General features: G+C 34.4%; 2 protein-coding genes across 2 annotated transcripts; one reads left to right on the plus strand and one right to left on the minus strand.

Annotated features, from left to right (window-relative positions):
* Positions 1–10,356: 10,356 nt before the first annotated feature.
* On the plus strand, positions 10,357–11,478 carry LOC132563779 (uncharacterized). Its single transcript, XM_060228531.1, has one exon. The coding sequence runs from the start codon at positions 10,357–10,359 to the stop codon at positions 11,476–11,478; it is 1,122 nt and encodes a 373-aa protein (XP_060084514.1).
* Positions 11,479–15,309: 3,831 nt separating this feature from the next.
* LOC132563780 (dipeptidase 1-like) lies at positions 15,310–28,458 on the minus strand. Its single transcript, XM_060228532.1, has 10 exons — positions 28,226–28,458; positions 27,849–28,029; positions 25,680–25,812; positions 25,222–25,372; positions 24,807–24,870; positions 19,897–20,073; positions 19,030–19,126; positions 18,602–18,677; positions 17,809–17,944; positions 15,310–15,636 (listed from the first exon to the last, which is right to left on the minus strand). The coding sequence occupies exons 1-10, from the start codon at positions 28,456–28,458 to the stop codon at positions 15,544–15,546; spliced, it is 1,341 nt and encodes a 446-aa protein (XP_060084515.1). The 3' UTR covers positions 15,310–15,543.
* Positions 28,459–59,752: the final 31,294 nt, after the last annotated feature.

A 59,752-nucleotide genomic window follows, 5' to 3' on the forward strand; every position in this document is an offset into this window, starting at 1 on the left:
AAATTAAGACAGCGTAATCGAATACATAAAAAAAAGCCAAATTGATAAGCACTGCTTATTATTGGGAAAGGTTTCGAAATATACGTAGTGAGATTATTGACCTGATACGTGAGGCAAAGGCAAACTATATTAAAAAACTTGAGAATTCTTTAGAAGAAAATATTAGTCCTGATAAATGGTGGAAAGAGCTAAATCTATAACTAAGTTTTCAAATAAATCTGCCTCTATCCCTCCAAGACAATCTGATAACCAAATACACCACCATCCTACTGACAAGGCTGAACTTCTTAATAACCACTTTACCAATATCTCAACTTCCTCACCTGACTTCACCTCCCCCAAATACCACAACCTAACATACCCAATCTATTAACAACTATTCCTGTTACTGAACAGGATGTCACAGACCAAATTAGTAGTCTAAAAATTAATAAACTTCCAGGTCATGATGGTGTCATTCTTAAGATTGTAAAAAACCTTCATTGTCTCTAAAATTGCCCTTAATGCTAGTGTTTAGGAAGGACACTTTTGGATAAAACACTGGAAACTGGGGTAATACCAATTAGTCTGAAACAAGAGTATGTTAATGCTATTTATGAAGAGTAAAGGGTCCGTCATAGTTCTAAAATCATAGACATATTTCGATCACTACATACTTCAGTAAATTGATTGAAAAAATCATTTTTAAATATCTTTATAATTTTCCCATTGAACACAGTATCATTACAAAGAATCAATCTGGGTTTACTCCTGGTGACTTTACAGTTAACCAGCTTCTATTTATTTATAATGAAATTGTAAGCAATATGGATAAAGGTAAAGAACTCCGATTTGTTTTCTGTGATATCAGTAAGGCATTTGATAGTGATGACATGAAGGTCATTACACAAGCTTGAATTATATCATATTGATGGAAACTTACTTGAAGTGGCTTAATAACTATCAATTAGCTGACAGGTTACAAAGAGTTAATACAGAGGGTTATTGTTCACAATTTAAATTCTGTTATTTCGTTTATTGGAGCAGCACAGGGGGAGGATACACAATTTCAATACCTTTATATTATCGTCATGTAACACACCGTTTTTCTAGTTACCTTCACATCCTCCTACATGTAACGTCTAAAATCGGTTTTTACTTTCTCTCAGTTGGTTCCTTCCCACCGATACCGCATATTCTCCGTTGTTATGATAATTTGGTAACTTGATCCCTGTGTCATTTTTATTGAGACACATCCCCCCATATAACTTGTAGAGAACAATCATTATGACATCCGTCATTTCCGTCTACTATTACAGTGTGGAATTAATTACCTAGGCAAATGTGTTAATATTTACGAACGAATCAAGCTGTTTCGTCACATCATATAAATTTTCGTCCGTCACCATAGATGTCATATCAATTCAACCGTTACTGTTATCATATGTTCGCCAATAGGAATATATACACGTGTATGAGAAAGCATGGGGCTTTGTTATCAAATTCAGCCGACATTGAAAAGGGTCAGTATAACCTGACACAGTGTATTGTATATATAGGTCAGTATAACCTGACACAGTATATTGTATATATAGGTCATTACAACCTGACACAGTATATTGTAGATGTAGGTCAGTACAAACTGACACAGCGTGTTGACATAGTGTGGTATGGGTCAGTATAACCTGACACAGTGTATTGTATATATAGGTCAGTATAACCTGACACAGTGTGTTGTATATATAGGTCAGTATAACCTGACACAGTGTGTGTATATATTCAGTAAGACTCATGTGGTCAGTACAACCTGACACAGTGTGTTGTATATATAGGTCTGTTTATCCTGACACAGTATATTGTAGATATAGGTCAGTATAACCTGACACAGTGTTTAGTAGATAAGGGCCAGTACAACCTGACACAGTGTATTGTATATATAGGTCAGTACAACCTGACACAGTATATGGTATATATAGGTCAGTATAACCTGACACAGTGTTTAGTAGATAACGGTCAGTACAACCTGACACAGTGTATTGTATATATAGGTCAATACAACCTGACGCAGTGTATTGTAGATATAGGGCAGTACAACTGACACAGTATGTTGTATATATGGGTCAGTATAACCTGACACAGTGTGTTGTAGATATAGGCCAATACAACATGACACAGCGTATTGTAGATATAGGTCAGTACAACCTGACACAGTGTGTTGTAGATATCGGCCAGTACAACCTGACACAGTATATGGTATATATAGGTCAGTATAACTTGACACAGTGTATTCTAGATATAGGCCAATACAACATGACACAGTGGGTTGTAGATATCGGCCAGTACAATCTGACACAGTGTGTTGTAGATATGGGTCAGTACAACCTGACACAGTATATGGTATATATAGGTCAGTATAACTTGACACAGTGTATTCTAGATATAGGTCAGTACAACCTGACACAGTGTATTCTAGACAAGGGTCAGTACAACCTGACAAAGTGTGGTGTAGATATCGGCCAGTACAACCTGACACAGTGTGCTGTAGATATGGGTCAGTATAACCTGACACAGTATATTGTATATATAGGTCAGTATAACTGGACACAGTGTATTGTAGATATAGGTCACTACAACCTGACACAGTGTGTTGGAGATATCGGCCAGTACAATCTGACACAGTGTGTTGTAGATATAGGCCAGTATAACCTGACACAGTGTATTATAGATGTAGGTCAGTACAACCTGACACAGTGTGGTGTAGATATGGCTCAGTACAACCTGACACAGTGTGTTGTAGATATGGGTCAGTAAGGAGTGCTCTAGTTATTGTAGATGTGGATCAGTAAAGAGTGTCACAGTGTATCGTAGATATTGGTCGGGTCAGTATTACCTGACACAGAGTGTCGTAAATATAGACCAGTAGGTATGGGTTAGTATTACCTGACACAGTGTATTGTAGATATACAACCTGACACAGTATGTTGTAAATATGGGTCAGTACAACCTGACACAGTATGGTGTAGATATGGGTCAGTATAACCAGACACAGTATTTTGTATATATAGGCCAGTACAACCTGATACATTGTATTGTATATATAGGCCAGTACAACCTGATACAGTGTATTGTATATATAGGTCAGTATAACCTGATACAGTGTATTGTATATATAGGTCAGTATAACCTGACACAGTGTATTGTAGATGTAGGTAAGTATAACCTGACAGTCTGTTGTAAATGTGGATCAGTACAGAGTGCCACTGTGTGTTGTAGATTTGAATCAGTATAGAGTGCCACAGCGCATCGTAGATATGGGTCAGTACAACCTGACAAAGTGTGTTGTAGATATGGGTCAGTATAACCTGAAACAGTATATTGTATATATAGGTCAGTACAACCTGACACAGTATATTGTATATATAGGTCAGTACAACCTGACACAGTATATTGTATATATAGGTCAGTATAACCTGACACAGTATATAGTATATATAGGTCAGTACAAACTGACACAGCGTGTTGTAGGTATGGGTCAGTACAACCTGACACAGTGTGTTGTATATATAGGTCAGTATAACCTGACACAGTATATTGTAGATAAAGGTCAGTATAACCTGACACAATGTTTCGTAGATAAGGGTCAGTACAACCTGACACAGTGTATTGTATATATAGGTCAGTATAACCTGACGCAGTGTATTGTAGATATAGGGCAGTACAACTGACACAGTATGTTGTATATATGGGTCAGTATAACCTGACACAGTGTGTTGTAGATATAGGCCAATACAACCTGACACAGTATATGGTATATATAGGTCAGTATAACTTGACACAGTGTATTCTAGATATAGGTCAGTACAACCTGACACAGTATATTATAGATATAGGCCAGTACAACTTGACACAGTGTGGTGTAGATATGGCTCAGTACAACCTGACACAGTGTGTTGTAGATATGGGTCAGTAAGGAGTGCTCTAGTTATTGTAGATGTAGATCAGTAAAGAGTGTCACAGTGTATCGTAGATATTGGTCGGGTCAGTATTACCTGACACAGAGTGTCGTAAATATAGACCAGTAGGTATGGGTTAGTATTACCTGACACAGTGTATTGTAGATATACAACCTGACACAGTATGTTGTAAATATGGGTCAGTACAACCTGACACAGTATGGTGTAGATATGGGTCAGTATAACCAGACACAGTATTTTGTATATATAGGCCAGTACAACCTGACACAGTGTATTGTAGATGTAGGTCAGTACAACCTGATACATTGTATTGTATATATAGGCCAGTACAACCTCATACAGTGTATTGTATATATAGGTCAGTATAACCTGACACAGTGTATTGTAGATGTAGGTAAGTATAACCTGACAGTCTGTTGTAAATGTGGATCAGTACAGAGTGCCACTGTGTGTTGTAGATGTGAATCAGTATAGAGTGCCACAGCGCATCGTAGATATGGGTCAGCACAACTTGAAACTGTTTAGTAGGTATGGGTCAATACAACCTGACACAGTGTGTTGTAGATATGGGTCAGTACAACCTGACACAGTGTGTTGTAGATATAGGTCAGTACAACCTGACACAGTGTGTTGTAGATATGGGTCAGCTCATCCTGACAAAGTTAATTGTAAATGTTGGTCATTGCTTTTCGCCACAATGTATTGTAAACATATATCCGCACATCCTCACAATGCGTATTGTGAATGTGGTTCAGCTCACAACCTACAACAATTTTGAGACCTTTTCAGAGCCTTTGAATTGAGGATGACATGAGTCTCAAAATATCTCACCCGTGCTGATTTTTCAATATCAAAAATGAATTTTGATGAAGAAAAAACTGGTACATTTTATGACAACAAACGAATATATGAATGTACATTTTAATTCTTATGTCATTGTTGAAATTACCATTTCAACAACGAATCCTGTCCTATGTTACAATGAAGGCCAGTTGCAAACAATTTGTAGGCTCAGATCAGTGTCAGGCTGACATAGATAATGCAACAGTATTATATTTGTAGATAAGTCGAAAGTTTTTGAAAAGTGTGTAGTGTCAACTCCTACCGTCGGTGTTGGAGGGGGACTGTCCTCATTCTAAGTGTAAGTATGTATATTTGTCTATGTTAATGTCTATGATGTGTGTATTTGACTACCCTCCCCCCCCCCCACCCCACCCCACCCCTCCCCCTTTCTCTCTCTCTCTCTCTCTCTCTCTCTCTCTCTCTCTCTCTCTCTCTCTCTCTCTCTCTCTCTCTCTCTCTCTCTCTCTCTCTCCTGTATATTTTTGAATAAGGGCTTAACACAAATTGCAAACTTGTGCCCAAATCCCATTTGTACTTATTTGACAAAATAAGTATGTTGAAATCAAATTATGTTTGTACGTATAGCTTTCGATCGAACGCATTTAGATATTGGCAGCAAAGGAAACTGCGAGGGTTTTTCACGCAGCGGTGAGTCGCTTCATGTGACTTGGCATGCTATTCCGTAAAATGTTAACGATTTCCCCAATTATCTGTAGTTTTCACTGAAATAGGTATATTCTTTTTTCACAAGTTATTCAAACAACAATTGTTATTCATAAAATATACCATGAATTATTAAAATTTTCTTTAATCAAATCCGAAAGTCAATAAAAACGGAATATAATAGCTCTATGCGCTAATTCACTTTATTCAACCGAACATAAAAACATTTATCATATAAAACACCACAACTATATATGGGAGTGGCCATCTACGGTCCAACATTTTCGATTGACAAAGATGGAATAAAAGATAAACAATTACCCCAAAATCAAAGGCCAAGTTTTTTTGGTAACACTGATCCGTTCCTTAAGATCTGAACCTTCCCTATAAACATCTGTTTTACATTTTGGAATAGAAATTGACAAATGATTTTCATTAAAGCCTAAATGTGATCTTCTAATTCGCTAAATCTTAGAAATTCAGAATACCCTATCAGTACCATAGATAGAACCCGTAACGTAGGCAAATCAGCATTCGGGCCACCCAATTGATCTACTAATGACCTAATAATTTCCGGGGTTACTGGTTCCTTTTAAACAGTCTGTATGGTTGAAATCCTACGTGCTCCCTCCAGTGTACTTTTAACCTACGGAGATTTACATGGATTGGGAAAACCAGAAATATCATGCACCCAACCTTTGGAATAAAAAACGACACAGATGGATGATTTTTCAAAACATCTGTAAGACATAAAGCTACGTCGAAATCCTTGGCAGGAAGAGGATTCAATCCAAAGTTATTATACAAAGCACAAGACTTGTTAAATGCAGATTTATATTTAGAAGTGGCATTAGGTGCACGAGATTGCAGAACGATTTCCGGTAGTTGTTGAGCCAAAGTCGCAAAACGAGCGTCAGATACGTAAACACTGGAATTATTTCAAATCCCCACAGAAAATACATCTGAAAATCGTAAAAACAAAAACAAGGAAATTAAGCAAGATAATCTTGTTTATTATTAGTTTAACTGAAAATAATTTTAAACAATAACGTTTTATATCACCCCGTCAGCTGGGGCTCGTAATCTCTCAAATGGATTCCTACTCCTTCAAATGGAGCACCGGTTCCTTCAAATGGAACACCGACACACATAGTTGCACAAGTGTACTTATGGTCCATCAACCAATATCAAATATGGAGCATGTGTAAACATCCAGCATTGATCAATATCAGCAATTAGTACAATTCAATCTGATCGCTAGCACATGACCAGAAAGTTCACCACTTTCTAAAATTGAATTTTGATTTAAACCTTGAACAAAAATTCGACTTCCGTCTTTAAATTCATAAACATGTTCTACATAAGCTTTACGAACAGTCATCTTATCAAAAATGAAAGTCCGAAAGGAAGCTGAAACCCATTTTGGAACAATGAGGGTACCCTTATACCTACAACAAATCAAATATTCAATGGTTTTCACAGCGAGGGAAACTGGTGGGACTAACCAGTTAGTCTCACCCGGCCAGTCTTGAGCAAAGGCATCAACAGACTCAGAATCTCCAAAATCTAGACTTAAATCTGTGAATTTTTTTTATTTTGACAATCAGCAAACCGGTCAACAGTGTGTGGGCCCCACCAGGAATTAACAAGTTGGAACACTTTTACACTTACACCCCAATACTCGTAATCGATGATTTTACTAATATAGTCCGCTTGTTCGTTCTTCTCCCTGGGAATCCACTGAACATCTAAAAATATTCCATTAGTAGCACATACATTTAAAATATTACAGGAGATAATATGTAAATCCATTTTCATACTACCACTCGCAATTATTTTTACACAATTTTGGCTGTCCGTAAACCATTTAACACTTCTTCTCTTAAGAATATCACTATACGTGTCTAAAGCCAACTCAATAGCACTAAGCTCTCTCCAAGTGGAGCTCTTAGGCCTTTCGCTTTGTGAAAAAGTCTTGTGAAAAACATTATGCGGTGAGTCAATAATATATGCACCACAAGCTATACAAAAACTGAAGGAATTTTGAATTCAGCCAGATGTCTAATGTTTAGCCAGTCTAAATTATTCTTCCAGAAAAATAATTCAGATACACACTTGTCATCTGATGATATTTTGCTACAGCTATCCCAGCTACGTCTATTTAAAATAACGACTTGTATTACCGACCAATGGGGGAAGGGAGATTACTCTTCCCGTAACCTGAGCAATTTCTCTAGCACACACATACACTGCATCTAGGGATTTGGAATAATGATAGAAAAATCAACTGCTGACCATGAAATTCCTAACCACTCTAGACTCTATGTTGGCTGCCAGATAGATTTTTTTCTATATTTACCATAAAACCAGCACTACCCAATGTATCGTGAACACATTTCGAGTTAAATACACTATCGTCAAAATAAGCTGCGCAACCCCAGCCACCATCAAGATACACTGCAATATCAACCAAATTAGATCGCCAATGTTTAACTAGAGGACGAAGATATTTTGTAAAAATGTAAGGTGACCAAGTCAACCCAAAAGGTAAAAGTGTGAAACAATACTACCTATCGTTCCAAGCAAACCCTGAATAAGTCTGATGAGCCGGAGTAACATCAATATGGTGACATCCGGATTTAAGATAAAACTTTTACATGAAACAACCACTTGTAAAGAATTCCAGGGCTATTTTCCCGTCCTCGAACTTAACTTTGTCTTTAATAAGGAAACTATTTACTTTCCGGGGGTCTAAAATAAGACTTTTTTTACCAGATTTATTAATAGGTACTGTCAGGGGACAGACGATATGGGGACAAAAAGTAACTTCAACAGCACACTGATTATTTACAAAATCATTTATAGCTTCTGATACAAAATCTGCAAACTCTAACGCTGACCTATTGTTACATGTAAAACTCATAGGAGGCATGGCAGTAAAGGGTATGACGTAACCATTTTCTATTTCGTTAAGGATATGACTGTGAGCATTTCCAAATGTCTAAATGATTCTTAAGACGCCCTTTCACAGAAATCATTTGGTGCCCTCCTTGACTCCGGAGGGAACGTTTCCTGCGTAAGGGTGTGTGTTAAGTGTGTGTGTGTGTGTGTGGGTGGGGTTTGTCCGCCGAAGCGTTTAGAACCTTGGCCAACACTGTAGGGACGAAAGACGTCTGTTCTCGTGCAGTAGATGAAAAAGATTACCCTCTCCTTACGTAGGTGCCTTTCCCAGAGACTCTCCCGTCAGGAATATGACCAGTAGAAGTAAAGGACCTGTGGTGATTAGCACTCTCATTTTTCCTGCTTTTAATACTCCCGAGGGCACGTGACTCAGCTTTTCTAATGCGTTTTTCGTCTTCAGAGTCTGACGCTAGTTCATCGGACTCGTACTCACGTAGTATCCCAACCGGCTGCTGATTTGTCAGCTAACCTAATTAGTTTATTATGTTTCCGAAGTTTTTCTTTGATAATATCCGATAACTTCTGCGCTTTTTCACTGGTTTGTCAAGACCATTTATCTTAGTTTAAATGTCCTTATTGAAGTCAAATATCAACTTATTACCGATTCTTTTCAGCTTAACAGAACTATCCTCTTTCAACTTTTTGGTCGTACTTTCAGAGATATCTTCACATTGCTCAGTTAATTCCCGTTTAAATGAAGCTTATTGGGTTTGTAGATAACTTTTGAATAGGTCAAATGTCTCTTTTAACTCCACTGTCACCACGTGCAGACAGCTGAGGAGGGTCAACAGCGATAACTTTCACAGCAGAATTGTCTTCGGAATCGCTTATGTTAAATCAAGTGTTTTCTATGACCGCGAAGGCTCGAATGACTATTCAATAAACACCTAAAACCCTGTATTAAACTAACAGCACGTGCATATTAACTTGCACGAGACCTCCAAAACTCTGCCACAACCAATCCCTGATTGGTCCTGCTTAACCCTTGACCCTGAATGTCACACCTCTTCATTCTAACCAACACGTGCTTCTGTTTACAGTCTCCACGTAACTATGATAAATTCATTTAACACCATCCGACAAAATACAATGCAATACACGAACTCAAATTCTCTGTTTCCAATATCAATGTGGATTTTTTGTTATTATCGTAGACAAATGGCAGCCGGTGACAGCAGACATATATTTGAAATAATACTTTTTATGATTGAATAAAACTGATTTATCAGGGATGTCAATTCAATAAAACGTACTGTTTTCATGAAAGAATGTCTCTTGTAATGTGTCAGCATGTTCATCCCACTTCACGAAGGTCTTTTTATCGACGTACATATGTATATGATGTATAATAATACAGCAATGAAAATGTCTTCATGAAAATATCATCAGACATTACAATCCACAGACGTCCAACAAAAATGACCTAATTAAATTATGTTAAAAAGACCGACAATAAGTTAAGACCGATGTTCACGACTCTATTTAATGATATGCGTTGTTTCAAACGCACGAGGTGCGAATCTTAACTGGAAAGAGGTAACTTCAGGATCTCCAGCGTTCGGCTATATATATATATTAATTATAACAATATTGTATCAACGAATGTTTTTAATGTCCCTTTTTATGTTTTGTTTGCATTTGTTTTTCGTTAGAAAATGCAATAAAAGGAGAATTCACTGGTTTCCCGTTCAATACCATATATATCTACATTCATCAATGGTGTTTTGCCATCGCGAAGAATATAGATATTTTGCTATTTTGAAATTTATATGACATTTAACGGAAAATCCTTTTAATGTATTATGTCAGATCTTGAGATACGTTTTGAGTCTCAATTTGACTTTTGCGTCAACATTTTGTAAACTAGATGTATCTTAAATTGCAGGTCCGATGTGGATGTTGGCTAATCGTAGTACTGTGGGTGTCCTTAGCAGTCATGAGCCTTTTGCTTGGATACTCTTACAAGCACCTCATATATAACAACGACACCATTCTAATTCAGGAGCAATCTTATGGTACCACAAGAAAAAATGAAAAACTTTATCTTAAAGGACATATTGGACAATCCTTTCTAACAACAGCTGCTGATCTAAAACAGAAATACATCGTATACGACTGCAGCAAGGCCAACAGCGGTGTTTGTGGTGGTTGGTCTGACCGACTTTCAGGAATTCTTTCCACCCTGATCATGGCTCTTCTTACCAATCGACGTTTACTGATCAACCATGATAAACCATGCCCTCTAGAAGATTATCTAATCCCCGCTCATTTCGATTGGCGATTTAACCGATCAATTCTTCTCAACAGAACAAAATCTTATCAAGATCTTAGCGCACGTAAATCTGAAAAACTAAGGAAATATTTGAACGGAAGTCTTGACATCAACAATTACTTTCACGATGATGTTAGCTTTCTTCGTGTTAACTGGGATTTTACAAATGAATTTAGAAAAAGACCACATATAGGAAATGAAGTTGCTTGGGTTACAAAATTACATTATGCCGATATGTATAAGGAGCTGTTTCATTTCTTCTTCAAACCATCACCTCTTCTTGGCAATGCATTAAACGAGCTACAGAAAAAATATCGGAAAAGACCAAAGATAGCTTGTGCTCATATACGTGTAGGAGGAAATAAGAATATGCCGTACGACGACCGACGACCTAAAATTCCAACCGATGATGTATGGAAATATTTTGATAAATTGAACAAATCGGAATATGACTTCTTCATTGCATCAGACGCAAATGAAATGAAGAATGTAGCGAAGAACCGTTATCCTAAGAACATAATTGACACTCCAGGAAAAATTACACATATTGATCAAAAGGGTAGAAATGATCCACGCGCGGGATTTTTGAAACAGTTCTTAGATTTCTTCACATTAGTGAAGTGCGATGCTCTTATTCTTACGAATAGCGGATTCGGTACATTTGCAGCGTACCTGCGGGAAACAGATTCTGATTTGTATTGTTTAAAAGGAGAACATTTAAGGCCTTGTTCTAGATACACTGTCCATAAAGTTTTTCCGGGACAATTTTTAGCTCCTTTTCAATAGATGTTTGTCGCAGTATGTCGTCGAAATATACCATGGCTTAACACATGTCACTTCCTGTTTTTACGATCAAAACATAATTTATAAATTAACCGTATGTCGGATGATGATTTTACAAAACTGCTTGGATGTCAAATAACAACCAGTTTAAATTTATGTGAATAATACCTAGGTGTAATGAAAACCGTTATTATATCTTTAAAACAATGATGAAAATCAAGGCAATAGGGAAGAACTTTGTGGAAAGTACAAAGGAAATAAGAACAGACCTTCAATAAAATCATGCGTTATTGACAGCCGCCATACAAATTAAGCTTGGTGGATGCAATACCCAGTTCTCAAAATTAGAACCGTCTTAAGAAATCAATTGGCGGTTAGAACAGTGGCTATGGAAGCAGATATGTAACTACGTATAAAAAGGAATGTGAAAAGTGTATATAAAAAAACCAACAGCTCAGTGGGAAGTTGGTCATTTATTGTCTAAGTGATGTAAAGATCGAGCTTCGCAGGTGATTCACACAGCTGCAGTTCTTTTTATTCCGGAAGACCTTAATTGAATCGTACAAGATACCAAGCTTTATTGTGATAAATAATAATGTGTCCAATATATCACAGCTGACTCGCTTTGTCGTCCGAAAATTTGGAATTTTTCACTGACAACTTGAATATATTTAATGGATATTTGTTATACCTATAAGTGCCATTTTAATATGCAATCATATGTGAAACGTACATATTGTGTTATATGCGAACGTCATAGGCATGCTATGGAATGTAAGGCTGTACAACCCTCAGTAAATTTTATGGCGCTAGGTATGAAAACTGAAGTCGTATGTAGCTGTACGATTCTAAGTAAATCATGAAATAATAAGTATGATAACAATGCATTTTTTCTATAATCATATGCAGTCCTGGATCGACTTAACAGCCGTAAAAATTCTTTACATTATTATTTTGACTGCTGTTCCAAGAACAATTTGCAGTTACATGTAAACTGCTCTTGGTTGAATGTGTAGATATGTGTCAACCATGAAGCATGAACATCCTGTATCTTAACCGTATACATCTGTATAAAATGTTACATATGCAGTCATATGTAAACTAAGCATTTCAATGTTAAAAAAGAAGGTGCTTATCTTACCGGAGTACCTCGTCTTGTTATGTGCGTACTTGGATAGATTGAAGTGTACACGGCTGATGTTATCGAATGAAATGCTTACGTACCTTTCTGAAATACTTCTGGTGTTCTTTTTCAAAGATCGCCATGCAAATCTTTCAATCGACTTCAAATTTGGATTAAGCTTTATTTGAACGTATTTTCCCATTGCTCTTGAATAAACGCGACAAACAACATAAACAACGCCATCAAAAAATCTATTTATTGATAAAGATAAAAATCATAAAAAGACATGCAAGTGTCTGGTCCTCTGTATAAAAATAGAGTTAGATGCATTACGATGTAAATGTACAGATTGATAAATATCCGTTGACTATCATGTTAATATCTAAAATTTCCCAATCGGTCGAAACCGATATAAAATATCGATAGGGTGATGACATTGTCTTAGCAAGTGAATGTACGTACGTTATTGTGTTACTTATATATACATTATATTGTTAGCATTGCATATCTATATCACCATTTAAAATTATAATGATATTAAACTCTTGAGACGCTTTGGTTGATATTATCATCAATGTCGTTATAGAAACAAACGTCACCGGAAATGAATTCATTATTTCACAATTACACAATGTTTTAAAGTTGCTTTCAGAGCCCAAACGACATTTGATTATTGTCAATAATTGTCGAAACGTCTCCAAGAACTTAATAACATTATTTAGATTTTTTTCGTATATTTGTTTTCTTCATCTCCAATGGAAAATATTTACTAGTAGTTTACTGTAGTTTCAAAATCATGATTTTTTTTATGTTATATTATAAAAAAATCTTGTTATATGAAAATATATTGTTATATAAAATGTGATATTATATTCCCCGAGAAATACCTTTTAAACATAAAACGCGGAGTTTTATAAAAATAGCCTTCTATTAAATCGTTCTGAACAACACGTGAAATGTTTCTATATATCAAATCCAGATGATATACCAGCCATGTTACAATAGATAGTGTTCATAAAGGTACACGATGAAGCTTCCCTGTTTTAGTCTTTAAAACACATCGAATCAATTGTTTTGTGAACACACCTTTGATTAATGATGATGAACGGCTGAGAGCTGCTTGATTCGATCAAAGCGAAACTGTGATTGGTTGAAGGTTTGAGAACAAAAGTAATACGAGGTTTAGCTGCAGCTTTATAATGATCGTTCCTATTTCCTATTGATTTATCACAAACAATTTCCAATCAACAATTATGATATTCAAAAGCAAAAACAAGGTAATGTACGGGTTTCTATCTATGCACAAGTTCTATCTTATTCAACAAAACTAAAGTTGAGCGTGAACAAAGGAACGATTCACAGGTAGACTCTCGAAAAGTACGAGATGATTATGATCAAATGTTTCAGAAGTTATAAGTGTAATCAGTTTCACCGAAGCTATTATAGATCAACGTTATATTTCAAATGAGAGCCAGTTATAACAATGAGATCTCCGGCTATACTTTGTTAACATATCACGGGTTATATCGTTGATTTTTACATCACAAGCCAAACAGTTGTATTCTAACTTTCTTAGAACACATTTAAACTTTTTCATTTGTCTACTTGTTAAACTGTCTTTTTTTCATGCTTGCAATCGTTTTATCGTTTTGTAGATAACGTTTTTTAATTATAACATTGGTGTGCGTTTCGTCCAGGATTCAATTAATATCCTTTCAAGAAATGTTACATTGATAATTAAGAACATTTTTTAAATTGGAAGTACATAATTATCAAGACCCTCGAGCGAAATAAAAATTTTTTACTCTTATTTCAGTCTCAGTTTTTCTATTTTGTTAGCCCTATATAATTCTTGTATATGGAATCAACATTTAAGCGCGGGAAAGTCAAGCCATTTCACTGAGATAATAGTTTGCAAGGACGGAATCAATATGAAATGTTATCATACATCAGACATGATTTTTTTTATTTTATTTTGATTTTTTTTTAATATTTTTTTCAAACTCCATAAACAATTTTAAAAACTCACCTCAAAATCGAAAACGAAAACGGCCTCGGATATTTGATAGTGTACAGTTGAGGCTTGCGGTGTTTAATCTGGTCACAATTACATCAAAACATTCACGACGTGCTTAGAATGTAATAAAGCATTTGACGAAAACTGGAAGTAGGACTAACACAATGGTTGAAGGAAGGAGTTACTAAGAAAAACATCAACTCGATGTCAATATACATATTTGAACGTAGTAACACAACTGACGATGATATTTAACGCGTACCCTATCCAGGCCTCGAACTCACCATATCGCCTGAATGTATTGACCCTTTGATAAAATTTGATAAAAATCCTCATTTGTGATAGGTATTTTACTCCAGACGATACTTATCTTAAATAAAAAATACTACTGAGTTTAGAATTAATAGATTAACCCAACCCAACCCCAAACTCCCCTCTCAAACAAAAAAAATGGATCTTGTAAAATCTTTAAATTATTTAGCAATTAACGGGTTCTATCACGCATTTATCAAAAATGTTTGATGAATCAAAAATACAACTGCGTACACTTTCTAAGAATTAAACCAAATTTCAAAAGTAATCCGCTTACACAAAATGTACCTTAAAACGAGCAAAAACACTCAAAACGGTTAACATCAAGGATTAGACATTAATAATAATAAGATATACTAAACAGTTAGTAAAGGGGCTAAAATATCTACTTCTACTGAAGTTTTCACACTGTTATTGAACTGATCATTTTATTACAGATTACCATGTTGATTAAACAGCACAACCACAATCTAGGTAAAATGCATTGCTTTAGTGAAACTCGTTATAATCGCCAACATGAGTAAGGGCTTTGATTTAAGCGCAAAAGATACCAAATATAATACCGCTAAATCTGTTATTTTTTTTAATTATTCCGTTCGCTTTGAATTGACTGGAGCTAGAAACTGGTAGTACAGTTATGAGGCATTATGTAATCAGCCTTATCAATGATGTCTTCATAAGGAGGTAGGTTTTGTTTGTCATCTCTCACCTGAAAGAACAATTCAGATATATTGAACACCTTGATATTGTATATTATCAATGGACTTTTTTCAAAGTTTGTATTTGTTTGCATGAAGATGACTTGCAAAAAAATTATTTTTTCAAATCGCGTAATTCTTGTTACACAAAATGATTATATATATATCAAGTTTTTTGTGAATCTAAAAGACTGATCACAGATCTAAGCAATAGAGTTTTGTAAATGTATATAAAAATCAATACCAAAAAGTTGCAAAATACTGGTACGATTACACATACATGTCATATTCCTTTTTCTAGCCTCCACGATTTAACAACCGTAGTCTTGATAGCGATTTCTTATAAGGTCCAGGTTCCCATTTGGTTTTTGCAAGTAATGGATAATTATTTGTAAAAATAGCAAACAAAATACCGACAAATGTATAAATGCATCTAATTGTTTTCAAAAGTCTTTCTGCATTGCTCTTTGGTAGCTTACGATATCGACGTTAAGTAATATCTAACGTTACTATATATTGATTATTTTCTGTTGTTATACAGACCATGACAATATTTGTGTTTGCATATTGAGACAATTGAATTTTTTCATTGCTATTAACGCCTCTAAAGCTTAGGATCAATACATGTTTTTTTACACTTGAGCAAACCCCTTACTTTTTTGACGAATGCGGCATAGATATGGTATGTGTTCTTTGAAAATCCATCAAATCAACTTAAAAGCATTTATCAGCAGTTTTTTTTTATATCCGATCACTGACCGTCAACTCGCTCATTAGTAAATTATAGATATGGTGCAAAAATCAATTCGTCAATATCGGATGTCGACTGATTATCCAGAAACTCATGTTGTACCTACACCACAATTTCTTGTATCTGGATTCTATAATTTTATAGATATTTGAAAAAAATCCTTTTATGAGTTTATATTGATATCTTTTAAGGTACATGGATATCAATGTGCCAACCTCATAGAATAGGCATAGTTTGTGCCAGATATTTTATCCTAACTTGGCAATTATTACAATTATATTATATGGATCAGATTCATGATACACATGTACTTTAATGTGTATAAAATAATTTAGATACACTATTTCAGATATAGAGGTAGAGTATCTGCCTCCATATATTATATATACTATTACATTGTGTATCTGGTACATGCAGGAAGATAAGAGGGGGTTAATCAGTTAGAGTCAAAATCTGGCATGGGATATAGTCTGTAATACGAAACAATGTCTTATTTGAAAATGTACTCCTTTTCAAAATATTACTAATACATGTAACACTAAGGTGTAAAGATGAAAGTTAAAGACTACATTGTCTTACCAAGATATTGCATCGTTTCTTTTAGATTCAGGAAGGAACTTAAAGTGATTCATTTGACATACAAACAAGTGTTTGTGATTTTCTCTTTATCAATCCTCTGAATGGCATTTCAGAACATTCAAGAATAACTCATGGGTGGGGGTTTTCACCAATGGAATTGATTCTTCTTCTATTGAGAATTACTTTTTATTTTGGCTACCTTTAGAGCAGATATGTCTCCTGACTTTGACATGTGTATCTAAGTTTGGAACTCATCTCTCAGCTGGCTAAACTGTGACGAGATTGCCTTTCAAATGACATTCAACAATCAAATGGCTCAGTTCCTTTTCCTTATTTTTTTTTCTGTTTTTGAGTTTATCATTTTATAGACTTGTTCACAGCAAATTGCAATTTGGACGCAGACTTTTCAGTTAAAATGATATAAAAATATTATAAATAAGGAGTCATGTTCAGATGTTCGTTTTGAGTTTTCTTTTACTGGTAAAGGTTAAATGGCATAAAAGCATTTCATTGTATATCAGAACTTGGAACCTTCTTTAAAACTTGATTCCATGGCATATATAAAGGTATCTCTTAAATATAAACGTATATAAATTATTCCAGTGCAGTATATATTTCGGAGTATGATCTGTGATAGGAACATTTATAACATTTTCGACATTTCAAGTCGTACATAGAAACTAGGTGCTTTTTACACTAAATATGTGTTGGATAATAACTTAGGTGTTGTTCTTTTTAAATAATCAGTGTGAATTCCAGCATAATTCATTCGCAAGGGTCGATGGACACTTTTCTGCAAAGTTATCTATTTGGGTTCGGTATCGATTTAAGTAGCGTTCGGTAATGTTCTTACCTTCTCAACCGCCCTAAAGACACGAAGAAAATTAAGACCAGCCAACTTCTTTAGATCTTCCACCGACCAATTTCGTCTTTTAAGCTCGGCAAATATCACGGGGTAGGTTGAAGAATCCTCAAGCTCCAAGGGCATACTAAAATGAAAAACACATATGTAACGGCGTTTTTCACTATCAGAGCACTCTCTCCTATAACAAAAATATCAATGTATACAATGTATGTTTGTCTGTTGAAATATATTTGCGGCATTATACATAAGTCACTCACTGGATCAATATTTGTACCTGCAAATTACCTTTTTTCTAAAAGTTTTATTCATTTACCATGGTGTTTGGTTTCTAGGGTCGATGAAGCTTCACTTGATATTGATGTAGATAATTGTTTTGATTTTCAAACTCTCCTCTTTATATTCTATACGTTTGGTTCCAAAAATCATTAATGAACCCTAGTAGGACGACACTATATGACGCAGTTTAAATCACTGTTTGACATAAATTTAAAGAACACTATCGAATCAGACGAGATGAAACTAGTCATTTGTAATGTTTAACACATTGTGTCTAGAGATAGACCCAGGCCCCTGTGTTACATGTCGATTTATTACTTTTACACTGTGAAATAATCCTTTTACATATGGTTATGATGTATATGTAATCCTTTATGTCGGTAAACTCACCAAATGTCGAGTTTCACACAAGGACGAAAATGACCCTGCGTGAATATTGCCTATGTCTGATACATATCATTCCCAAAAATAATACATTTATTTAATTTTCATTATAAATACTTACAACGGAACTCCGTCATAGTCGGCACCTATGGCCACATACTCCACGCCAATCAGTTTCTTTACATAATCGATGTGATCTGCAAAGGCAACCTCAATGATTATCGATATTTAATCACTTTGGAAACAAACGCACATGTAAATATGTGTGTATATTATGCACAGACTATGCAACAGAAGATGAGGAAATTGCAGAGAATGGTATTTGCATTTAAATCTAGTGATAAGGAGAACAAAACGTATTAATATTATGGGATCATTACTTTGTTTCCGATGAACCATTACATTGTACAAATGGAATTAATGCGTGATTGATGTTTTGAAATTGGGTTTACTCAGTTGACGGCAATAAGATTTATATTATTCACAATCCATCATTTATAGAAAGAAAATCTCAAACATCTAACATTATGTTATGTTTATGATATATACCTGCTACTTGTGACACGGTTGTTGTGTTAGCGTGGTCCGGATTACAGTTGATGTAACCAGTGTAGAAGTTGATCATGATGATACCGTTCTTTTGTTTCTGCAAAGAACGATACACATCTGTGTTATATTCCAAGTGTTCAAATTCCAAGATGGACACCTGCCAACCATTTTGTTTATTTAGATGACATTTTTTTTATAACACTACTTATAGAATTGTGTAGTTACTTCATCGTTATATTCAATCTCTGAGAATAAAGTTATTGCAAAGTATTTCACGTGTAGCCCTAAAATGGTTTAAGTAACTTACCTGGTTATAGAGGTATAAAGTCGTAACTTAACCGTAGCTCTACAATGGTTTCAGTAACATACCTGGCTATAGAGGTATAAGGTGGTAACTTATCCGTAGCTCTGAAATGGTTTCAGTAACTTACCTGGTTATAGAGGTATAAAGTCGTAACTTATCCGTAGCTCTTAATTGGTTTAACGACTTAACTGGTTATATCATTTTCATTATCCGGTATCATACATACTTGTAAAAGGTAGTAGTAACTTAAATTGCTTTATCATGTTTATTTGTTCCAGAATTATAAAGGTGTTTGTAACCAAATGGTTACATGTACTCGACAATGATAAGTAATATTTCGTATAAAATATACTAACGTATACAGTGAGCAAGGTTAGGCTGGGAACATTTGATGATGTCACGTAATTTTGTGTATATAATTGGTATTAATTTCAACTGTATATTATGTGTTTCACAGTTTGATAATTTAGAAGCATTATATCTGTATATTGAGTCATTTTTTGTTCTAATCTGTATATATTTTGATATTTTTCGTTTTTCTTTCGCGACTCTGTCTTCCTCACCATCATTCGAAGAACATCGTCCTTCACGTTCCTGTAGTGATTGCAAAGAGCAAACACTGATGAATGACTGAAGATCACTGGTGCATCCGACGTCTGAATAGCGTCAATCATTGTTTGATAAGACACATGTGACACATCCACGATCATCCCAAGTCTGTTCATTTCACGTACCACGACCTATAAGTTGTTGTTAAGAAAGTATAATTACTTTTTTTGATTGATTATGTCTCAATCAAAGGAAGATGGCATTAACAATTCTTTCTCAATCTACACCAATGCCAAAAACTGAGGAAACCCCTAACATAACAAACTGCAAAAGAATGTGTATAGGCAATACAAACACAAAAATCGTCGCCAAATCCGGTGTTACTACCACTAGAGTTCAGGAACTACTTGATATGGCTGGTCGTGCCAAGGACATAAATACCGATGATATTCAGGAGGTTTTTGTAGTACTAGGAACAAATGATGTGTCCAGCAATAAAAACTGTTGAAATTTCATTTACCAAAGCTGCAGACAGTATCAGTGCTTTCTTCCAAAAACCCACATTTGCACATTTCCAGTATAATACCAAGGAGAGGACAGTCTAAACATATTGAAACCTTAAACAATACAGCAAAGTCGGTGCAGAAATTGTGCAAAAATGTGAGTTACTTAGAAATAGACAAAATTAATTCAATAACTAGAAATTAGAAGATGTTCGGAGAAGGAGAAACTTAGACATAATACGCTTCACATTTAGCAGAAGTAATAAACAATCGAGAATAGACAGTTTTTTTAATTTCTTCCTCTTTAGACAGTAAAGTGACTAAAACTAATATAGAGTTCAGTCCCTTTACGAAAGATGACCATTATGGCGTGCCTTGTATAACAATTAACATGTCTAGAGTGAACAGAGACCCAGGGTACTGGAAAATGAACAGAAAGGTTATCAAATCTGACATATTTAGAGACATATTTACATTTTTTTATAATGAATGGAAAAACATAATATATAAATTTACTTCGATAAAAGTGTGTTGGGAGATTACTAAAACAAAAATAACAGATATCACTATGTTTGTAAGTAAATTACTAAACGCTGAATTTAAGAAATATTCAACAGCTTGAAAATGAATTTAAAAAGTGTAATGCTAATCATGAGACAATTCAACATTTAGAAAATCAAATTAGTCCATACTATGAAAACAGGATAAACGCTACCAAGGTAAGAAGTAGAATAAAATGGTGTAAGGAAGGTGAGAAATCTACTGCTTATTTTCTAGGTCTTGAGAAGTGTAGAGAACTAAACAAATAGTGGAATTCGATTAAATGTGAATATGGCGGCTATAAAGATGATATAACTGATATTATTAAGGAACAGTAATCTCTTCACGACTGAAGGGATAGATTTTGGTGAAGCAAATATCTTAGTACCAAATGTAAATGTATCTATTAAAGACGACGTTAAAAAATGACCTTGAGAAACTGCCTACTGAAAATGAAATTTATTTGATAAAAATTTGAATGCCAATCGATCACCAGGCATTGATGGTATTATTGTTGAATTTTATCAGACTAACTGGAATTTGATCAAGGAACAGTTTTAAAATGTTGTTATAAATGTATTTGGAACTAGAGAACTATGCCCATCTCAATATAAGGGTTTGATAACTCTTTTATATAAATAGGGGGAAAGGAAGGATATAAAAAAAATGGTGACCAATCACTCTCTTGAACACCGACTATAAAATTATAACAAAACTTATTGTAGAACGTATTAAAAACGAACTTCCAAAAATTATTCTGAGCGACCTAAAGGGATTCGTAAAGGGAAGAAACATAGAAGATGGTATTCGTTTAATCCAAGATATTATTGAATACTCAAATACAGAAAACAAAGGTGGAAGCATTATTTTCTTAGACCAGCAAAAAGCATTCGATCGAGGTGAATGGGAATGGGTGCAAATGTGTCTTTAAAAAATTGGATTTGGTACACAGTTTATTGAACGGATTAAAATGACATACATATATTCGTCTAGTCATATACTTACAAGTGGTTTCATTTCAAAACCCTTCAAGCTTTCTCGTCCAGTGCCCAATAGCACCTTTAATTTATAGCATGTATGCTGAACCCATGGCATGTTCTATTAGGAAAAATGCTTCAATAAAAGGAATTGAGATACCATTTAGTAACAATGAAAAACATGAAGCCAAAAATTAATATGTTTGCTGATGATTCGCAGCAATTTGTTGGGAATGAAAATTCTATTCCAATATTTTTTAGTGTTTTACGTCATTATGAAAAAGCATCTGGTGCAAAAATAAATAAGACAAAAAACTAAAGAAACATGGAAACAAAGACCTCCTAACTTTAAGGAAATATGTCGGGTAGAAAGGGTTAAACCTCTTGAATAAATGCATGGTTATGGAATAAAAAAATAAGATAAAAAGATTGAAGCAACCATACAAAGCTGAAAAAAGACAAAAAATAAAAGATATAACATGGAAACTATACCACATCAATATAAAATTACCATAAATAAAATGATTTACCAGTTTCTATGGAACGCTAATGTAAATAAAGTTGCTAAAGAAACCTGTTATAGAGACATCAATCTTGGAGGTCAAAAATATATACAAGATAATTTATTCAGACGTTCAATGTTGGAATGCATTAGGGAAATATTGGCTTAAAAATATGATTCTACGTTCTCAAAGGAGCTCTTTATATGTAAATGTAGTACTACAAAATCATTAGCATTAAATCGTATTTCACAGTTTTATAAGGTCTCTCTCGAATGTTGGCAGGTCATGTTAAAACGCCGTCCAGTTAAGAAAAAAAAAAAGAAATACTCAATCAAAGGATATTTGGAAACACCAATATCACGTTCAGAAAAAATCCTGTTTTCTTTGAAATTGGACTTAATCAAATATAACAAAAATAAAAGATATATGGAATAAAGGATGAACTAATTTTATTAATTCTCAAGAATTATGAGAGAAATTGCTTTTCAAGGATAACTGGATGTCAGAATTCTCTATTGTAAAGAAAGCAATTTCCTCATGTGACAATTAGATACAAGAGTTTAAATCAAGAAATACCAATAACTGAACCAATAGCTGTAACAGAAGAATTATATATCAAAACAAATAGAAACAATGAGAAAATACAACCAACAAAGTTAACAAATAAAACTTTAAAAGTATTAGTTTTGGATACAAGCTATTATCCCAAATCACAAAAATACCTGGGATACAATATATCAAGATGACATAAATTGGGTAAAGATTTTGACTCCGTTAAGTAGGTCTAAAGCAAAAAGGAAATGTAGCGATTTCCAATGGAAATGTTTGCAAAATACTATTTCTACTCAGGTAAAATTATTGAAAAATGAAAATGTCTCATGGATTATGTACATTTTGTCATTTACATGATGAAACTCAAATTCACCTATTCTACACATCTTATAAAATTAAATATTTGGAAGGCAATTGAATTATGGATCAACAAAGTTTTGGGTGAAATATATCAACCAAATCAAATTTTTCATATAAGTGATAAAGGTGTTATATTTGGAAGTTATTATCTAAGAAATCAATATACTGTGATAATAAGTTTGTTTTACTACAAAGTGGCAGTTATTGAATGAAAAAAGAATTGATGTTGATTATGAGGTGAATGACTTGATAAAACACATTCTAAAATGAGTAAGGCAAGAAATTGTTTTAATGATTGATGCATTGCAATAACAGTGAAAAGCATCGATACTTAGGATAAGTTTTAAAGAGAGTTTTAAAATAAAAGAAGATTGATGCGTAAGGAGAGTGAAAGTTTAATGAAAAAGAGTGTGTTGGAAAATATATTATTACCATTGTACAGACATGTATATTTAACTTAAATTTAATTTTAATTAAAAAAAAACAGTTTGATTAAATCCATATGTATTGCTTAAATGTTGGGATAGCAAAACGCTTCAGAACCAGCCTCAGTGCTATATATTTTGGAGCGGGACACGGAAACCCCGAGTTTATAGCTAAATCTGAAAGTGCATGCTTTGTATACAGAGGAATCCTTTTAACCTTCATAAACTTTATTTTCAAATTTAACGGACACAACCGTTAAAAAATGATGGACAACATATGATTTCCTAATTCAACGGTGAAAGAACAGTGCCATCGTACCTTAATTAGCATTGACGTAACGCAGATAAAGCTCATTCAATACAACCTTGAACAGCCAGTGATGCAGAACGTACTTATCAAAGGCTATGTATCAGGATCAGACATAATTAGCCATTGACACAACACAAGTCATGTCCTAACTATGGTCACCAATGTTCTCAAAAATTCAATTTAGACAGCATAGGTTACACTGATATGTCTCAAGCACTTAGATCAGGATTAAATCCTGTTTCTATCTTAAAGGTCATGCATTGCAAAGGAATAAGCGTGTTCGTTTTCATCGTCCTCAAACGTTACGTAAGTATAAGTCCACCAAAGTGATGGGTTGACAAGGTTGATAACGAATCATATTGCGAAATCAAAGCAGGATATTCTCAATTCAGTTGAACTGTGACTGTTACCATGGAACTTCACATAAACGGTAACTTTCCCATCACGGAAATCGTGAAATTCAGATATTATCTAATCAACTGACTGCAACATGCTACCATGTTATTAGGGAGCATAAATAGTACGAATGGTATAACTGGTACAATTATTAAATCATTACAATCATTAAGGGACAATAACTATAAGCATTTGACGGAAAAATTGCATACAAATCTCACACCAATTATTTTTTTTAAATTCCACAAACTTGAACATTTTATATCTTGTTTGGACAATTATAGCCAAAACAAATGCCTTAAGCATCAAAATATACCTTTTAAATCAAGAAATGCTATTGAATTTGTTTGATACAAACCTTTCCAAAGTCTGTAAGACCCTTTGATATTCCTCCATTTAAATCTGCCTTGTAGTTATCCGCCCTGGAAAAAACGATCGAATTTACTATTCTCAGAACAAGATGATACTAACATTACACAGTAAAATTACCATTACTAACAGTAATCCTTCTTTTAGGAAACTGTAGAATACAATCTTAAGTTGTAAGAATTTGTGTTCAGAAAACAATATTTGTAGTATTTTTATCGATGTAATGGTACCTACATTGTAATATACGGGTGGCCGAGTGGCTTATTGCCAGCCTCGAACTTAAGGAGACCGGAATTCGATTCACCGAGTTGCTCATAAAGACATGAAAGCTTTCCGGGGAAATTGTAACTACGGTATGATATCTAAATGGAAGTAAACAAAGATAATCCTAAACAGATACTCACCAGTCGTTGTCACAGCTGTGGGTCAAGGTCATGTATCGGACACCGATCATGTAATACATACGAAGATTGCCCAGGGTGTTACCAATCATGTGACCTCCCTCCAAACCAATCAGACTTGCGATTTTATTGTTCGCAAATATGTTTACTATATCTGTATGAAAAGGACAAAACACAAAAACAATGGTTTTCGACTTTTTGTTTTCTTGACAGCAGTCTCTAGATATTAGTGTCTCAACATTTATTGCGACTATAACGTCTCTTTAACATTGCAAAACAGAAATAACGTATGTTTTAATTGCTTGTACTTCTTGCGGGAAAGTTAGAATGAAAAAATCTATCATACCAATCTAGTAGCCTTAAATGTTTTATTTACGGACCAATAACAAAACAGTAGGTTAGACCTAAAGCTATATGTACTAGACTTAGCTTAATAGGTACTGTACATATATCTTAAGTACCGTCTGCAGACCGTGCCAACGTGAAGGCCTCTGGATATTTATCGGTGAACTTGTGGATTACATCGACCTGATCAAAGCCCTGACGCACGGCATCTTTAGCTGTAGCGGCACACGAGACGAATGCCGCCCACCACTGAAATGCGAATTCATAATAAGAAAAGAAACCAAACAGTACAATGAAAAATACTAAAGGTTTCTCTGTTACAACGTCTGAAATACATCCATAAAAGGACCATTTTATGAGAAAATAGAGCGATCGAAATTCCCTATGCTATATATAGATATACATTATGCAAGATCAATAAACATGAATTTCCTTTGTATTTTCGGTTGATGCAACATGCGAACTTAAACAAAAAAGAAATCCTTTCTGTCATATAAGTTTGCCAAAAATATCTTTTTGCGTCTCTCATTATTGGCTACATGCTTAAAACGTCAACAATTTGATATAGCTTTCCTGTACATAATGCACTTATGATTTTCATATTGATATCTTAGATTCACAATAAAATGTCAGCCGTTAAAAAAACTGAAATATTTCTATAAGAATTCAAGTATTCATGACATCAATATACAATATGTCTTCATCAGACGATTATCTAACGCATTTCAATAAGGGATAAATTGCTGAACTGGCTTTTTTCTCGAAAATGAAATTATTGGGATTTATTTGATAATAAATAAATCAGTTTATCAGAGTGCAAGCCACTCCTTGGTGTCATACCAGTATCTGCTATCCAGAGTTGCCTCCAATATTCCTATTGGATCGGGTATAATCAGAGTTATCTACCATCTTTTTATCGTTTTTACACATTGTGGGGAAGTTACACCAGAGGCGATCAATTGTTCAACCTCCCACCTTCCGCAAAGTTTGTTTTTCTGCTGGCTGCTGTTTTATTATTATTATTATTTGATTTTATTGCCAGGTGTGTGTCTGGAATATGCAGTCTGTCTGGGCCTGTCAGGATCACTTCATCACATCGTCATGGCTTCACTCCGTTGTGGCAGTAAGCACCAGGGATATGGTATTGTTGTAACAGACTTTGTTAAAAGACTCGGTTCTACTTGCCGTTTAGTGATTGTAGCGGCGGTTTAGAGGTCGCCACCAGGAATAATAACTATACAGTATATATATTTAACATAATTACAGCTATTCAGAATGACGGCTACTCACAGAGTCATTTCTGTACATATCTTGAAAATTTTACAATTAATAGATTTTGTCGCATCTATCTATTTGAGGTGGCCGAGCAGCCCAATGTTTGGCGGTAACCTCTTGGTGACGAAGCCATGGCCACAATCGCCAACCACAACAAAAAACACTATATTGTCAAATTTATTTTGTAGAGGTCATTAAAGTGATGTGAAATTTATTTTATGCCTTCGTTATCTCTGATAAATAAATAGCGACTTCTAGAGATATATATAAATTGGTACACACATTTGATGGGACTGTACAAAAGACACAAGACAATAACACCGCAATGTATTTAAGTAGAGACACCGTGAAAGTTACAGTTGTATATATACAACCCATGCCAATTTTGTCATCTTTGATTAAGGAAAGGAAAGTACAAAACAAACCAACGGGGTGAAATCCATTAGACTTCGTTATGTAAAATACTTTTTTACCCTCTTTGAGTTACACAATGAAAATGAAGACGTTTCTCTTGAACGCACTCCTTGATCGAAACTTGAAGATTCTTATCCTCAACCATCAGAAACCTTTCATTATGTAAAAGTATGTCAACAAAAACCAACGGAATATACTCGAGGAATCCCAAACCAAAAAGTCATATTTTTATAATATGATCAATAGATAATAGTGAAATTTTAATGAAGCATATTGATCTGTCACAGATATTAATTTATATGTTACCGGTTTCAGGAGTCAAAACATTTTGGTTCGACAAGCCTAGCAGCCACACCTGTCCGTTATGTTTGGAGAGATATCCTGACAAATTTGGTTAAGATAACTTTAACAAGATCGAATCCTGTAGGGTAGTTAAGAATTGGCCAGGCAAATCGACATAACTCACATATAATAGTTGGAGTTTTAAAAATATGCAGGCTGAGTAGACAGACAGACAGACAGACACAGACAGATGAGCTAGGAGACGAGCAACCTGATTGTACATTTGCAGATGTCGACGTTGAAAACCAACTTACCTGCGCACCAACACCCCCCTCCAGGAGTCTTGGTATATCCGTCTGAGGGGGGAGTACAGGAAAGGACATATCTGTCATAGGCGTTCCTGGGGGCCATTCATTCCTAGTATCCGTATTTAGGTTGACGTTGTTCACCTTGTTTTGCTCATACTGTCGAATTTGCCAGGGGAGATCGTTGTGACTATAGGTAAAATGAAGTAGATGCAATGTACAATTTATATAGAGTAACAGCTTGTAAAACAGATATATTGGTAAACATGCAAAATGCATATCTATGAACACGTGTGTGCTAAAGTATTTAGAAAAAAAAATGGTAACAAATACAATGTCACCATTTTATGATATTCTTTTAAATACGTGAATAAACAGGAACTTACCCGTCAATTAACACATTGTCTTGTAAGAACGATCTAGCGAACGCTAGGTCAGGGTCATGGGTTGGTCCTGGTACAGCATCTCGTTTAGACAATGGGATCCCTACTGCAAGACCAATTACTAGTGCTATTCCCCCGACAATTATCAAAGCTAGGATCAATCTGTCACGAGTACTCCCCCTCTTAAACTCAAGTTTTGATGTGGTCAGACCCTGTATTGAACCTCCGGACGACATTTTGATGTAAAGTGAACTTCTCCCTTGAATCTGTAAGGAAACACCTTTGTATAATTCTATGCTTGCAGTCAAGATTTGTCGCTTACTTTATCGGATTTGTCGATGAAGCAGAATACGCTGACCTTTCCGGAATACCTGAACATATCACCCTTGTACTTTTCAAAGGTATCATTGTCTTTTTTTCTTATAATCTCGTATTTTGTAGATATTGGGTTTTAGGTGAAATATAGAATGAGCCCATTTTGTTATTTGTTGCTATTTTCTTGTGCTTCAAAAGCTTAAGCCTGTGTCTACATTTTCATTGTGAATGTTGTCGAATATGAACCACTGATGTATAATTGCTTATAGTGATTCTTCAATGCATGCCCTTCTCTACGGATGATTGTGATGTTGCGCCATCCAATGTAAAAACATGTCTACTTACACGAGCATGAATTGCAAGTTTAATATTTCAAAAAGTTGATATGTAAATAATATTGTCAGGAAAGAGGCTAAAAATCGGAAGCAGGTCTTGATGTTAGCACAAGAGAAATCTGTATGCAAGATACGAGATCCTGTGCAAGAACAATGAAGAAAAAAAGTGTCCTGATGGAGGGAGACATTTATTGTTGGATCGAATCGTACGACCCATGATCGGCAGAATAATGGCTGCGACTTTGTCCGTCCCCAACCCAGCTAGCAGAGATATGCTGCAGAAACGTCATAGACGGTTGGAAACGATGCAGTTGCATTACAACATTTCTATAATGTTTGTTTAACGTTGCATTTCTGTAATGTTAAACACAGTTTCTAAAGATAAAAACGACAAGTGTAATAAACGTGATTGAATCGCCGGATTTTTTCAGCAAATATTCCAATAATTCAGTTTAACCATAAAAGTTAATGAAACGTGTATCCAACATGTAATCCTTAAGGATGAAAACTATACGTTTTATATTAAAAATATAACGTTTTTCAGACGTTGTGGAAACGCTTATTTCTCCATTAAAAGTTGTGAAATTCACCGTCTCGCTTGCAACGTCTATGTCACGTATTTTTAACGTAGCATAGCAACACGATATGATCTTGTATCAAACAATTGGAATAAAACGTTTCACAAGCGTTGTTAAAACGGTTCTTTTTCGAAACAGGAAATACTTTATTGTCATTTTACTAATACTATATATTATTACCCCGTTTCAGCAGTATAAATATATCCTGAATGTTATAAAAGAGATGGACACATAATTTTGTAGTTTACAAATGTTTCATTAGTCCCAATGAATTCTCAACTTACTATACGTAAGTAGATATTTGAGTCACGTGATTGGAGACCTGTTTTTGGTGGAAAGATTCTTGTCGCCTATCAAGTATTGCATAATACCTGTAAACTCTAGGGGTAATAGATCAGTACAGTTTTAGCTCATATAATAAAGATGTTTAGTGACGACCATATCGCATTACAAACCCGCGTCTGCAAAGGAGAAGATCACAAGGAAACAAACTACGTTGTAACAACATATTATGGTCACGTGGTTGTGTCAAGGACTGTTATTCACGCCTAGATTTTCATATGTACATATCTTTCAATTGAATGGCCACGTGGTTGTGTGAAGATTTTATCACTCGTAGATGAATGCAATATGTAAGAGACACACACTTATTTCTGGTTACACATATCTGGCGTTCACTGATGTCTGATTGTCGATTTTGTTTTCAGACTTTCAAGCAAGAAAGATGAGAAAAGAAACTTGTTCAGCGATAACACAAGATACACATTTAAATTAATAATGTTCATTATCATTTATCACCGAGCTATGTGATATCGATCTCCTAAGATGACCCACGAAACGGCCAATTTGCTGTGTATACATAACAGTGTGTGAATATTTTGTCATATCAGCCGGCCATGTCATTGATATCGTAGGACACATATTATACCAATATTGTGACTCATAAATAGGTCACATGATAGTCGAGATTGTTTAAAGATGTATCCAAGTCGAAATAAGTGTTTATAGCAATTTGGGTTATATTGATAAACAGAATGTTTCACTCGTGTCAATGTTTTATTGGATTAGTTTTGCTAAAGGCCTTTGCTACATCTATCTATTGAACTCATTGTTACATCACCGGTGTTCCCTACATTATAATTGCTGATTAAGAATGAGCTTCAAAATTAACTACATATCTTATGTGAGATGTCCTAAAACATCGACTGCCAGATGTAGCTTAAAACTAATGTTAATACTACTATCTTGGGTCACAAAATACAAAAAAACTATATCAATATAATTATCGTTATGACAGAAAAAAAATACCTTGTAATACAGAGCCCCAACTTTTCCTGATCACACGGAGCAATACGTGTGTTTACAAAAGCTTCGTCAAACTTCACTGGATCTGCAATGCAAATGAGTGATGTAAGTGGTGTGTGTATCGCTACACTATACACAGAACATTTACAATAAACATATGTGCCTTTTTGCGGTCATCGCGCAACATTTTCTATGCATACACGGTCTTAATCTTTACCTTAATACGTCGTGATAGTTGCGGCTAGAAATTAGCATTACACGTCTGAAAATACCAAGTGAATAAAACCAGGGTTTTTTTGATATGTAAACGATTTGTAAACAAAGCATCTGTTTATATCCGTACACAAGTTATTACAAAGTCCTGTTAACACTGATGCGCGTCTACGGAACAGATAGACCAGTTTGTTAATCAAGAATTCCCTTCCTGCATATTTGCTGGCATATTATGTATATATATGTTATCAATGAAGTAATAATGTCTGCCACTTTATCAAGATAAAAATATTACATAAAATACACCACATACATAGATTTTAGTTAATAATGTTGTATTTGTTTTATATTCTATGTTTATGATGTAATTTATGTAACTTTTGTTACTTTTTGATGATGGGGCAGATTGCCTCGCAAATTTGACAATTCACTTGTCCGCGCTGTCGTTCTTACTTCAGTGATCATATATATATATTCCAGAAATTCGCATCCAACGAACTTTTCATTGTTGGACCATACTGTCGATATTACTTACTATATTTTATATATATCATGTTCATATTCTTCTGGTCTGGAACATTTCCATTTTCTTAACCTTCCATTATGAACCAATAAAAAGGTGGGGTATTTTGTCATTTACCATCACTGACTAATCCTAGGAGGACAAAACAACCGTATGATAGAGCATTGCTGAGGAAGACTAGAAGTTGTACGATGTAGAATCACTGACGCGGCTTAGAAGGACGAAACAGCTGTGCGATGTAGTGTAACTGACGAGTTCTAGAATGACGAAATAGCTGTGTGATGTAGTGTAACTGACGAGTTCTAGAATGACGAAATAGCTGTGTGATGTAGTGTAACTGACGAGTTCTAGAATGACGAAATAGCTGTGTGATGTAGTATAACTGACGAGTGATGTAGTATAACTGACGAGTCCTACAGGGACGAAACACTTGTATGATGTAGCAACACGGACGAGTCCTAGAAGAACGTTACAGCTTGATGATGCAGCATCACTGGCGAGTTTTAGGGGGAAGGTACAGTTGTATGATGCAGCATCACTGACGAGTCCTAAGAGGACTAACCAGCTACACTATGTAGAATCACTGACGAGTCCTAGAATGACGTACTATGTAATAACTGTGTGATATAGCATCACTGACGAAAACAAAATAGCTATATGATGCAATGTAGTTCATTATTTGTCTCTACTATACCTAATTCTAAATAAATATCGAAAGACTGATATGCGTGTCGTTTGAGAAAGAGAACGGTGATTAAAAATCTAATGACTGTATATAAATTTACCATATAAGAAAATAAAGACTAAAATTGCTATAAATAGGTTTTCAATCTGGAATTAATAATCAATTACTGCCCAACACTTACAAATGGTCAATGGGCCACAACGGTCAGTTAACTTACTAGACCAAAGCACTATAACATTATTAGTAACACTTTAATCTATCCTGATTTTTCAACAGTAATTGTAAGAGATGATTATTCATAATAATACATCAGGTATGTGTAATACTGCTATGGTAGTAGTCAACTTGGGGGTTTAATTGATAAATAGGAATTTCTGAAAGTACATATAGGATGTTTACAATGCTACATTCAATTAGATAATTCTTCGTATTGGAAATAAAGTCATGCATCATTATAATGATTGTACATTAGGCATTGAAAAATGGGAATCTCTTAGAACGTGAAATAAAATTTGAAACATGAGATAGGATGACTCTATTTTGTATATCATTACAAAGAACACAACCATGTAATAAAACCTTTTCACATAAATGATTATGAGCATCATGATGCAAGTTCTGTCGTAGCCTCTGTCGAATATCGGTATATCTATTGCACTCAAAGAAGAAGTGTAGGGTAGTTTCACAAGATTGAGTGCACTCACACATCGGAGATTCTATTAGATGATCTTTGAAACGATCATAGTTAAGATTACTAGCGTTATTTCTTAACTGGCACAGTATAATGTTTTTATCACGATTACCTAGAAATCTAAAAGCATAATTTGTTTCAGAGTCTACATATTTATTCCTGTTCAATAACCTTTTCAACTGAGATGTGTAATGGATATTACTTATATCTGGTACAAGTCTATTAATCTCATTAAACATGCATGGAAAGAAACTTTCGCAGTAATTTACTGTGCGACACAATGGGGGATCAAAAATTCTATTTTTACGCAAGGGATATCTGTCTTGGGTTTCATCATGTATATATGGTTGAATCATTTCACTTAAGCAATCTGGAGTTTCATTATTTATTATTTTATACATTAAGATAAGTTTATGTTTATATCTTCTGCTACTCAAAGTTTCCCATCCTAGTTCCCTATATAATTTATCATGCGATGTCCCTCTACGTAAACCTGTGATTAATCTAGCAGTCTCAAGTTGTATGGATTCCAATAAACTTTTTTGAGCCAGTGTGCAGTTATCCCAAACTACATTTGCGTATTCAATAATTGGCCTAATGTACGAAGCATACAAGGTAGTAAGAGATTTTCTATCAATTTTGTTTTTCATTAACCTTAAGATATTTGCTCTTTTATATGCTTTTTCATAGATATTAGATATGTGTTGATTCCACTTTGCATCATCACTAAGAGTAAGACCTAGATGTGTATGAAGTTTGTTTTCAGTAATTGGTTGATCATAAAATGTAATAATTGGGTGGTTTTTGTCAGTTTTTCTACAGATTCAGTTTTGGAAGGATTGAATCTAATATCCTATTTATTGGCCCACAGCATTATCTTTGTCATATATTAGTCATCTGAAAGATTCTATGCCAATTCAATGGGATTATTATCACACGTACCAAAGAGAGATGTATCATCTGCAAATGATTTTATTTTATTGGAGACGCATTCAACAATATCATTAATATATAATGAAAATAGTAATGACCCGAAAATCGAACCTTGTGGTTCCCCAGCTTGGACAGGGCCAAAGGTTGATGCATAACCTTCTGTCAATACTCTCTGTTTCCTATTAGATAGAAAATTTTCCAGCCAATTTAATAGATTACCTGTAACACCATAAGATTTCAATTTATGAAGCAGTCCATTATGCCATACCCTATCGAAAGCTTTACTTATGTCACAGAATATAAATCTGATTTCTTTATTTTGATCTAGGCAATTAACAATGGTATGGTAAATGGATAATAACTGATTTACAGTAGAGTCTTTGGTTGTAAAGTCGGAGTGGTGCTTTGTAATAATTTTATATGTAATAAGATAATTATAGAGATATTTGAAAATAATTTTTTCAAGCATTTTGCTAAAACATGAAGTAATTGATATAGGTCTGTAATTAGATGCCTCATTAACTAATCCTTTCCCTTTATAAATAGCATTAATATTAGCAAACTTCCAACTGATGGGAATAATACCTTTTTCTATAGATTTATTAATTAGGAGAGTGAGAGGGAGGAGAATAGATGGATGTAGTCGTTTGGTTATTTTAGGAATCATGCCATCTGGTACAGCAGGTTTATAACCATTCAAAAGAAATAATTGATCCTTAACACCTTGTTGAGTAATAACATTATTATTTATAGAGTGAGGATAATCATTGACAATTTCAGGTAAGGGTTCAGTATTTTCAGAAGTAGTCGAAATTGATAGAATGTATTTATTTAAGCATTCAGCTTTGTCAAATGGATGTTGAATAAATGAGTTATTGTGATTAAGTGGGGGATAGAAGAAGATTTATTGGTGATATTAAGAATATTTCTTGCAATTTTCCACCATTTATTAGGAGGAATAGATCTGTCGGCTAATGATTTTTGAAGGTGTTCCATGTAAGATTTCTTTGCATCACGTATTTTACTAATAGTTTCATTTCTTTTGTTTCTATAGTTTTCCCAATGAAGAGCAGAGTTAGTAGTTTTAGTTTTCCTGTGAGTCCTAAGTATGCTAATAATTTATCAGTATAATCCCGAGCGACAATACATGTCCCGTCACGTAATATAACTATTGTTGTTTTAGCCATAATCATATAGACCTATAATTCCAAAACATTCTAATGTGACGTGATTAGGACACATAATATAGCGAGTATCGAGAAAGCAGATTAATTTAGTGTCTGGGCAAGCATAGATGAATAAAAATACAAGAAAATACATTCTATTCACAAACCAGACAATAGTTAGATACACATATATACATACAGCGTGTAAGATAGACATTGAAGGGACAGGCAGCTATACACGCACTGCTATTCAACATGGACATCCTCAAAAAACATTGTCCTGGATCGCTTGAGTGAATCGCCTGCTCATAATCGGTAAGACCAGCTTAGGTAGTACAAAATGTTAGATTTACAGAATTTACACAATATCACATTTAGTAGATAATAGTAGTATATAATGACAACCATAAATATATCAAGATATGCACATCACCTTGGATACTAGCAGTATTACTTCAGAAAATACTGGTGTCATGCTGTTTGGCTGTCGGTCAATTCCCGATATTATACATGCACACAAGATACCTATCCAGCCCAATGGTCTATTTTAGTGATGCTTTGAACATCTAGATTCAGGATATATACTGAGATATTAGAGCGGATAACTCATTATGTAGAAGAAAGTTGGAAGTAGAGGACTTAACGGGGGGCCCTGGGATATGATGATAGCGATCTACAAACATTTTGAGGTCACAGTATGTAGTACTCTTTCGAATATAATGAAGCATTCTGGGTCATTGTGGTTGTTTAAACATCACAGATACATTCTCATGTTGAACCCTGTCAAACAAAATAAAGGAAATGAATGCACAAGCACACCTAAGTGGAAATCCACGAACGGTTTTTTTTTTCTAGAGCCTAGTTAACATGATTCCTTAGGAAATGAAGAAAACACTGTCTAACAGTTTATTTTCATTATAATTCGAAGGACTCGGTACTAGGAGATATATATATACAGGATTATCACTGATAATTTAGACGTAAGATTAGTTTTGTCAGCTTGATCCTTACATAGTGAATTTTATAAGATTAAGATGGTGACCGTCTAATTGTCGCACATAGATAATTTTAAAAAGAATAAGATTGTGACAGTCTCATTACTATACATAGTTAATTATATCAGATTAAGATTGTGTCAGTATTTTTTTTATTTAGATAATGAGACTTACACTTTCGTCGTTTGGGTATTGAAAAGTGCAAAAGAGAACCAGCATACCAAGAATGTGTATTTCACTTTCATGCCGAAACTATTCGCGGGTAAAAAAAATAGTAATCAAAAAGATTTTAACCAATTAGAGTACAAGAGGCCGCTCCCGATTTTCTATTTTCCAAAAAAGCAACAATTCATAGTGCCTTTTCTTGTAATTATGGAATAAAGAAAATTTACTTCTTACTTATAAAAGATAAATGTACACATTCTGAAGTTAAGTCGTTCATATGAACCATTCTATTAAAAACAGCATTCTAATACAGTGAACGTTTAAAAATCGTGGACTGAATATTCACTCAACCCTTTACCACGTTTGCGCTGTATAAGTTACACTATCCTGGCTACTGAATACGTAAATGTGCCTGAGTGTATTAATGCCAAAGCTGTTGCAAAACAATACATGTATACAATCTAGTCATTGTGCCTCGTATAAATATAGATGCAAAATACAGAAGCATGCATTTCCAGGGATCAACCTAAATATATGAAGTTTAAATAAAAACCTACCTTGCTTTACGGATATCAGGCTATGTGGTAAGGATATATGGTAAACACATATTTTACCTTGTCCCTAGTACGGAGCACAGTAAGCATCATACGGGATTTAACGTTTGTAAAGGTCAAAGTTCAGAGGTGAATAATAACGCGGGGTTAACGTGGACCAGTGAGTATATATACTTTTACTTTATCTGTACAGTGTTGTCCTAGCTATCTCTGTGTACACGCTCACATTGTGTTTCCACTGTGTGCCCTCATGTTGTGTTTCTTTGTATGCACACTCGTTGTGCCTCCTGGCCATATACACTCATTGTATTTCCGCCGTTATCCCTCATGTTGTGTGTGTGTCCTCAAGTCATGTTACCTCTGTGTGTTCTTATGTCGTGTTTCCTCTGTGTTCTCATCATGTTGTGTTTGGTCAGTTTGTGTGTTCTCAAGTTCTATATATAGTTAATGACGATTCGCAAGTGATAATATAAAGAGACTTATTAGTAAGTGATAATATAAAGAAAATGATATATAAATATATATACATATTGTAAATATTCAGAGATTCAAAATTGATGACCTTATCTATACGTGTTATTTTAATCATTGTTTTATTTCTTATATGGGAACTGGTCATTAAATGAGTCATAATTAAACGTAAATTTTTGATACTGTTTAACATGTCGTAGTAATCACTTTGCAATTTAATACGCAGGAAGTGTGACGTCTAAGTATTCTAAGGATACTGCCTACATATACAATATAGAAACTTTTCGCTCAAAAACTGTTTTAAAAACGTGTACGAGTAAATATTTTGAGCGATGTAAGGTAAAGTAAATCTATTATTTGATATTTCAATTATAATTTACAAGCTTATTTACTTGATGTGTCCCTAATTCTGTAGATAATCTGTGTTCACTGAATCGGAACCCTTTCAATCACTTCATATTGTGACACGTTTTGTACTCCAATGTAGACCGGTTGATATCCAAACAGCCTAGCTAATGTATTTTGCATAGGATACACTGTCGATGCTGAATAGCTTGCCAACACTATAGAAATAGGTTCAAGGACATCGTTATGTCAATTTTCATTCTATTTTAGCGTGTTACGCACATATACATGTAAATAACATATTTTTTGTTTTGTGGATAAGTAAACATTGGTAAATATGATTATACATGTACATACATTGTACAAATGAATTTATGGATTAGGAGAACTCGTGAAATCAATGACAATAAATCCCCCGCGAAAATAATTTGACAGTACATTAGTGACATAAACACCAAAAACACAAATAGTTTACAACATTTTAATTTTAACTCAAAATTGATGAACAAAATTTACACGAAGACAATTATAAACGTGCAAGAAGAGTGTAAGTTCTGTTGTTCCAGAAAGGTACATGAGAACGGGGTTAACATCATCGAAAAAAAGCCACTAAGTCTACTAACGAACAACAATAAAATCTAACTTCATATCGCACAAATAAACTTCCCCTTCAAACCCTATTTACAGCTGAATGTCGTCGATGAAGCAGAAGACACTTAATCTTTTCATGAGTCTTCTTGTAAATATTTCTTTTAGTGAGAAGTTTAATTGAATTTGAGTTTGAATTATAATTCAATTCAAATGCTGATATTTTCTTTTTTCAACTATTGACACATTTCAATGTAATAAATCGATACACAAACACAAAAGGTTTTGGATGCATGATTGTTACCACTTGGGAATGGAAAATTCACAATAGGAAGATCTCACTTATCATGCTTATCATTTTTTTCGTAAAAAGCTGGCTCTGTTGGTTAAGCCTGGTGAAGAAGAGTCTGTAGTATGCTTAATTTCCATTTCTATATGGTATATACATATGTATGATGGACCTCTAGTTATTTAAAGACACCATATCACCGAAATCCTACAAAGATAAAGACCACATGATAACACCAAACCAAGGATCATAACCTTCAATAGAAACACAGAGAAAGCTAGGTATTGTTTTTCTTCGCCACATATGAACCCACCTACATTGTATGAGTTTCCAGGTCAAATCCAGAAAAAATAAATCTTCAGTGATTTGAAACACTTATACTTAACTTGGTAATACTTTAAATATTTGTCTTTCTTTTGATATATCATTCCATATCATTCAGTTAATATAATGTAATAATAGAGGTTGATACGATAAACGTGTGCTGAAATCAACATATACTCTCAAAAAGTTAAAAATCCATCAATGAGGAAGTACTTTGAATGTTGACCGTAACCCTTTGTCAGTATAACATTTAGATTCTGCAATGCAACATCTACAAAATGAAGGTCATAGACAGGAAACAGACTTGATTATCAATCAATTTAGCTATAATTTCCTAATCGCTATATTCTTATGGATCTCGCCACATTTACCGTGTTTACCCCGCAATAAACCCTGGAGGTCAACACATAATATTTTAATTAAAGTAGAAACAACCCCAATCCTGCTGCCAGTTTTAACGAAACGGTAATATACGTGGATAGGCTTATTACCAACCGTGGGCTTCTTGCCGTTAAAACATGACATGTACGAGATGTACAAGTACATAACACCTTCCAATAGAAGCAAGAATAAAATACAGAAGAACCAAGTAGTCAATTACAGCGCAACATACAGCTGTTTCGTCCTTTTAGGACTCGTTGGTGATGGCTTTAATCCAGGAGAAGATCGCGAGGATCCACGTTTGCCGACATATACGTTACATACGAGGTAGGGAGAGACACTGAGCCAAAATCTCAGTAAAGTTTGAAATTTTCAATAATGAGTAGGATTTAAATACAAATAATGGGCCACATGTATTAAGTGTTTTGTCGTGAAAGTTATCTGTGACAACTTTAGCTAATAGCTGGGTACCACAATCTCACGTTGTGATGAAAAACTGATTGTGACTGACCTACGTATCATGTGACGCGAGCTTTAATGTAAGAAGTATAGAGCACAGCTAGATTGACAGAATACAATCATCCATGGTAGAAGTTAATTTAATCAATATGTACTCGCATGTATTTAAAGCATAATCTTCTTTGTACAATCTTTGAACATATTATCTCATTCAACCCATGTTTATCCAATTCTGAAAAAAATCAAACACAACATTAAAAGCTATCAACAAATCACCAATACAATATGTAAGATGCAAAATCACACAGTATGCTAGTAGAGCACAACAAATATTGTACATAACAAAGTATAACACTTACTTTGATAATAATTAATATTATAGTAATGGACAATAATTCATAATAGAGTAATAGATAGTAATTCATATAGTAATAGACAATAATTCGTTTTATAGTACAGGCCAATAATTCATATATCAATGGACAAGAATTCATATTATAGTAATGGACAATAATTCATGTTATAGTAATGGACAATTATTTGTATTATACTAAATGCCTATATGTTCTGTTCCAGATAAATGCAACAACATATGAAATACTGTTAACTATTACAATCAAAAACATTATGTTGTAATACATCACATGATATTATCACACACCATAACCGTATAATTGTAATGTAATATGATATACTGATACAGTGCTACACTTCAATTACTGATTAATATATAACGACTTTCATGTTAATATTTTAGCATTTTAATTGAATGATAAAATGGTCTAAGGCATCAATCATCTTGTATATCAATGTCGTTCAAAGTACATCGTATTGTATTGATGTACAGTATAATCTAGCGATAAATTATCACAGGTACATTGGCCCCTTGAGGAACACTGGAGTATTGAGATGTATTGAACAAGAAAATAAAACCATCAAATTACACGTGGATAGTTTCCAATCCATCATTGATTCTAAACATGCTGACTACGATTCTTTCAACAGACAAGTTCCCAGTGACCTACGAGCTAGCGTTGAATTCGACTACGGTGTATAACAGAAACCTCTACAAAAACTAACTGATCAAGTTTGAAACGACATCAAAACAGAACTTATGAGCTTCCCGTGTCCCCGCTCGTAGCCTCAGACCCGAGGAAAGGACGATACCTGCATGTTCACTGTACTATATAGTTCCTCGCAAACCTGGAATTCTGATGATGATAAACAAAACCATGCAGAAACTCATAAGGCTTTATTCACTGACCCAGTGAATAATGAGGGAAACACAACATGACGTAATTCCTCGAATTTTAACCGTATAAGTAGTTCTGACCCTACGTAAAATGTCTGAGAGTATAAAATATCTTTCTGTAACATGGCCAAAGCACAGCCAGTATCCGAACCGGATACCGATCGCGAGAAGGATTATCTGTCCATTGCTGCATCTACAGGTAGGTAATGCCAGTTACTACATAAGCAATATTTACTCCATGTCGACCAAAAATGTCCTAGAACATTTCTTAAATAAAAAAGGCATAACAACCACATATAAAGTGATGTTTGGAAGTCAAGGTAGTAGGAAATAGGCGAAAATTGGTGTCATTTCGGAGGACATGGAGAAAATAAAATCAGCTGAACAGTGCATCCCACTTTCATAATATAATCAAATGCTAAAGCCATACCGAGCTTCATATAAATTAACGCGAGCAAAACGAAAACGGTGGATTGAAGCTGGAAGACGTAGAGGTTATCAATACTATACTTACCGTGAATATAAAACTGTAAAAGGACACTTTCGGACTCTGTATGACAAAGTATATATAGAATATGAAACCAAAATTAATGAGGAACTTGAAGAAGCAGCTGACTGCTATATACGATTGTTCTGATAACTGATCAGACGAAGTAAGAACCACAATCGAATATATGTAACGATAATTCGTATCGGCAATGTGATAGCCCGCGACCCAGAAGATAATACAAATCGATTTGCAATTTTTTCGAAAATTTATACTCAGGATAAAATTTTTGATCAAGGATTGGATGGTGAATTGTGCGAGGAACTGTATTTTGAGATTTCATTTGACGAAGTTGTAAAAGCAATTTACGAAAAGGGCATGGAATCGATGGACTGAGAAAAGAACACATCAAATACGGCGGAAGTTTATATTCGGTATTAGATGTTTTGGGATTTATTGAACATTCTTTGTATTTATCTGACGAATCTGCAGATATACATACACCAAAAGAAAAATATTTATCGTGTTGATTTCTATCTTATAAAAAGTACACTCCAAAAGCATTAACATACATAGAATTAGTAGTAAGATTTCCTCTAATGAAATATTCAGAATAAGCTCCATTGTACTTAAAATAGGTTTTAACACAGCCAGACAAACCTGAATAATTGTAAATATTTTACCACACTTGCCTTGTTTTATTAGTGCACACTACATATTAGTTCTATCAACATTTTCAAACGCCTTTTTTAGTCTACAAAGCAGCAATAAAATTCTCCGCCTTTTGTACTAAAACATCTATTCATTACAGACTGCGGGACAAAAATTGCATCAGAAGTTGAGTGACAAGGTCTAAACCAAGCGGTCAGATTCCTTAATCATTTGGCCACCACAGCCCCATCAAAAACTAAAATTATGCATCATTTATGTCAACATGTTGATGATGTCAAAAAAATTGACTATACACTAAGGACAGAACAGGATGAATTTGTTACCTTGATAATCATTTGTCTTGTACTGTTGTTTACAAAGGAAATAGATATATGAGATTTGTTTTTCGCCATTTACAGTGCTTTCAATTCAGAATAGAAAATATTTGCACACGTAACATCAAATATTAGCACACTAAAAATACCAGATGTCATTGAATGTCATTTAAATATCACGACACAGTAACACAAGCCGGTCCTTCCCCAGATAAGTACATATTACATTATATTCGAGAAGATCGACAATATGATACCAGTCTTGGTGTTCAACTGAATAGAAAGGAAATCATGTTGCCCTAATTCAAACACTGTCTAGAAATTGAGTCAAACAAAATCTCAAAAATGTGTACAATAGGAGTTATTCCCGGTGACGATTTATTATTAATGAAGTCACGATTTTGGAATCTTCATCTGTATGTAGGTTTCTGTGATAAAGTATTATATGAAAGAAAGGGTTATGTACTGGTTTTACAAAACAGGTGGAGTGTGTCCCCGAGTTACATGAACATTGTGCTTTAAATGTGTTTACCTTGAATCCTTGGGAACACTTTATATTTCCGTCACGTTTTGTATCTCAGATAACATTGTGATATAGTGTTACCTAAATGACATGGTGGTTAATGAAAGGATGCAATATTACAACTGAGACTTTCAAATCAAAATAAAAGAACCGTTTTTTTTCTCGTAACTGACTTATGAAGCTGTATTGTGTTACGTAAACACGTTTAGAATTTGTGTGCATTAAAAATGAGCTCCCTACGACATGAGAATATAATGTCTAGGGAAACAGGTCATAACGTACCTATGTAACATTTACTGCCATTATTATCATTATATGGAATTGAAAATTACTTTCATAATCACCGATCAATTCTAATGTTCATGTGATCGGTATTTAGTAATAACTTCATGAATTTTCAATCCGTTATATTTAGCCAACCATTTTACCAAACCGCGCAAAATATTTGGACTTCTGTCCCTATACTCATATTCGACAAGATTGAAAGAGAACTAAGTATTTCCCGATGCACGTACTTTTATCATATTAGACAAATAAATCATAGCTGACCAACATTTTACTATCAAAACCCCTAACATCACTTTCACTACTGTAACCTATAGGTATTCAAGTAGTGATTGACATTATTCAACTTTATTTTACTTGAAACCTCTGTCATCGATATCTTTGGGAATGGTATTTTTTATTACGTACAGAATGCACACCATACTTCATCAGGTAACCCTGTTTTTACCGGGGAACATACCCGTCCCCGTTGCTTTATAAGAGTATTGGATGAAATGTTCGAGGCTTCTGACTAAAACAAACACGACCTGCCATGACGAGTATGAATAGAGTTGTGTCATAATCGATAGCACAACTGATGTATGAGCAAGACCTGTAGTAAATAAATGGGATACACTGTAGAATTGCGATTTGATCCGACAAAGTTCAAAGTTTGACTGCAAACGTCAACTTGCGTGACTGCTTTATAGGTATGATCGATTGTTCTGAACATAGCTCAGGTATCGGATTAGGAATGCAATTACACAATTTTCAAAAGGATGATAACATGGAACATGTTTTATCTGTACATTGGGCTACATACTTAGGGACGAGCTTACGGACAACAATTGTGATTAGATCTTATGACTTCAAAATAGACGGAAAGAGATTGTAATTATTTTGCGCAGTTTACATGTTTTAGATTCTATTGTTCTTTTGTTGATTGTAATGGTAAGAATTCTTTCTGTATTTGTTATTTAAGCTATTCAATAGGTTTTGACTGTTGCCTAAACATAAAAGTACAAAACGACGATGCTACAGTTTTAAAATCACTGTTGTTATGAAACACTCTATATTCTCTAACGGTCTACTGTCTCTTATGTGGCACCGTTCTCAGAAAACAAATACATTGAAAGCACAAAAGCATAAGAAACCTACGAGGTATACAGACTAGCAATATCAGACGATGTCGATCAGTTTTCGAATTGTGTATATCTTTCGACCTTCATGTCGGACGTGTAGACGGGGAATCACCCGGATAGATTAGCTGAAGATTTTCCATGCGGAAGCAAAGTCTACTTATCACGGAAGTGCCAAGAACAAGATGTACAAAATGAATGAGAACAATAATACATGTTGTATATATCATATGGAAAGCAGACTGGCTTGAATTGCCTCTAGCATCTAACATGAACCAGTCTAAAGTGGTAAGTGAAAATACATGCATAAATGTTGATGAGATTTGCGCGTTGTAATACTTGAAGATATTTGAATTGTACGTACAAATTTTAAGTTAAACACAGTAGAAATATAAGAAAAATGGATATCTCAAATTTAGATCATCAACATTTTAATCAGGGGAAAGCAGCAGTCAGTATTATACTCTTTAAAACCTGGGATCTTCATTTTACCGATGGGTAAGACCTGTGTTTTTACTCAACTGTTAGATTACCCAGATCTCTGGCAGACTTGTTATAGTACTCATCTTGGCTATTTCTGTTATTCTAGAATATCGTTATACTTGTTCTATATCAATAAGTTTATTTCGTTTAGTAACTTATTGTCTATGCTATTTATTTGCATTATATATCTGTTATTATGTCATGATATTGAATCAAACCGGGGTCCGGGACCAATGGAAAATATTAACTTAGTTCATTTAAATGTAGGATCTCTTAGAAACAAAACAGCTTTGGTTGAGGCAGAATTTGAAGAGAACGATATAGTCTGTCTTTCTGAAACTCATCTCAATCCATCAATACCAAATAATGAAATAGCAATGCACTCTTTTAGTTTGAACCCTCTGAGAAAAGATAGAACTTCAGGACATGAGGGAGGTGTCATCATTTATTATAAGGATACAATAATGATAAATAGGAGATTTGATTTAGAAATCGATAATGTTGAAATATTATGTCAGAAGTCTCAATACAAAACCATAAATTTTTACTTGGATGCTTATACAGACCAGAAAGTATAATGTTGAATATTGGAACAAATTAGATGCTACACTAATCAAAGCAACAGATACACCAATGGATGTGGTACTGACAGGTGATATTAACATTAACATGTTACATAACCCATTAAATGATTATTTATCTCGTCTTTTAATTAAACATAATTTATCTAATCATATTAATGAACCCACAAGAATTACACCTGACAGTGCCACCTCCATTGATGTCATGCTAACTAATAACCAAAAACTTATACAAAGCACTCCTGTATCTCCACCATTTTATAGTGATCACTTCTCTGTTCATGCTTCTCATTTTTAGTGTTTAAAAGAATATGTTATAAAAAACTGTTTTGAAATATGAAGAAGCAGACTATGAAAGTATGAATAATGCCCTTCTCAATATTGATTGGTTAGATTTATCCTATACTCAAGATTCAAATACATTTAATTCTTCTATTATTGATGCAATCACGGATCAGGTAAATAGATTCATTCCTACTAAAACTGTCACTGTACGTCCCAATGATAAACCATGGATGAACAACATACTTAGATCAAAATTAAGACAGCGTAATCGAATACATAAAAAAAAGCCAAATTGATAAGCACTGCTTATTATTGGGAAAGGTTTCGAAATATACGTAGTGAGATTATTGACCTGATACGTGAGGCAAAGGCAAACTATATTAAAAAACTTGAGAATTCTTTAGAAGAAAATATTAGTCCTGATAAATGGTGGAAAATAGCCAAATCTATAACTACGTTTTCAAATAAATCTGCCTCTATCCCTCCTTTACAATCTGATAACCAAATACACCACCATCCTACTGACAAGGCTGAACTTCTTAATAACCACTTTACCAATATCTCAACTTCCTCACCTGATCTTCACCTCCCCCAAATACCACAACCTAACATACCCAATCTATTAACAACTATTCCTGTTACTGAACAGGATGTCACAGACCAAATTAGTAGTCTAAAAATTAATAAACTTCCAGGTCATGATGGTGTCATTCTTAAGATTGTAAAAAACCTTCATGCGTCTCTAAAATTGCCCTTAATGCTACTTTTTAATAAAACACTGGAAACTGGGGTAATACCAATTAGCTTGAAACAAACCAATGTTAATGCTATTTATGAAGATAAAGGGTCAGCTAATGATGTCACAAATCATAGACATATTTCGATCACTACATACTTCAGTAAATTGATTGAAAAAATCATTTTTAAATATCTTTATAATTTTCCCATTGAACACAGTATCATTACAAAGAATCAATCTGGGTTTACTCCTGGTGACTTTACAGTTAACCAGCTTCTATTTATTTATAATGAAATTGTAAGCAATATGGATAAAGGTAAAGAACTCCGATTTGTTTTCTGTGATATCAGTAAGGCATTTGATAGTGTATGACATGAAGGTCTATTACACAAGCTTGAATTATATCATATTGATGGAAACTTACTTCAGTGGCTTAATAACTATCTTTCTGACAGGTTACAAAGAGTTAATACAGAGGGTTATTGTTCACAATTTAAAATTGTAAATGCAGGAGTGCCACAAGGCTCAGTTCTCGGTCCCCTATTATTTCTTCTATACACAAATGATATTACCTAAAACATAACCACTACTATTAAACTATTTGCTGATGACACATCCCTATACATAATCATAGATGACAACCCAGCACAGGCAACACAATCTCTTAACGCAGATCTTTCTAATATAAGTGAATGGGCTAAAATCTGGTATATTAACTTTAATGCTAATGACTCAGTCCACTTTTCCAGGAAACAGAATACCAACCACCCCCACTTTTCTTTCAAAACAGACAAATAACAGAACAGTCATCACACCACCTCTTAGGGCTTACTCTTCAGGAAGATGCAACATGGAAACAACACATTCAAAATATACATAAAAAGCATACAATAGACTCAACATTCTTCGTTATATTGAAAACACTGTAAATAGAAAATCATTAATTAAAATTTATACAGCATTTATTAGATCTATTATGGAATATGCAGATATTCTATGGGCCAATTTTACACAACAAGAAAACAATCTTTAAGAATCACTTCAATTAGAAGCTGCAAGAATTATCACAGGTATGAGATCAGGGACATCACATGAAAATTATATAAGAACTGGGTTGGGAAACACTAGCTGTAAGAAGACAAAAACACAAACACATAATGATGTACACGATTATACATGGTCAGACACCTAAATACTTACTAGATGTTTTAAATCCCCTCACTATTAGTAATGTTGACAACCTCTATCCACTAACACAACCTAGCCTTTTTAATCCTCCTCTGTGCAGAACTAATAGTTACTTTAAAAGCTTCTTCCCTAACATGTGCCGAGAATTTAACACAGTTAATCCCAGCATACTTAACTCTCCGTCACTTGCTGCTTTAAAGACATATCTGAACAAAGACTTAAATAATGAATGTTTATCTTCAACTATTTTCAAAACTGAAGGCAAAAGACGAGCTAATATTGTTCTCTGTCAATTGCGAAATAATTGCAGTAATTTAAATTATGATTTATATTGTGATCATCTTGTGGATAATCCTTCTTGTGCTTGTTCATATGAAAATGAAACAGTTTCTCATTACTTCCTGAATTGTCCTTTGTATGCTTGGCAAAGAAATTTATTATTTGTTTCTAACCTTAATAATCATCATAATCATGTAGATTTAACTATTCTCCTCCAATGCTGTTCTGCTTGTAACGAGCTTACTAACAAAAATATACTTGAAACTGTACAGCTGTATATTGGACAGACCAGAAGGTTTAACTTCTTTATATCTTAACTACACATAGCCAGGATGATAATTATGAAATATACAAATCCATATACACTAATTATGTATAGTCTACAAACCATAATAAGATAATAAATTTAAATTATATTGACAGAATTGGCAGTGCAAATGCACATGGGACTTTTATGCCAACCTGTCAATCTATTTGATATAAAATCTATCATGGATATGTGTTATTACAAGTGTATACAACTGTAGGTTGCTGTATACTTAATGTATATATATATATATTGTGCATATTGCATATGAGATGTGTAAAGTTATTTCCCTTTATTTGTTTTTCCTTGTTTTTTTCCATTTCTGTGTTTATAAATTCACTTTCGTTTCCAATTATATAATTTACATCATTACTCTTAAACTTTATTAACTTTGGCTTCGTCGAGAGAATTTATATAGGCTTTGCCTGTTATTCAATACACATTGACTGTACCATCTTTGTCAATAAAATTTGTTGGTTCAGTGATAATTTAAATAAGGAAATCTTCTTGTGAAGTGCACCAGGCGGTGCTGGTTGATTCAAGTCATTTAACTACGTATACATGATCTACAGATACTGCCGTGTACGATGCTCGAATATCTCATGCTTAGAGTCAGGGACGTATAATACAGATGTTGATGTAGACATGTGATAATACACTTACACCAGGACAGTAGTCATAAAGTCTACTCTAATTAAATCGATCATCCGACTGTACTAGCGCACATAATTGTAATAAAAGCAATCGTGTGTCTGTACCTCGGCAACAGGTAACAACAGGTAGGTCTGTGACAGCTCTAAACGACGACTGATCAAAACACCGGTACACGAAAGAGATTCTAATCCCTCTGTATTATACGTCCCTGGTAGCGCAAATCGGAATGTTACCCTCTCAAATCCAATATTTATCGACTACTTTATCCTATTTCTCGTGTTATATAAACTGACGTATACATAGATATGGATGCTTTGTTATCTATCGTTTCGTATAGAAGAAGTTCAGATATGAATACCACTCAGTGTAGAGTTGAAGAAACGGTTTAATAATAAATATAAAGTTCAGTACGACTGAGAAATCAGCTTGAGTCGCGCGGTTGTCTGCTAACTGATCAATTATCAGTGATCGCTGTATGAAGGGATCAGGTAGGGTAGTATGATGAGATCAGAATTTACGGCATGGCGTATACAAAACACATAGAGAATGAGATGCACATTGTATTATACAATTGGTTGATTATTATTTATTTTTTTATTGATTACCCTCAGTTTTATATTTCTGACACCGTCTTCACAATCATTTTTATCCGATAGTAATTTTTATGTTCTTTTTTTCTTAGAACTTGTACGTCTTAATTCAAGAATTTAAAAGAAACGAAACGTAGTGTATATATTACAGAGTCGTCCAGACCTTGCGTATTTTAGTTTTAAGAATTCTACATTTTAATGACTAATATACTAAGTTAATCAACTTCTGAATGGTAAAGTAATATTATCAATAAGGTGTTTATAGATGTTGTAGATGTTGTCAGCTTTGGTCAAAGATTCACTGTCTGATAAATAGTTATATATTGGTAAAATTATTGTCATACATTAGTTTTCTTTCCCATACATATCCGAAACCAAATGATTTTTTACAAAATTAACACAATTGAAACACTTCTCGTATTTGCATATCTAAAAATGCCATATGCTCGATTCAAAATACAATTTCCTGACGTAAGTAATTTAAACCGATATCTAATTATTCCAAATTTCCTGTAATATTCAAATGGAAAACTATCTAGTTCACAATATACCATAGGATTTGAGGTAGATTTAAAAAAAATGTAACTTGTGTTAAAAAAAATGTGTATGAACCTATTCAATATCATTTGCCTTTGATGATCCCAATATCTATCATCCATAATTAAAAATGATGCCAACACACCTATCAAACGGCGAAGTATAGTTTCAATATTGAAGCTCACATTACTACATTTTGTAGTACAAATAATCCTTTTCTACCTTGTTTAGAAAGCGGGATTTGAAAATTGTTAAATTTGTTATCAAATCACAAGTTTATCTCTAGATATGTAAATTTATTAATACAAGTAATATTTCAGCCTATATAAGTACATTTCCTGTAACAATATACTGTACCCCTCCCTCCTCCCCCTTTCGGAGAACAACCGCTTTCGTATTTTCAATATTCACAGTGAGCTCCCATTTTTCAGTTTATCTTTCGAAATTATGGAACAGACCTAGTAATCCCTGAACAGTCTCTGAAATAATACCATATCGTCAGCATGAAGCATAAGGAATAAACCTAAGTCTTGAAACCCATGAGGCGAGTCACAATGTGTTATAGAAAATGTTTCAAAATCGTTGAAATACGAAGAAAGTATCGCTGACAGAATTTACAACTGGAAGAGACCGATCCTCATTATTGAGGAAATCAGAGTGGTCTAATGGACATCCCCTATATATCCTTAGTTATTGTTCCTATCCTTCTAATGGACACCTCCTATATATTCTTAGTTATTGTTTCTATCCTTCTAATGGACACCTCCTATATATCCTTAGTTATTGTTTCTATCCGTCTAATGAACATCCCCTATATATCCTTAGTTATTGTTCCTATCCTTCTAATGGACACCTCCTATATATCCTTAGTTATTGTTTCTATCCTTCTAATGAACATCCCCTATATATCCTTAGTTATTGTTTCTATCCGTCTAATGGACACCTCCTATATATCCTTAGTTATTGTTTCTATCCTTCTAATGGACATCTCCTATATATCCTTAGTTATTGTTTCTATCCGTCTAATGGACATCCCCTATATATTCTTTATTTTTTTCTATCCGTTCTAAGGGCATCTTAACCGATATATCCAAAGTTATTGTTTTTCCTGCTGTAAAAAGTGACTTGCGTAAGTCTAGTATAAGTCTTATACATTGTATCAGGCCTTGGTATGCGATAAAATATCGTCGGTATCTACGGGCTTGTATCTAGTAGTTTGTCTATTAGATGTATAAGATTTTTGGCCACACAAGCGGTGCTATTCAATATCGAGTACAGTGTCTGTACAAGTGAAACTTAACAGATCAGTTGGTCTAACTTTGTGGGGAAAAGTCCGGTTCCTAGCTACGAGTGAAATTAACAAACAGTGAGGAGTATATAAATAATGTATACACGAAATTATAAACAATGGGAATCAAACGAAATTAATTCCAATGGATGTAAAGAGACGTCTTTCGCCAACAAAAGAGAAGGTTTGCATTTTACATCTAACATGAATTGGCCGAGAATTACCCAAGTAAGTATATACATTCAGTTGGTTTTTGTTTTTTTTTTGTTTTTGTTTTTTTTTTAATATATATATGGGTTTTTGTTAAGTATATACACTCAGTTGGATTTTGTTTGTTTTCATATTTTTTGAGTTGTTGATTTGGTTTTGTTACTTTTTAGCTGCGAGATGTAGGTCAGTATAACCTGACACAGTGTGTTGTAGATAAGGGTCAGTACAACCTGACACAGTATATTGTATATATAGGTCAGTATAACCTGACACAATATTTTTATATATAGGTCAGTATAACCTAACACAGTGTTAAGTAGATATAGGTCAGTACAACCTGACACAGTGTTAAGTAGATATAGGTCAGTATAACCGGTCACAGTGTGTTGTAGATGTAGGTCAGTATAACCTGACACAGTGTGTTGTAGATATGGGTCAGTACAACCTGACACAGTGTGTTGTAAATAAGGGTCAGTACAACCGAACACAATGTGTTGTAGATAAGGGTCAGTATAACCTGACACAGTGTGTTGTAGATAAGGGTCAGTATAACCTGACACAGTATGATGTATATATAGGTCAGTATAACCTGACACAGTATATTGTATATATAGGTCAGTATAACCTGATATAATGTTAAGTAGATATGGATCAGTAGAAACTGACACCGGGTGTTGTAGATAAGGGTCAGTATAACCTGGCACAGTATATTGTATATATAGGTCAATATAACCTGACACAATATTTTTATATATAGGTCAGTATAACCTGACACAGTGTGTTGTAGATAAGGGTCAGTACAACCTGACACAGTATGATGTATATATAGGTCAGTATAACCTGACACGGTATATTGTATATATAGGTCAGTATAACCTGACACAGTATATTGTATATATGGGCCAGTATAACCTGACACAGTGTGTTGTAGTTATATGTCAGTACAACCTGACACAGTGTTAAGTAGATGTAGGTCAGTATAACCTGACACAGTGTGTTGTAGATATGGGTCAGTACAACCGAACACAGTGTGTTGTAGATATGGATCAGTACAAAGTGTCACTGTGTATTGTAGATGTAGATCAGTATAGATTGCCACAGAGTATTGTAGATGTGAATCAGTACAAAGTGTCACAATGTGTTGCATATATGGGTCAGTACGGAGTGTCGCAGTGTATTGTAGATGTGGATCAGTAAGAAGTGCCACAGTTATTGTAGATTGGGACCAGTACAGAGTGTTACAGTGTATTGTAGATGTGGATCAGTACGGAGTGCCGTAGTGTATTAAAGATGTGAATCAGTACAGTGTCACAATGTATTGTAGATATGAGTCTGTACAAAGTGCCACAGTGTATTGTAGATGTAGATCAGTACAGATTGCCAAAGAGTATTATAGATGTGGATCAGTACAAAGTGTCACAGTGTATTGTAGATGTGGACCAGTACAAAGTGTCACATTTATTGTAGATGTGGATAACTACAGAGTGCAAGAGTATATTGTAGATGTCAATGAGTACAGAGTGTCACAGTGTGTTGTAGATATGGGTCAGTACAACCTGACACAGTGTGTTGTAAATAAGGGTCAGTACAACCGAACACAGTGTGTTGTAGATAAGGGTCAGTACAACCTGACACAGTGTGTTGTAGATAAGGGTCAGTATAACCTGACACAGTATGATGTATATATAGGTCAGTATAACCTGACACAGTATATTGTAAATATAGGTCAGTATAACCTGATATAATGTTAAGTAGATATGGATCAGTAGAAACTGACACCGGGTGTTGTAGATAAGGGTCAGTATAACCTGGCACAGTATATTGTATATATAGGTCAATATAACCTGACACAATATCTTTATATATAGGTCAGTATAACCTGACACAGTGTGTTGTAGATAAGGGTCAGTACAACCTGACACAGTATGATGTATATATAGGTCAGTATAACCTGACACGGTATATTGTATATATAGGTCAGTATAACCTGACACAGTATATTGTATATATGGGCCAGTATAACCTGACACAGTGTGTTGTAGTTATATGTCAGTACAACCTGACACAGTGTTAAGTAGATGTAGGTCAGTATAACCTGACACAGTGTGTTGTAGATATGGGTCAGTACAACCGAACACAGTGTGTTGTAGATATGGATCAGTACAAAGTGTCACTGTGTATTGTAGATGTAGATCAGTATAGATTGCCACAGAGTATTGTAGATGTGAATCAGTACAAAGTGTCACAATGTGTTGCATATATGGGTCAGTACGGAGTGCCGCAGTGTATTGTAGATGTGGATCAGTAAGAAGTGCCACAGTTATTGTAGATTGGGACCAGTACAGAGTGTCACAGTGTATTGTAGATGTGGATCAGTACGGAGTGCCGTAGTGTATTAAAGATGTGAATCAGTACAGTGTCACAATGTATTGTAGATATGAGTCTGTACAAAGTGCCACAGTGTATTGTAGATGTAGATCAGTACAGATTGCCAAAGAGTATTATAGATGTGGATCAGTACAAAGTGTCACAGTGTATTGTAGATGTGGACCAGTACAAAGTGTCACATTTATTGTAGATGTGGATAACTACAGAGTGCCAGAGTATATTGTAGATGTCAATGAGTACAGAGTGTCACAGTGTGTTGTAGATATGGGTCAGTACAACCTGACACAGTGTGTTGTAAATAAGGGTCAGTACAACCGAACACAGTGTGTTGTAGATAAGGGTCAGTACAACCTGACACAGTGTGTTGTAGATAAGGGTCAGTATAACCTGACACAGTATGATGTATATATATATCAGTATAACCTGACACAGTATATTGTATATATAGGTCAGTATAACCTGATATAATGTTAAGTAGATATGGATCAGTAGAAACTGACACCGGGTGTTGTAGATAAGGGTCAGTATAACCTGGCACAGTATATTGTATATATAGGTCAATATAACCTGACACAATATTTTTATATATAGGTCAGTATAACCTGACACAGTGTGTTGTAGATAAGGGTCAGTACAACCTGACACAGTATGATGTATATATAGGTCAGTATAACCTGACACGGTATATTGTATATATAGGTCAGTATAACCTGACACAGTATATTGTATATATGGGCCAGTATAACCTGACACAGTGTGTTGTATATATGGGCCAGTATAACCTGACACAGTGTGTTGTAGTTATATGTCAGTACAACCTGACACAGTGTTAAGTAGATGTAGGTCAGTATAACCTGACACAGTGTGTTGTAGATATGGGTCAGTACAACCGAACACAGTGTGTTGTAGATATGGATCAGTACAAAGTGTCACTGTGTATTGTAGATGTAGATCAGTATAGATTGCCACAGAGTATTGTAGATGTGAATCAGTACAAAGTGTCACAATGTGTTGCATATATGGGTCAGTACGGAGTGCCGCAGTGTATTGTAGATGTGGATCAGTAAGAAGTGCCACAGTTATTGTAGATTGGGACCAGTACAGAGTGTCACAGTGTATTGTAGATGTGGATCAGTACGGAGTGCCGTAGTGTATTAAAGATGTGAATCAGTACAGTGTCACAATGTATTGTAGATATGAGTCTGTACAAAGTGCCACAGTGTATTGTAGATGTAGATCAGTACAGATTGCCAAAGAGTATTATAGATGTGGATCAGTACAAAGTGTCACAGTGTATTGTAGATGTGGACCAGTACAAAGTGTCACATTTATTGTAGATGTGGATAACTACAGAGTGCCAGAGTATATTGTAGATGTCAATGAGTACAGAGTGTCACAGTGTATCGTAGATATGGGTCGGGTCAGTATTACCTGACACAGTATGTCGTAAATATAGGCCAGTACAACCTGACACTATGTGTTGTAGATATGGGTCAGTACAACCTGACACAGTGTTTTGTAAATATGGATCAGTACAGAGTACCACATTTATTGTAGATGTGGATCAGTACGGAGTGCCACAGTGTATTGTAGACGTGTATCAGTACAGAGTGCCACATTTATTTTAGATGTGGATCAGTTAGGAGTGCCACATTTATTGTATTTTTTCGTTTTCATTCATCATTTGTGTTTTGCCATCGCGAAGAATATAGATATTTTGCTATTTTGAAATTTATATGACATTGAACAGAAAACCCTTTAAAATTCTTTTAATGTATTATGTCAGATCTTGAGATACGTTCTGAGTTTCAATTTGACGTTTGTGTTAACATTTTGTAAATTAGATGTATCTTAAATTGCAGGTCTGATATGGATATTGGCTATTCGTAGTACTGTGTGTGTCCTTAGCAGTCATAAGCCTTCTGCTTGGACACTCTTTCAAGCACCTCATATATAACAACGACATCATTCCAATTCAGGAGCAATCTTATGGTACCACAAGAAAAAATGAAAAACTTTATCTTAAAGGACATATTGGACAATCCTTTCTAACAACAGCTGCTGATCTAAAACAAACATACATCGTATACGACTGTAGCAAGGCCAACAGCGGTGTTTGTGGTGGTTGGTCTGACCGACTTTCAGGAATTCTTTCTACCCTGATCATGGCTCTTCTTACCAATCGACGTTTTCTGATCAACCATGATAAACCATGCCCTCTAGAAGATTATCTAATCCCCGCTCATTTCGATTGGCGTTTTAACCGATCAATTCTTCTCAACAGAACGAAATCTTATCAAGATCTTAGCGCACGTAAATCTGAAAAACTAAGGAAATATTTGAACGGAAGTCTTGACATCAACAATTACTTTCACGATGATGTTAGCTTTCTTCGTGTAAACTGGGATTTTACAGTTGAATTTAGAAAAAGACCAAATATAGGAAATGAAGTTGCTTGGGTTACAAAATTACATTATGCCGATATGTATAAGGAGCTGTTTCATTTCTTCTTCAAACCATCACCTCTTCTTGGCAATGCATTAAACGAGCTACAGAAAAAATATCGGAAAAGACCAAAGATAGCTTGTGCTCATATACGTGTAGGAGGAAATAAAAACATGCCGTACGACGACCGACGATCTAAAATTCCAACCGATGTTGTATGGAAATATTTTGATAAATTGAACAAATCGGAATATGACTTCTTCATTGCATCAGACGCAAATGAAATGAAGAATGTAGCGAAGAACCGTTATCCTAAGAACATAATTGACACTCCAGGAAAAATTACACATATTGATCAAAAGGGTAGAAATGATCCACGCGAGGGATTTCTGAAACAGTTCTTAGATTTCTTCACATTAGTGAAGTGCGATGCTCTTATTCTTACGAATAGCGGATTCGGTACATTTGCAGCGTACCTGCGGGAAACAGATTCTGATTTGTATTGTTTAAAAGGAGAACATTTAAGGCCTTGTTCTAGATACACGGTCGAAAAAGCCTTTCCGGGAGTATTTTTAGCACCTTTTCGATAGATGTTTGTCGCAGTATGTCGTCGAAATATACCATGGCTTAAAACAATTCACATTCTGTTTTTACGATCAAAACATAATTTAGATATTAACCGTATGTCGGATGATGATTTTACAAAACTGCTTGGATGTCAAATAACAATCAGTTTAAATTTATGTGAATAATACCTAGGTGTAATGAAAACCGTTACCATATCTTTAAAACAATGATGAAAATCAAGGCAATAGGGAAGAACTTTGTGGAAAGTGCAAAGGAAATAAGAACAGACCTTCAATAAAATCATGCGTTGTTGACAGCCGCCATACAAATTAAGCTTGGTGGATGCAATACCCAGTTCTCAAAATTAGAACCGTCTTAAGAAATCAATTGGCGGTTAGAACAGTGGCTATGGAAGCAGATATGTAACTACGTATAAAAAGGAATGTGAAGAGTGTATATAAAAAAACCAACAGCTTAGTGGGAAGTTGGTCATTTATTGTCTAAGTGATGTAAAGATCGAGCTTCGCAGGTGATTCACACAACTGCAGTTCTTTTTATTCCGGAAGACCTTAATTGAATCGTACAAGATACCAAGCTTTATTGTGATAAATAATAATGTGTCCAATCTATCACAGCTGACTCGCTTTGTCGTCCGAAAATTTGGAATTTTTCACTGACAACTTGAATGTATTTAATGGATATTTGTTATACCTATAAGTGCCATTTTAATATGCAATCATATGTGAAACGTACATATTGTGTTATATGCGAACGTCATAGGCAAACTATGGAATGTAAGGCTGTACAACCCTCAGTAAATTTTATGGCGCTAGGTATGAAAACTGAAGTCGTATGTAGCTGTACGATTCTAAGTAAATCATGAAATAATAAGTATGATAACAATGCATTTTTTCTATAATCATATGCAGTCCTGGATCGACTTAACAGCCGTAAAAATTCTTTACATTATTATTTTGACTGCTGTTCCAAGAACAATTTGCAGTTACATGTAAACTGCTCTTGGTTGAATGTGTAGATATGTGTTCACCATGAAGCATGAACATCCTGTATCTTAACCGTATATATCTGTATAAAATGTTACATATGCAGTCATATGTAAACTAAGCATTTCAATGTTAAAGAAGAAGATGCTTATCTTACCGGAGTACCTCGTCTTGTTATGTGCGTACTTGGATAGATTGAAGTGTACACGGCTGATGTTATCGAATGAAATGCTTACGTACCTTTCTGAAATACTTCTCGTGTTCTTTTTCAAAGATCGCCATGCAAATCTTTCAATCGACTTCAAATTTGGATTAAGCTTTATTTGAACGTATTTTCCCATTGCTCTTGAATAAACGCGACAAACAACATAAACAACGCCATCAAAAAATCTATTTATTGATAAAGATAAAAATCATAAAAAGACATGCAAGTGTCTGGTCCTCTGTATAAAAATAGAGTTAGATGCATTACGATGTAAATGGACAGATTGATAAATATCCTTTGACTATCATGTTAATATCTAAACTTTCCCAATCGGTCGAAACCGATATAAAATATCGATAGGGTGATGACATCGTCTTAGCAAGTGAATGTACGTACGTTATTGTGTTACTTATATGTGCATTATATTGTTAGCATTGCATATCTATATCACCATTTAAAATTATAATGATATTAAACTCTTGAGACGCTTTGGTTGATATTATCATCAATGTCGTTATAGAAACAAACGTCACCGGAAATGACTTCATTATTTCACAATTACACAATGTTTTAAAGTTGCTTTCAGAGCCCAAACGACATTTGATTATTGTCAATAATTGTCGAAACGTCTCCAAGAACTTAATAACATTATTTAGATTTTTTTCGTATATTTGTTTTCTTCATCTCCAATGGAAAATATTTACTAGTAGGTTACTGTAGTTTCAAAATCAGGATTTTTTTATGTTATATTATAAAAAAAATCTTGTTATATGAAAATATATTGTTATATAAAATGTTATATTATATTCCCCGAGGAATACCTTTTAAACAAAAAACGCGGAGTTTTATACAAATAGCCTTCTATTAAATCGTTCTGAACAACATGTGAAATGTTTCTGTATATCAAATCCAGATGATATACCAGCCATGTTACAATAGATAGTGTTCATAAAGGTACACGATGAAGCTTCCCTGTTTTAGTCTCTAAAACACATCGAATCAATTGTTTTGTGAACACACCTTTGATTAATAATGGTGAACGGCTGAGAGCTGCTTGATTCGATCAAAGCGAAACTGTGATTGGTTGAAGGTTTGAGAACAAAAGTAATACGAGGTTTAGCTGCAGCTTTATAATGATCGTTCCTATTTCCTATTGATTTATCACAAACAATTTCCAATCAACAATTATGATATTCAAAAGCAAAAACAAGGTAATGTACGGGTTTCTATCTATGCACAAGTTCTATCTTATTCAACAAAACTAAAGTTGAGCGTGAACAAAGGAACGATTCACAGGTTGACTCTCGAAAAGTAAGAGATGATTATGATCAAATGTTTCAGAAGTTATAAGTGTAATCAGCTTCACCGATGAATCATACATCGCTGTTATAGATCAACGTTATCTTTCAAATGAGAGCCAGTTATAACAATGAGATCTCCGGCTATACTTTGTTAACATATCACTGGTTATATCGTTGATGTTTACATCACAAGCCAAACAGTTGTATTCTAACTTTCTTAGAACACATTTAAACTTTTTCATTTGTCTACTTGTTAAACTGTCTTTTTCTCATGCTTGCAATCGTTTTATCGTTTTGTAGATAACGTTTTTTAATTATAACATTGGTGTGCGTTTCGTTCAGGATTCAATTAATATCCTTTCAAGAAATGTTACATTGATATTCAAGAACATTTTTTAAATTGGAAGTACATAATTATCATGACCCTCGAGCGAAATAAAAATATTTTACTCTTATTTCAGTCTCAGTTTTTCTATTTTGTTAGCCCTATAGAATTCTTGTATATGGAATCAA

This window comes from Ylistrum balloti, unplaced genomic scaffold, assembly GCF_031769215.1.
Source record: "Ylistrum balloti isolate Yb309-2 unplaced genomic scaffold, AGI_CSIRO_Ybal_v1 Utg371858, whole genome shotgun sequence".
NCBI lineage: Eukaryota > Metazoa > Mollusca > Bivalvia > Pectinida > Pectinidae > Ylistrum > Ylistrum balloti.

What these genes read in the sequence shown, in the direction of transcription:
- LOC132563779 (XM_060228531.1), top strand. Translation starts at nt 10,357, where the DNA reads ATGAGCCTTTTGCTTGGATACTCTTACAAGCACCTCATATATAACAAC.
- LOC132563780 (XM_060228532.1), bottom strand. Translation starts at nt 28,458, where the DNA reads ATGTCGTCCGGAGGTTCAATACAGGGTCTGACCACATCAAAACTTGAG. An exon ending in GTCTTACAGACTTTGGAAAG is followed by an intron (nt 20,074 to 24,806) that starts GTTTGTATCAAA and finishes AACAACTTATAG; the next exon opens with GTCGTGGTACGTGAAATGAA. An exon ending in GACTATGACGGAGTTCCGTT is followed by an intron (nt 17,945 to 18,601) that starts GTAAGTATTTAT and finishes TTTTCATTTTAG; the next exon opens with TATGCCCTTGGAGCTTGAGG.